Below are 72,089 nucleotides of genomic sequence, written 5' to 3'. Positions count from 1 at the left end.
CACTCACAAATAGAATAAATCACTTTAATCAACAAAGGTAGGAAAACGTCGTTTAGGATATCACTGTATCAGATATAAAAGTGTATATAATAAATCTTATAAAACAATGGATAAAAAACAGGCTACTAATGTTACAAAATATTCAGATCATTTTTCCATCGACAGCAGTCAGAATAGACAGTCAAGCTAATCAGTCTGTCTAACAATCATAACAAAACTTTTAAATCTTCAAAACAAAGGAAATTGTCAATAGACGATCGCCGAACATACCGTAACTCCTAACTAGACAACTATAACTATTTAGGATATGGAATGCAAGACTAACATATAGTGTCGATAGTGTTTATGTCACCTCGCATAAACTTGTTTCTTAGAAAAGCACATCTTTTAAAACATCTTACTTTAGATAAAATCACTATTAATTGAAGTGAAAGTTGAATTATTCTTAGCGTATACATTTTCGCTTATTTCATCACATTTTGCGAATATACCCACACACAAATATTGACACGTGAATTAACAGACTATACATGCACAGCGCGAATATTATCACATGGCCATCGGTTTGAAAGCTGAAGTAGCGGAAATATTCATGTTTATCAGAATCTGACTGTGTTTCAAAACGATACTGTGGACAAAAGGTTAACAGTGAACAAAGCTCGCACCACACATATAAGTAAAATGGCTCTAATATACGTTATGGACTCCATTAGAAACTGTGTAATTCCCTTCTTTTTAAATAAATAATTGTTCACAATCAATGATACGGTGTGTATAAAATGATAAGCAGAACCATCCATGCGGAACTGCAAATAATAAGTCACAATGGATTTGGATAAAGAGAGCACTGAATGAAAACAACATAATCAATACATCATACATCTTAAAATAAATATCACAAACCATAAAGTACAACCATAGAGCAGGGTATTACAATATAGAGGCTATCTATACACACAACGTTGTCCACAAACACAAGTATTAAGCATTATTCTCAATATCAATAGGAAGGAAATTCTTCATAGACGCGAAGAATGTCCGTCCGTTTTTTGTCTATGACTTCATAACCACAAATGATATTGCGGATAATGTTTATGATTTAATTCATATAATTCACTCAGGTGCTAATTAGGCATAAATTTCGGTGACTTTACTTACTTTTACAATAAAACAAATTGAGTTGTGGAGCAGTGATACATGTATCTTATCAAATAATTCAGTTTGGCCAATAAATGTGCCGCTTTAAAAATTCCCCGCTAAACCGTTTTGTATATGAAAGGCTAACAACCTCAAAGATCAAACCAATAGAAATGAGTGTAATATACGAAATTAAAGTAGTGATAATCTAGTTTTCCATCATTGATTGAATCTGGTTACACATGCGTATTAGGATGAACTACACATTTAAGCATTGAATTGCTTTCAATTATAAGAGACTATATACCAACTAGACAACAAATTCAATACAGCAATATGTTTACCAAATGCATGCCAAAATGTGTATGCATATGTCTATACTTAATAATTTAAGGAACATCTCCAAACATTTTGCACCTTTAAAGTTATATGTGCCGTATTTTTCATACCCACGAATTAATAAGATGAGCTTCTAACATATTATTCATCACCAAAAGTTACCAACATTTTCGGAATTCCAGTACTTTCAATGCATAGGTCTTAATTTTACATGCAAATATAAGAGCTGAAAATGATTTTTGACAGTACTTTTGGTATAAAAGCATTATATTTACATCTATATTGAAGTGAAATGAGTACATAAAGTCAGACCATGAAGCCAAAGTGTGGTCTACAATTTCATTGCACATTTTTACAATGTTATTAGTAATTATAAAGTGATTTCTGCAGATATATTTCCATCTAAACTTACTTAAGGCATAAAAAAATCTTTACAGTACAAAATTTCTGTGTTATAACTAAGGTTTATAAGACATCTGAAACCATTTGAATGATTTTCACAGCTTACAATGTTATTTACCAAACCCTATGGATTTCAATAAAGTAAAGAAGAAACAAAGTCAAAATTATCGCCCAGTTACGGCACATATAACTTTAATGAATAAATACGTTTACATCATCAAAGGAATTTCAGCAAAAATGTCGCATAATCGCCAGCATTTTTCTTTGAAAAAATGCGAATTCACAATAATAAGGACAATCGACTGGCGTCATACACCACTGATTGCATTAGGTAAGATTGCATTGTTGGGTTGCTGTGGAAATGTAGCCACCCTTAACGAAATGTACATAAAAAAAATCTCGATAGAAGGTCGTGTAAAGATTTCGTTTTGAAGCTATTCATAATGATTCAGCCATTCACATTAATCATGTAGTAAAGCAGTAAGTGAGAAGAGCATATTCTCTTCGTCACCATTACTTATTATGTATTTTGTTTTCAAATACAAATAATTTTAGTCGAAAAACAAACATGGTCATATTTATTTAGAATACCAACTTTGAGCAACAATGTGCTATTTTAGACATAAATATGTACATAATAAGTATATATAATGCTGATATATCGTGTATAAAGATATTTTATCATACTTTTACTTTATCTATCGTAAAAATACATTCACTTATCATTTCCCTCCGTGTTTTGTTATTTCCCTCCGTGTTTTGTTTTGATAAACAATCGATAAGGAAAAAGCATTAAATATACTACCAATACATCGCTTCTACTATAATTCCCTGTATTTGTTTAGTCCCATATAATCTTTAACCTGAATTTAAATCCTTTAAAACTATTGTACGCACGCACAAAATGATGCAATCTTAATTTACTGTTATGGAAAAATAGCATAGGTATATTATTCATTCATGTTATTATTTTCCGAAATGTATCCAGATATATATTGCAACTTAGTTTTGGTGATGCTACATTGTACTTTCCTCTACTTGATATGTACTGGTGTGTACATTACAATTTTTAAAAGTATAAATAAAGATGGACGTCACCAATTTGAGGTTTTATTTCCCTGTGTCTAGAGATTAAACAAAAACCAATTAAAATGATTTAATTAAATTTTAAGACTTATGCTTGCACCATAATTATATATGAAGGTATGGTACAAATATAAAAGGAATTATCAGTAATAAGCATGATTACTAATGCGCTGAGAGAGATATTGTATTTAGACATTTAACTTCACAAAAAGTTAGAGACAACATACAGTGAAAGCACATTGTGATTTACACGATACCTTGAACTCAAATACAACCCCTCATATCATTACAAACACAAAAACAGGAATTAATCGTTACTATTTGTCCTACCTATCCTGCTTTGCATATAGCGTTTAAGTCCATTAGAAAAAAGACAGAGCAAATATTTCTCCTGAAGATATATTAGTTTAAGAGATAAACTTGTCAAAAAAACCCACTTTAATTCCAAATCTCAAAATCCAACAAATTTAGTATTAGTATTATGAAATAGTATTTCACCCAAACGTAAGTACTAGAACTGATAATTACACAAGTCTTGAAGTCAAAAGGCGAGACAAAAACGTATTTCCGTGGCTCGATCTCAATATTGTTCACACTATTTCATTACGTTAGAAGAAATAAAAAAAACACCACACGATCATGAGTATAAATGGATATTGGAGAAGAGTTTCGAAGATATATTTATCACAGTTTACATGTAAACAGTTGAAGCTGAGCTGTCAAACACGTCACGTCTTTTCACAAACAGACATTACACTAACGCTGCTCGTGATAGTTATCCGGTTCAACTTGGTTCAATCTAGATTTAATCTAGAATCCTATACAGTCCGGGTTATATGATTATGATAGTATACAGGTACTAACTTCCTTAAGGAAGGCTATCGTACAACATTATTTATTACCGAGAAGTTGTAGCAAGGTTAGAAATAGATCGGTATTGAATTCGAAGCTTGTGTACTTAATGTATTCCGTAAACAAACGAAGAGATATTTTCAACGTGACACAATTAATCCTCGATACTCCATTGCATATCACAATAGTGATGCTAACCCCTGGAATATCAAGAATGAACATAATTATGTGATCAACAAACTTGACACAACTTATTACAGATACCAGATTAAAGACGCTGGTAAGCAATAAGCGAGGAAAGAAATACACCATTTACAAAGCCAAGTTGTCGGTATTAGATCAATATTACAGAATGATCTTTGTGTATTATCATATGCCGGTTGTTTCTGTAACATCAACAAACACCTTGAGCATGGAATAATAGAATAACGTCCGTTTGATTTCTCGTTATCACAACGATTGATTTGCCTATGATTTCATTGCGTACTAATAAATGAGGAACCGACGGAAGTTCACTGTCACGAACAATTCCCATATTGAATGTCACAAAAAACAAGGTCAACAGCAGAATTGTGGATACATGGAACAGTCTACCTTAAAATGTGGTATCTGCAATGACACTGAACTCATTTAAGTCACGCCTAAACAAGCACTGGCACAATGAGCCTCTAAATTTACTCCTACATGTTTCAATGTTACTTGATTGGACATCGATTGTATACAAGGATACGCCTCCAGAAGCCACTAGAGCTTATATAACGGTGTTAATTTACATAATTACATATTAATGCTTCCGTATAAACAGTTTGCAGAAGTTCAGAGGTAAGATGATTTGGCAAGAACTTTATATATCAGCTAATACACCCACACATTCAATAGTTTGTCACTGTGTAACAACACCAAGAAGAGCACCATCAGAACCATTGACACTTTTTGTTCATATTCAGCAATTTATAAGTTATCATTCATAATCATTTGTTTCTGTAACAAAAAGAGCAAATGTAGTCATTTCCATCATTTTAAAAAAGATGCTTCCCTGATTCCTGGAGAAACCACCCTTTTCGGTCATAGGGAAAATAGCCTCCGCTGTCCATTATGTAGTTTCCCTATAATTACTGATTACCGCGAGTGAGCCAGCCACTTCCGCCTACACTTTCGTTATAAGATGGCGGTGGTGGCTCCACGGCCGGTCTGTGAGCATGCGGACCGGGAGCATTAGGAGGATTCTGGACCTGATACCCCTGAGTCTGAATGGTGGGCGCACTAGGCGACATTGGCGCCTGATAACTACCGGCTGTTTGTATATTTCCATATCCTGCTATATTGTTTTCTCCGGGACTTTGATATCCAGCGAAACCTTGAGTTGTGTTCACATTTGGGTTTAGAGAGTACGGTAGGCCATGGCCAGTACCTCCAGTATTACAATCATAGTTTGTATCCATTGGGGAGGCGTATGTAACAGCAGCACCGATTGATTTACCTCCCCCACCCGCTGCCGGGTGACTCTCTGTTCCTACCTCCATTTCGGTACACCCGCCACACTGGACAAGAAAAAGAATGGCACACAGGAGAAGTCCACAGACACACAGAACTAGTACAACAGGGTGTGTCAAGTACCAACTCGTATCAATCGAGTCACTCACTATAACAAAGAATGAAAAGTAAGTAAAATAAAGATATCGCTTTATACAGAAATAATTGACTTTGTTCACACAATACTCCATTCATAGTTTGAAAACAAAATTTCTTTCATAACCCAAATACCAAATTACAAAATAGTGACATCGATGATAAAATAATACATTAGTAGGGGTAGAGCCTGTTGACAAAAGATTAGCATATTTACGGGGTTAGGACACTCAGTCACTACCGGTAGTATGTCGGCACTCTTATAGTCTGAGGCTAATCTCATTTGTACTCTTCAAAAAAACCCTTCCAGTCTATAAATAGAAGAGCTTCCAGATGTAGAATAGATTGCGAATCGATATCGAGTGATCGGAAGTTATAAGTACATGTAGGGAAGGAAAATCAAGGCTCGGTTAACTCAGGGATTAGATACTCGCTAAACCGCTTAGACTAATTCCCTACCATGATAAAAGGAAATATTGTCCGTTGTATTTAATTTTTTTAACATTTTAAACTATTTCATATACCTTTCAAATGTCCGAACGCTTCCCAAATAAAGCGAAAACTTCATATCCACCCTTTTGCTATTCTAAACAACATTAAATGAAGTCAACGATTTGTTGTTGAATTGACCAAAATGACCAGAGCTCACTTGGACAAGATGTTGACCAAAATGGCGGTCCTGACCTGTCTTTGAATTTATGAGCGCAACCTAGTGGAGACAATTTGTACTAAGGCAGCTAATCCAGTTTATGTTTTAATCACCGAAAAGTACATATACAGTATACAGCAATAATGATTTTTTTTTTCAAAACTATGGTTATTCAGTCAATATCATTGACAACTATAAATACTATAAGGGCGTGCGAAGGGGGCGAAGTGCGAAGCACTTCTAAAGCAACTTATATGTGAAAATATAAAACCCATTTCTTCAACATGCAGGACTGAATACACACTAACAAGTAAAGTTTTCGGTAGCCATAGACCTATTGGATTCATTCACCACTGATATGATGCAGTAAAACCTATTATATTACCGAGCGGTCCAAACACTCTTGTGATTCGGACTTTTACCCAATAGTGTACAAATTGACGGTAAATCGTACTTTATCCACCTTGGTTTGGTATCTCGAAACATTTTGATAGATATTACAATGTGTACTTACCAGGAGAACCACCAGACGATGGAACGCATGCTAAGATGGTAACAACAATACTGAAACAATTCTCCACCATAGTCTTCATGTCTGTCACTGTCAACTATATCCCAACGTTCAGACTAGAAAAAAATATTATTGCGAGTTGTTTTAGTTTCAAAATAATGTGATGATATTAAATTAATGTACGGTCATTTAAATGCTTGAAAGTTGAGGCATCTACCATAAATCAAGTGTCTGCATAAAACATGATATGTCTCACTTACCAAGAAGCCACACAGTACCCATGATACAATAGGGAGGATACATGTACGTGTATCTAACTTATGGTTGAATTCTAAACTTTAAAACTACATACATGTATTTTATTTATATTATATATATATATATATGTTTCTGGTAAGGTTACACAGTTGGACTGCGGTGAAAATATAAATGTAGAAACGTAAATAGGAGAGGACTGTGATCCTAATGGTACAGTGATTTCTGTAGTAGAAATATATATGTATGTGAAACCGTTAGCAAGACTTTCTTAATGACATCAGTTTTACCTTTCCTAGCAGTAAAATGTCTTCACATCAGCTGATTGTTTTCATGGGGTTATTTTTGCGATTTTTCGGAACATTGCTATGATCGCGGAAATTTGATCCACGAAATGTAAATAAATTGTTGAATCATATATATATACATGTATATACCCTCGGAGCCAAAACGCGAAAATTTAAAACAGATCAAATCGCTAAAAATTTTGACCTGCGAAAATAACCTCCGTTTGCCACTTTTTATAATCTGATAATTAGCAGAATGTTATAACAAGGATTATAGTCCATTTCAGAGAAGTAAACCAGGATTTACCTATGTTTTACCTGTGAATTTCACCTGTGTTACTGTAGTTATTCCATAAGGGTATCATTTATGCAAAACATGTACATGCATGCAAATTTTATTACATGGAAACATCTATTAATATGTTACTCTTTTTGTAATCTCAGTTATGTTCTTGATATTTTTATGGTAATTGAACATTTCAAACATAGAATTAATATTTGGTACTAACTTCAAAATCTTAACGTAATTTTTCTGTTTTGTTCAAATTGGCTCTAAAATGAAAATCATTCAGATAAATGGCAAAATACTTTAACAAGCTGAATAATCATGGATCAGTATCACACAATTTGGATAAAATAACGAATAAGCCCGTTTTTTTCACCTTCATGGTTCTTTTTATATCCAGTAGTGAACCGACCGTAAACACTTTATTCCTTAATCAAAATAACAAAATGACCATTAAGTTTGTTATGATTGTTTATATACTAAGTACAGGCGTTCAGATACCATTAATTCTGTTTCCTTATGTAATCATTGGGGCGTAGCAAACATGGTTTTTTGCTGCCACCTCCCCCCCCCCCCCCCCTCCATTTCCGCAGAGTGAAAATATTCTAAAAATGCACATTCTTCATTTTAGAAAATTTTGGCGCGTTTACTAAAACGTTCAAGCACGTAATGTTCAAACATTTAATAATGAAAATTCAATACACGACCTAGACTAAAAATGTCCATCAAGGGATTATGTTATTTCAAAAAATGTCTCTTAAAAGATTAATTTGTTTACATTTCTTAGAAAGACAATTAATTCATTATTATTTTGAGTTACACAACAATGTGCCGATGGTGGAAAAATTTCCGTGTTCATAACGCTTTAAAATCCTCATAATACATTGTAAAACTCATCTCAGCCATTTTAAATCGTAATAATTTTTCCGAGGAGACACCGACCCCCCCCCCCCCCCCCCCCTTACATTAATAACACATAAGTGAACGATATTTTTCAGATAATTAGTTTGTGACGGGGCGAATGGAAGGGTAACATTTTCAGGATCTTATATCTTGTTACCGAGACTGTGCACGTGTGACTGTACATGCACATATACATCACCCAGTAGGCTACTTGTTCACAAATCAACCGTTTACTTGCCTAGCAGGTTCGCTATTGTCTAGTCAGAAGGAAAAGCTAGGGTAGATATGTTGCCATACGTCAGACATACCTGCTGTCTTCGAGTCCATATTTTGAGCGTTTAGAGTCATCTGATAACAACAAGTTCGATCTAGGTAATCTGGTATTGCTGTGAAATTGGCAAACAGGGAAGTGATATTACTCAATATTATTTACGATTCTATTTATTTACTTCCATTCGGAAACCTCCCGTTTGTTACAAGCGCTGAAATGACTTCGTCGATTGCATAACCTCCAACCATGAGGACAACGAGTGTCAAGACCTTTTATCTGGTGGAAGAAAGACAACTCTAACAAAAAAGGGATTCCCTTCAAATACACGTATAGGTTCTAATTAGCGTTAATCTGGCGATATTAGGAACGCTGTCTTAATTATGTACATGTAGTAACTAAGAATGTTTAACCTTGATTCGAAAATCGGAGTCAGTTCGATTTAGAGAAAGCTAAAATAAATTAATTAAAATAATCAAACAGGCTTCGATTTCACATAAATCTGAACAAATAAAAAAAATCCCATTATAATTTTTGCGACTTTTCCGCTCATGTCGACGTCATTGCGCGAATTAAAATTCAGGCACGGCGCTGCCATTACATGTATATAGTGTATACTGAACATGTATATATGCGATGATAAATGAATATCTAGCGATATGTGTTGGCATTATATTTCTTGTTTTCAGTTTATTTTATACTATAAACCATGCAAATGGGAGCACTGTAAATTATATTAGGCCATACTGCATGTCACAGCAAATTCTCACTATACGTGTATAATTGTTTATTTATTTTGGATACAAAATATCTCGATATTTTGTTTCAAAATTGTTATCAGATGTAAATACTGCAATCACTTGGTAATTATGATAATATGAATAACAACTGGGCAACGTCGAATTTAATGAAGTGCTAGTTTAATCATAGCATGTTCCCATCTGGTTGAAAAAATAAACGGAATATAATTACGCAAGTAATATCGCAAAAAATATAAACAGAATGTTAACATTTTTCAAATGAAATACTCCATGGACTGGGCATACAACGTCCACAGTTTTCTCGCTTAGGCCAGAACAAATAAATGTCTGTTTAGTGTTACATTGGTAAAACGGCTGGAAGGGATTTTTTAAATAGCTTTTGAAGCCAATCGCCATCTGATTGGCTGTGGTAACTGCGTAATGATTTCAAGGGCGTAAGATTTCCTAAATGAATTTCGAATATTGAAGAGACTATCTTTAGTAAATTGAATTATAAGGATTAATGTGAATATATATATATTTTTTTTATTATTTTTAAGAGATATAACACAAAACTCTGAGTGTACTCTCATCATAAACCGCTTCGCGGTTTATCTAGAGTCCACTCAAATTTTTGTGTTATATCTCCATAACATAAAAATTCTATTCAAGTTGAATATCTTAAGTTCTTCTACGTCTACTTCCACTTCATAATGACCAACTTTAACCCTTCAACAGGATGAAGATTATGTCATATGGTGCTGTGCTAAATATCATAGATTGAGTATAAACGGATTTAAAAGTATAAACGGATTATGAAAATATGGTAGGTTTATGAGGGCTGATTTGAAAGCTTCGAGTTTGATGATTTTACAAACGTTTGGAGGTATCCTGTTCCAATCTGATATAGTTCGTGGGAAGAATGATTTTTTTTTTCTGACTTGGGTTTTACATGGTGGGACCTGGAAGGAGTGGGCGTGGTATTCCTGATGAGACGTGTAGGAGCTACATGTACAAGTGCGTCCTTGCCGGGATATGGTGATTTGATCATGCACTATCTTGAAGAAAGTGCAAAGGCGCATATCCTTGCGTCGCTTTTCCCAGGTTGGCCAACCCAGACTGCTCAGCATTGAGCTGACACTGGACATGTTCCTATGTCTAGATGGTGACGAAGCGGGCTGTCCTATGTTGGACCATCTCTATCCAATGTATGTCAGTCTTTATGTAGGGGTCCCGGGTACTACAGGCACTTTTAGGCATTTTATTTCATGGATGTTGAGCCTATTTTTAAATTTCTTCTAAGAAAGCCCGATTGGAATTGGCTTGTGTAGGCCCAGATATTTGGCCTCATTTACATGTTGGAGTGGTTGACCATGTAGAGTATATAATTTGTATGTACTTAATTGATCTACTGATTGATCTAGTATGAAGAAAGGACATTTTCCAGTTTGATTCCCACTCAGCTAAACAATCAAGATCTTTCTGTAGCTTAGCAGAGTCACTATGAGATGTTACTGCCAGATAGGCGATAGTGTCATCCGCAAATAGTCGAACTGTGATATACAAGCCTATTGGTATGTCGTTTATATAGAATAAGAACAGGATGGGGCCGATGACCGAGCCTTGGGGGACCCCAGACAATACATTCACATGCATAGTCGGACTTCTGCCCCCTTCCACAAGAACAGTCGGTGTTCTTTCTTATAAAAAGTCTTCAATCCAGGTCGTGACACAGTCATTAATACCATAGTGCCTCAACTCGTGAATAAGAATGGGGTGACTAACTTTATCAAATGCCTTGGAGAAGTCCATAATGAGATATCTGTCGGAGTGCCCTCATCCATTTTTCCAACAAGTTGTTATTTCCAGATATATCAAATTATCATTGTTTAGGCTGGCAGTTGTTATTTCCAATTAGCATTGTCAGTGGCGTAGGAAGATGAAACGTCATGGGGGGGGGGGGGGGGGGGGGGGGGCAAAGGTCTCAATATTTTGTAACCCCCCCCCCCCCCCCTACGAGAGGAGATTAATTCAACTCCCAACCATATAATATATGCTTTATGTACATTTTTCATATATCACTAAATTTAATCCTTGTACACATTTATAGACAGTGGGGTCGCTAAAAGGAAATTAACGAAAACGCAAATTGGCCAAATTAGCGTGTGAGCGTCGAAGGCGCGAGATTTTTGTGTTTTGTTAGGGGTCTGAGGGTGACCCCCGGGATGAGTTTTATGTATTTTGATGATTTTGAGATCGCCCGAAAGCGCGAGATTTTGGTGTTTGGGGGGTCGGGGGTCTCCCCCGGGAAAAAAATTACGATTTAGAATGGCTTAGATGAGTTTTACGATGCATTTTGATGAATTTGTGAGCGCCCAAAGGCGCGAGAATTTGGTGTTAGGGGGGTCCGGGGGTCTCCCCCGGGAAAAAAAATTACGATTTAGAATGGCTGAGATGAGTTTTACGATAAAGTTTAATGATTATAAAGCGTTCTTAACATGGTAATTTTTCGATTTAAAGCTACCTGCATTTAGAAATGATAATTGTGTCGTCATAACATTATGCAACCCTTCTCGATCTGAATATACCGGCTTCACACCATCGGCACATTGTTGTGTAACATAAAAAATGAATTAATTGTCTCGCTAAGACATATAAACAAATTGATCTTTTAAGAGACATTTTTCTAAATAGTACATAGAATCCCTTGATGGACATTTTTAGTCTAGTTTTTGTGTATTGAATTTTTACTATTTAAGGTTTGACAATATGTGCTTGAACGTTTTAGGAAATGCGCCGCGCAGCGGAAAATTTTCTAGAATGAAGTACGAAAAATGTGCAGGAGGACCCTTTTTTCTTTCAAATAAGCATTTTTAGAAAATTTCAGGTGGCAGTTGTTATTTCCAATTATCATTGTTTAGTCTGGAAGTTACATCATACATGTATTATATTCAGTTATTATTTTGGTTGTCACTAGTCTAGTAGATATTGTTATCTACGTTAGCAATGTTTATCTCATAACATTACACTCCACAGCCATTTCACGTGCCACATTCTGATTTTATCAGCGTTCACTAAAATAAATCCTAGATGATGTGGTTATATAGTGAATGATATGTATATATATGTCACTAATATACCAGTTAACATTGGATCTTACTAGCATCAGTATTTTGGCTGCATTGTTACAAGTTATTTTTTTCAGTTTCTAATTCTTTCTAATGTTGGTTGGCCGTCTTGTGTAATAATGATATTGATAGAATTATTGCATCATAATTATTAGTCATGTTGTGTTTGAAGTCATGGGCATCATAAATTATATGTTGTTATGGCTGGCAGAAGATCCCAACATTTTCTTGGTTAATTCAGTAGAGTAAGACTTACTTATCTTTCAGCATAAACCAACACACGTTATAGCAGAAGTACATTTTGTCGCTTGTGTTTTGTATTTACCCAGAGGTCGAGGGCCAGTAATAATATAACACTTAGCCACTACAGCTCCACAAGATTCCATTAGGTTTGGTTTGTTTAGTTTTACGCCTATTAACAGTCAGAGATTGATTTTGTAAGGACATGCTAGATTTGATTATTGAGGAAAACCGGATTACCCGGAGAAAAACCATCAACCAGCACTTCAGCAGTCAGTACCTGGCAACTGCCCCACATGGACTTTGAACTCGCGCCCCAGAGGTGGAGGGCTTGTGGTATTATGTCAGGACATCTGAACCACATGACAACCCAGCCCCAGGATTACAAACATACCAGATACTGACTAAATCAGTCTTGGCTGAAAATGTAGATGATATGACAAAGATCATAATCAGAAGATATTTACATGTACGTACATTTATTAAGAACTTGCATGATAAAGGCATGATTAAAGGTAACAAAACTGTAAATGTATATGTACAAACAATAAATGTTAATGACAAGAGTCTATTATAATAATTTATTTTTAATTTCTTTCATTCTAAACAAAATTCTAAATTTCTGATTAAAAACTGAAGTTTCGTTGCTAATTGATCGATTTTGTATGATAATAAATCTTCCATTTGTATTTACATTTTAGCAACGTTAGCAAAATAAAGTATTTATTAAGCTTTCCTATGTTTTTACCAACAGCTTTATACCAGTGATATAGAATTCCAGCCACCATCCTTTCTCACACCTCCCTTACGGTAACCATTAACACAACAAAAACACACTGGTGCTATTTATAACAATACAGGTGTACTCTGCAATTTTAGTCCAGATTTAGCCTTTTTTTCTTCTGGATTTTCAAATGCTTTTTTCCTAAGATTCTGATGTTCATGATTTTTTCAGTGTCCATCCACAGTATCCTTGTGTATAATAATTTTATAAAATCTCTGTGATGTCCTAGAGTGTGACCTGAGTTATACACGGCTGTTGTCAAGGTCTGTGTTCAGAGAATGATTCCTGTACATTCCACATTTTCCAAGGTGCTAAAAACAAAGATATGAAGACAGCGGTATAGATACTGCTAACAAAGCGGCAACAAAGGTATGCCACTGAGAATCAGTTTTAAATATTAAATTTGCTAATTAAAAAGAAGAAGAAAAAAAAGAGCTCGAGTAATCAATCAAAAGAAATAATATGCCTGGTAATCGGTCAAAATTTTTAGAATTCATCAATATCAAACTATCTGATGGTGGTGAATAGAAATTACATGATATTAAAAGTATAACAATATAATCTGTGATCATGTGTTTTTTATGTAAACAACAAACATTGTGATTTTAAATACATGTAGTATGTACTGGGCCCATTTTCATGAACACTCCTTAAATTTAAGGAATCTCTTAACTAAAATTCTCCATAGGAATTTAGGAAAGCATTATGGTTTCAAGGAAGGCTCCTTAACTTATGATTTTTCCTTAACTTCTGTAATGCTTTCCTATGGAGAATTTGAAGTTAAGAAATTCCTTAATGTTAAGGATTATTCATGAAACTGGACCCTGGTATGGAATAATTTACTGCAACAATGGTGATATTCATTACGCTAGCAGGACAGTGTTGATGAACTGTAACACTATTATCTGTAATATTTCTGCTTGTCATATCTTGTGATTAAAGGCAATGGATATCGCCTTCATTATACAAAGATAAATATTAGTACTCTTAATTCATTACCTCTGAGAATTTCTGTGATCTACAGTAGAATGACGTGGTCATGGTGTGAACAGATGGTGGCTTGGCTCCGTATAAAGCTGATGTCGTCCTGTACATAGGGTGCTGTTGTTTACCTCCGTAGCCTTGGAACCAGTCTGAATAAAAAAGGAGATAATCACTTCAAGGAATTTCGGTAGGTCCTTTTTCACAATTTCCAAAATAAAAAAAAAATAAAAGTATTCATACGGTAATTGCCTATATACCTCATCGATAATCGTCAGCTTCATCAGCACATGCACAGAACATATATTGGAGCAGTAATCCATTAAAGGGCTTGGCACTTCTTTAAAATGCATAACTTAAGGTTTAAGGTTATGGGGACAATGATGAATATGAGAATATATTAATTATTGTCTTCTTGAATGCAGCTGAAATGCCACTACCACTAAACTGCCACATCACCTTTATGATAAGGGCCTTATCACAAATGTGGTTTAAGAGGTTTTTATCGTGCATACAAAACTGGTCCCACATCATTATTTAATTGGCATGTTTGTCTCACTCGATACAATAACAGTACATTTTTTGTATTTACTACCACAAAATGAAATGTTTAGTGGGGTATAATTGAACCTTGTCTATCATGTGTTCATCAACTGCATGCATTTTTGTAAAATACCATTGAAATAGGAGAGAAGAAAATGTAGAGACCAGACCCGATTCAAACCCAGGATCTTCTAACATAAGCCAGGCGCTCTTCTGATTAAGCTACGTGGTCAATAACGATCAACCTTATCCAATACGCAGATTCCGGGATACAAGGAACTCTTCTGGGTGGGAGGTAGAAAACGTTGATTTGGTCATGTGACCGCGAAAAATTTAGGGCACATTTTTCCGTCATGGCGGTGACACTTATAGGCAGAGAATACCAATGTCCGGGTAAAGGTCATAGTCGGTAATACTTGCTCGATAACGGAACTAAGATAAACTATTATGTTTTGTGTTTCTTATTTGTTATCGATTTTTGGGAAAATGCACCAAGGTAAGTTATGAAATATTTGTGAGTGAGACGTCAGATACCGCTGATTTCCAACTGCTAGGCGACAGCTCCATTTGATGCCGTAATTTACATGTCATTACTTTATGAAGTGTCTAAATTCAATTTTCATGCATATTTAGATTAAATTTAATACAATATGTTCCGATAATTAATGTTAATTACTCTATTATGATATGTAATTTTCCACCCGTGTTCAATCATTACATATGCCGCCATTTTGTTTCAAATGTGCCCTTAATTAAGTCACGTGGTGATGAAAGTCACATGACTAAACTGACTGAATGTTGTATCCCGGAATTGGCGTATTCCACTACAGTCTACACTACTAACATTTTTATCAAAGCCTTCAATTTAAGATATTAGAGACCCTCATGTCAATCACAATGCGTGTATTGAGTTGATTACAAATAGTATTCTGTAATAGGTGATGAGAAAATGTAATGACCTGGCCGGGATTTGAAGCAGAAACCTCAAACACTTGGCCGTGTTTGATGCTCTACCAATTTAGCTATCTGGTCACAGATGACTATTCTGGTAAATCAGCAAATTTTAGGAATTTCTTTCCATAGCAGGTGTATAATGATATTTGCTGTCCCTTATTTTCTAAGATATCAAAGACAAACCTGGGTTATCGAAGCGTGTAGGGATATTTTCCGTTCTGTAAAATTCACTGGTCTTTGAGCCTTCTGGTACACCACCTGGTCCCATTTTGGTTTCAACAGCCTGGCAGCAAAAAATACATTTAATAAGTCTCAGTTTTATTGTTTTAAAAACAAATTATATATAGTCGAATGTGTACAATGCACGCCCTATAATTATCATTTTCTGATTATTGACCATTTGATCAGTGATCACAGGAGTTTGACGTTTTGTCAATAATCTATAGTATGAATAAACATAAATATCCCCTTGCGCATGCAACAAAGGCAAAATGAATTATTTTATATCATATTTTTGTGTTAATTAGACATATATATACATGATTAAACACCAATTATTGTTCAAGTGATGAAACTACATAGACATACAGCCCATATTTCATCATAATAATGCATACATTAGCCCTATAAGGATATTCCGTAAATTTTATCTAAAAAATAAGATCATGCGCTCGGTAACTGATTGGCATATTGATATTTTGTAGGAAATTAAATTCAATATACAAAAAATAACAGTGTTTTGGAATCGCTAACAACGAATCACAAAGAAAAAATGGAGCATCCGGTTTCATAGAAACATAATTGTGCTTATAATATTTACCTCAGTTACCTGTTGCTCGTTACAAGCCATTTCTTTACGTTGTGGATGGAACAACAGCTTGTAAAAGTCTACACCAGACACAAATATGCGTTACCAAGTTTTGTTGCTATGGCTGACGTCACTTCCTGTTAGGAAAACTGGATGGAAAAAATCCGATATTTTCCGAAGAATCAAAATCTTTGTCCTTTTAACGCTTGTAGTTGAAATACTAAATGCCCAAAGGCACATTTTGCACCTAACCTGAACGACAGCGGGCATTACACATAATACATTGTGATTTCGGTAGCTTCGGTTGATTTTGCATCAAAACCTAAAACAAGGACGTATATGAGAAGGATAAGTCACACTGGGTTTTGGGGAAGTACAACATAGGAGCTTTTGTGTTTGTGCACTGACCGTGACGTTGAGTGATGACTGATTTCCTCTGATATACACCGGCGCAGCCTTTGATGTAGCTTGCGGGTCCGACGGTTACCGTCTTATACTTTCTGAAGCGGGTCCCTCACTTCGTGAGCTGTCATATTTTTTATCGAAAATTTAAGACATATCTTCTAAATCTTCCGTATATATTTTCTGAGGTAATTAATGTTTTTAAGTATATTTTGCTCCGGAAAGGTAGTGGGCCTTCAAAATACGTAGAATCTATATATATGCAAATTTTCCACAGTGATCTGTTCACATACTGTGTAAAGTTAATTTTCAGGATTGCGAAGGTGTTGCGAACTAAATGCGTAAAATAATAAATAAGTAACAGCCAAAAAGAGCGAATGAGGATCGTATATAAAAATATTCATGAATGTAAAGTACAGAGTCGTAGTTAAAGGCCCACTACCTTTCCGGAGCAAAATATAAAGATTACTTAAAAACATTAATTACCTCAGAAAATATATACCGATGGCCTAAGATGAGGTTACAACACCAAACATATGCAAGATTTCCTGCGTAATATATGATGAAAATGGAGAGTCATTTCGCTGTTTTACCGCCTGCCTCAGTGATAGTCAACTACCGTGCGGTATTTAGGACGCCGGGGGAAATCATAAGACGACCCTCGTTATGAAAATTAACATTTTATTTATTTTAATTAAATTGTTTAGGAGGTGATAATAAGTGTAGTATTAACGTTAAGTTAATAACTTTTGCCACTCGACAAAATTATAAATCTCGTTTTACATTCCCATTTTAAAAATCAAAAACCGTTTCGGAAAGGTAGTGGGCCTTTAAAGTAACCATTTTATTCGAAGGCCTTGATATATCGCTGTCCACGCTATAACAATCCCATTTAAAAGTTGTTATCATTACCATAGTTTTGAAAGGTGACAAAAACTAAATGTTGTATTTTCAAAAATGACACGCGTGTCATTTGTTTCTCATGGTCTAAAATGAGGTGTATGTAGGTCCAGGGCAGCGCCCTGGTTAGGGGGTTCAGGGGGGCGAAGCCCCCCCGACGGAAAATGGTTTTAAGGAATTGTTTAGCCCAGAAAATGATATTTGATAATGCTTGGTATTGCTAAACTATATTTATTAAAATCAAATGTATAGGACTGTTTTCTACCTGTACCTGATAATTATGCGTTAATGTTTAGTACTAAAAAGTGTATGAAAATCTCATGATAAGTCCTGCATGTATCTTGAGTGACTCTAATGGGATTTGAGGATAGATTGACGGAACTTTCTTATGTTATCGATTTTTTTTTAAGTGAAAAAATCAAATTATACATATATGTGGAAAAAAAATGAATGAATATGAAAACAGCGCCTCATATTATAAGGCATAAAAGTCGCACTGATAGAAAAATACAGTATTTTGCCTTCTTAAAGTCTATCTTGACGGGAAGTTTTATTTCTGTGTCAGTAGATTGTGCATTTACTCTGGGTTGGGATTTTTGAACAATAATCCCATAATATCTAGATAAGGTGGCCTTGACTAAGTAGAATCTAGTCCGCTAAGCCTGCCTATATTATAAGTTTGTTTTTTTACCTAATATATAGACTTTATATTTGGCAAAAAATAAATAAAAAGCCTAATAATATATAAGCAGGTTTGAGCGGACTATCTAAGTAGAATCTACTTTGTGTCACTATAATTTGCGAGGTGTCATTTTCGATATTTTGACTTTGCGTGTCTTTCGATTTAAGCTTGAAAAAGCCATCTTGTGTCTTAGAAGATTCATTTTAACGCATAACGTATATTTCAGTATTATTAATTTTAGATAAATCATCTACGTTAAGGTTATTTTAACCCTTTAAGCGCTTGTCACCGCAAATGTCGTTCCGCTAGTATCGGTCTCGTAATGTTGGTCACCGCAAATGTCGTTCTGTTGACAACCTTTTTCACACGGCTCTTAGGTATTTCCCATCCACGTGTTTATAAATAAAAATGATTCTGATTGGTTGTTTAGGCCCCAAACTAGCATAACAGCGTGTATGTACTGATACTCTCGGCGGGAGTACTATGATATGCTATGTTGAACAGGCCCCGACAGCAAACGTAAACAATTCGTAAATTCCATCATGGCGGCCGCTTTTGACTCAGACTGGGACAGTGACGAAGACGATAATATTGAAAATATCTTCAATGAAAATAGTGACAGTTAAACTGAATTCAAAGGTTTTGGGCCCGAGTATATTGTTAGGAATGGAGCAGTAATTGCTCACATTGATATGGATGATTTCTCGCCCGAGAATGACGACGAAGACAACTCGGACAAAGCGGAGGGTTGGATGAAATCATCGGGGCCACCTTTTTGTGTCCCGTTTACAAGGGAATCAAAACTTATTATTAATATGGAAAATCAGGAACCTATAGATTTTTCCACTTATTTCTAAATGACGATTTTTTAAATATTGTTGTCCAACAGATTTATATGCCGACCGCAAAATATCAAGGTCGTCAAGGAAATCACTAGCGTATCTTCGAGTGGAAACAGGTGTCACTCGAGGAGATGAAAGTATTTTTTGGTCTTGTTATAGCGATGGGATTGTCCATAAAACCGATACTTACTGGGCAACTGAGAACGTTATTTTTACTCCATTTTTCGGAGATAAAATGTCTAAAGATCGTTTCCAAAATATTCTCTCAAACTTACACCTGTGTGACAACGACACCTTCATACCTTTGTATATTATCGCCAGGTATTATTACCTGCTAATGACAAGGACTCTGATGAAATATCTACCTCCTGAATTAGTCCTTCAGAACAGGTAAACTCACAAGAAATGTGTGAAATAATAATCACAAAGTCAGAATTTACAACATACTTAGTTTTATTTCATAATTCAACGACAATGTTTACCTGTCAACTAGAGCTATGATTTACCTGTTCACACCCTGAAATATGAATCAATTAATCACCAACACTAATTAATTCTATTCCTTGCTGAAGAACAGGAATAAAGAATGATAGTTAGGTGATTTACATTATAAATACTCCTACTTTATGGAATTTTGAAGAAAATGTATTTATTTACCTGTAATTTTTACCTGTAAATCCTTACCTGACAAATTTTTAGAGACAAATTTACCATCTATGTAAACCTTAACATCTACTGAACAAAATTTGTGTATATGTCTATTGTTGAAAATGGCATGGAAAAAATATTATTGAACATTAAATAAAGGTATTCATAATTTCTGTATTTCTTCAAATTAATTCAACAGTGAGGCCCCTTGTATAGTAAGAGTATATAGCGCTTAAAGGGTTAACTTTGATTTTAATTTACATTCAAGACTTTGACGGATCGACATAAATGTTTTAACTTTACAAGACAATGAATAACTCATACTAGGATTTTTTATGTGCAAGCCCGGGCTTTTTTTATAGAGCAAGCTACGCCCCTGGTTATTAACATTACCATAGTTTTGAAAGGTGACAAAAACTAAATGTTGTATTTTCAAAAATGACACGCGTGTCATTTGTTTCTCATGGTCTAAAATGAGGTGTATGTGTGTACCACATTTCTCATGGTCTAAAATGAGGAGTAGTGTACATGTATGTACCACATCTCTCATGGTCTAAAATGAGGGGTAGTGTACATGTATGTACCACATCTCTCATGGTCTAAAATGAGGGGTAGTGTACATGTGTGTACCACATCTCTCATGGTCTAAAATGAGGGGTAGTGTAGATGTGTGTACCACATTTCTCATGGTCTAAAATGAGGGGTAGTGTAGATGTGTGTACCACATTTCTCATGGTCTAAAATGAGGGGTAGTGTAGATGTGTGTACCACATTTCTCATGGTCTAAAATGAGGTGTATGTGTGAACCACATTTCTCATGGTCTAAAATGATGGGTAGTGTACATGTGTGAACCACATTTCTCATGGTCTAAAATGAGGGGTAGTGTAGATGTGTGTACCACATTTCTCATGGTCTAAAATGAGGGGTAGTGTACATGTGTGTATCAAATTTCTCATGGTGTAACTGTACATGTGTGTATCACATTTCTCATGGTCTAAAATAAGGGGTAATGTACATGTGTGTACCACATTTCTCATGGTCTAAAATGAGGGGTAGTGTACATGTGTGTACCACATTTCTCATGGTCTAAAATGAGGGGTAGTGCACATGTGTGTACCACATTTCTCATGGTCTAAATGATGGGTAGTGTACATGTGTGTACCACATTTCTCATGGTCTAAAATGATGGGTAGTGTACATGTGTGTACCACATTTCTCATGGTCTAAAATGAGGGGTAGTGTACATGTGTGTACCACATTTCTCATGGTCTAAAATGAGGTGTATGTGTGAACCACATTTCTCATGGTCTAAAATGAGGTGTATGTGTGTACCACATATCTCATGGTCTAAAATGAGGGGTAGTGTACATGTGTGTACCACATTTCTCATGGTCTAAAATGAGGGGTAGGGTTAGTGCACATGTGTGTACCACATTTCTCATGGTCTAAATTGAGGGGTAGTGTACATGTGTTTTCCTCATTACTCATGGTCAAAAATGAGGAGTAGTGTACATATGTGTACAATATTCCTCATGTTCTAAAATTAGGGATAGTGTAAATATGTGTACCGTATTCATCATGGTCTAAAATGAGGGGTAGTGTACATGTGTGAACCACATTTCTCATGGTCTAAAATAAGGGGTAGTGTACATGCCTGTACCACATATTTCATGGTCTATAATGAGGGGTAGTGTACATGTGTGTACCACATTTCTCATGGTCTAAAATTAGGGATAGTGTAAATGTGTGTACCACATTTCCCATGGTCTAAAATGAGGGGTAGTGTACATGTTTGAACCACATTTCTCATGGTCTAAATTGAGTGGTAGTGTAGATGTGTGTACCACATATCTCATGGTCTAAAATGAGGGGTAGTGTACATGTGTGTACCACATTTCTCATGGTCTAAAATGAGGGGTAGTGTACATGTGTGTACCACATTTCTCATGGTCTAAAATGAGTGGTAGTCTACATGTGTGTACCCCATTTTTCATGGTCTAAAATCAGGGGTATGTGTGTACCACATTTCTCATGGTCTAAAATGAGAGGTAGTGTTCATGTGTGTAACCCATTTCTCATGGTCTAAAATGAGGGGTAGTGTACATGTGTGTACCACATTTCTTATGGTCTAAAATGAGGGGTAGTGCACATGTGTGTACCGGATTACTCATGGTCTAAAATGATGGGTAGTGTACATGTGTGTACCACATTTCTCATGGTCTAAAATCAGGGGTATGTGTGTACCACATTTCTCATGGTCTAAAATGAGGGGTAGTATACATGTGTGTACCCCATTTTTTATGGTCTAAAATCAGGAGTATGTGTGTACCACATTTCTCATGGTCTAAAATCAGGGGTATGTGTGTACCACATTTCTCATGGTCTAAAATCAGGGGTAGTGTACATATGTGTACCACATTTCTCATGGTCTAAAATGAGGGGTAGTGTACATGTGTGTACCACATTTCTCATGGTCTAAAATGAGGGGTAGTGTACATGTGTGTATCACATTTTTCATCTTTCAAAACATATCACAGTCATAATATTATCCATCCCTGAAATATGTTTCTATAGCAAAACTGAAGATCTTTGAGGAGTAAAAAAAAAACATGAACAATCAAAGTCCTTAAAATAACTAAAAGAGTCTTTCTTTCAAAACTATGTAGAGAGCGAAAACAAATTCAAATGCAGAGTCGACATGTATAAGTAGTCTCACATGCTGATGCACGCAGACCCTTCGATTTTCTACAATATATTCCAGGGGTAGATATTACAACAGTAAATTATTTTGATGGAAGGTCTTTTGGACAATACGATTGGGGAACAGCTAGGTACGGTGTAGAGATTATTAAGATTTACGACTCGACTTTATCCAGATAGTCAGGCAGACATCAAGATAGGGTGATTCCATTAAGACAGGGTGATTCCATTACTCCTTCCCTCCCCCCTCTTCTTAACACGGTTATAAATATGACATCACAAGTCCACAAAATGTGTACTTCATTTAATTTCATAATCTCATTTTTGTTCGAATTATATATAAAGCATCATACAGAAAATACATGTATAATTACAATGCTCGTCAACACAATACCTTATTTTACATAAATACAATCTACAAGTAGCAGGTCTAGTGTACACTGTACCTGCTGAATCACAAGGCCGGTACCTAGTAGGCTTCAAACATTTCTCCATAAATATACCAGTATATATATACTGGTAGGCTTCAAACGTCTCTCCCTGTATATACCAGTATATATACTGGTAGGCTTCAAACGTCTCTCCCTGTATATACCAGTTTATATACTGGTAGGCTTCAAACGTCTCTCCCTGTATATACCAGTATATATACTCAATATATATTCAAACATTTCTCCCTATTAATACCGGTATACTGGTAGGCTTCAAATGGCTCCCTATATATACATGTATATATTACATACAGGTGGTACATGTAAACAAAGTGAACGAAAAAGCTGAAAGTGTTCCCTTGGGAAGTCCAGTAAATAATTGGCATTCAAGCAATTTGCTAAGTAAATTGAAACAATCCTCAAAAATTTCAGTTTAGATAGAATCTTGTTAATACAATGTAGCTTTATTTACTTCTTTATCAATAGAAATGTGTTGATACTTAATTCATGTGTTCTAATATCCCTCATGTTTGCTTAATTTAAAAGAATATTTGTCAGTACAATGTGCATAGCCGGTGAGCAAATCAAAGGCAAATGTTAATTTTTGTACATGTATTTCAAAGTCTAAGGAAATGTAAATATTATGAATCTGACGTATATGAACATGTAGACCATCTTTTTTCATACAAATTTAATAAAACTGCATCTCGGCAAATTAATATCTACAGCACTTATATTGATAGGAATTTCTATTTAATTTTTAAAAACTGGGAATTTTAATCTTCAGCAACTTATTTTCAAATATCTACATTACAAAGCCAATCTTAAACAGATTTGAAAGCTATTTTAAGCAATTATTTAGTTCAACTGTTACATGGATATAGATTGTGTATAATCCATGTTGATATTAGGTCGCAAAAACAACAAATTAAATAACAAAGTTATCTGCCCTTGTCAGTAGATATGTTCTGGGTGTTATTTTTTCTGTAAAATTTAGCATAATGTTCGCAAACGGATGACTTAAAAATGAATATTTACCCAATAGGGCAGATCACTTTGTAATATCCAAATATAGAATACGTTCAGAAAAACTCCAGAAATAGGTCAACGTCTAGCATACACTGTAATTGTTTATTTGTAATTTATAAAGTAGCGTCATAACTTTGTCAATAAAAAATACATGACTTAGTTATGCTGATACCTACATAAATTTGTCTCTACTGGAGCAGGATAACTGAGTCCAACCACATCAATACCTACATAAATTTGTCAATACTGGAGCAGGATAACTGAGTCCAACCACATAAATACCTACATAAATTTGTCTCTTCTGGAGCAGGATACCTAAGTCCAACCACATCAATACCTACATAAATTTGTCTCTACTGGAGCAGGATAACTGAGTCCAACCACATCAATACCTACATAAATTTGTCAATACTGGAGCAGGATAACTGAGTCCAACCACATAAATACCTACATAAATTTGTCTCTTCTGGAGCAGGATACCTAAGTCCAACCACATCAATACCTACATAAATTTGTCTCTTCTGGAGCAGGATACCTAAGTCCAACCACATCAATACCTACATAAATTTGTCTCTACTGGAGCAGGATAACTAAAGTCCAACCACATCAATACCTACATAAATTTGTCTCTTCTGGATCAGGATACCTAAAGTCCAACCACATCAATACCTACATAAATTTGTCTCTTCTGGAGCAGGATACCTAAAGTCCAACCACATCAATACCTACATAAATTTGTCTCTACTGGAGCAGGATACCTAAGTCCAACCACATCATTTTTCACACATACTGTAAACAGACTTATTTTAGCGCTAATGTGACAATCTCTTAATTATTATTTTCTGGAAATACCCTTTTACAAAATTTGGCACTGTACATAAATAGCGTATAAAAGTCATGTAAGTGTGAAAAGCGATAAAATAAATCTACCACTAAAATAAGTACATTTAACAGTAATATAATAATTATCCATTACACTCCAAAGTGCAGCTAACTCTACAAACTGAATAGACTTGATTTCTAGGTATGTACATACTAAAGTAATGACTAGAATCTAAAATGAAGTTAGCCCGATATATACACTATATATACCCAGATAGATGTATCTACAGTAATGTACATACATATTGCACCTTACCTTTAAACTTATTTGTTCTTAGTTAATTCATCTGATAGTTGCATTCATTTAAGCAATAAACTGTTACCAGATTGGACATACAGTTGATATGAAGCCCATCCGGAAGGAAGATAAATAGAATGGCGCCCGTTAGGGCGCCATGAATATTTATCTTTCGGACGGATGGGCTTCATATCAACTGTATGTCCAATCTGGTAACAGTTCATTACTTATATTTCCATTATGATCAATCATATTCAAATCTACACACGTATATCCTTTAAATTTCCTGCTTGCGCTAGTGTTGACGTCACCAAGTTCAATAGACGGAACAGCAATAGCATCAACTTCTGAATATAGTTCAACACAAAACGGTTTGAAACAAGCGAACAAATGAAAATTATGCGATGACATTTTTTTAATACAAGTGATTTTGTCAACGCGATAATACTATTAGATTTCATAGACTACACAACTTTAAAACCACTTTTGAAATTATTTGACCGTTATGTATAGGCGTATGTATACATTGAATACATTGTCAGTGACGCGGCGGAAACATTAGATATTCATACACTTGACCAGATTGGAGTTCATAGCCAGATATTGCCCATCTGGTTTAACATAGATTAAACGGGAAACTGAAAGTAGAATGGAAATATAATATTATGTGTTTCTATTATAATATTGTGCACCATAATCACATTAGATTTATTACACTCAGTACAACCAGTCTACCAGTTACAGTCATCAAAACACACAAAGAACTGGTTTAGCTTCAGTCAAATTCCAATGCAGGCTATGCATGTAAACACCTCTATCATCTTAACTTCAGCTAATCACACTGATGTAATAGAATGGTTTTTAAAGAAATGAGGAAATAACTTTATAAAATCAAAATTGTACATATCCCAACAAAGTAGCTATTGACACACTTAATAAATCTGTTTATTATTCTTTGTCATGCGAAGAAACCTTGTTTCATGTCTCTTAACCTCTAAGGTGAATGAACTGAAACGTGTGAGATTAAGAAATTCAGGAAATATTATATATTTCCAAATAAGGATTTAACATGTGGTCTACAAGGAGGGAGTTTAGATTATTTCTAGTACAATTCCACTTCGTCTCACATAAAGGTTATTACTGACCATGATGCTTCTATCATCATCAATTCTCACTTCCTCTGACTACTCTATACAACCATTATATCATATGGAACATACACAGTTACCACATATTAAGTATCTACTTTTATAAGTAAAGAGCAGACATCTCAACAATAAGATTTAATTTACCTAGTTCAGAAACTACACATAATAGGTTTTTGACAACTGTTAGATAAAGCTGGTATTGTAGGTACCGGTAACTGAGATTTTGATGAATTCCACAGGCTAATATTTATTTTTTTGTTTAATATAAATCACATAAACCATTGTCTGAAAATTTCCTTAAATGCATAAAAGATTTCTATAATAATATCAAATGAAATCAACAAAATCAAAATAATTCATTTTTATATATTGTCATAAATAACAACTCCGATAGTTGAAATCACGATTTAACTAATATATATATAATATTAAAACACATACCGTGACAATTCTTTCAACTATCCAATAGTGCCAAAAAGATTTAACATTCATTCAATCTTATGAAGTCTTATCAGTATCACAAGGTTTAGCTATACAGGACTTCTTGTTACATCAATCGAGATGTAGAAATATGTCGATTTTGAGATACCACAATTGTAATGATGATGTCATATTTTGAGGAGATTTGTGATGTCACTATCACTGGACTCATCAGCATACTTTACCCATGTCCTTTTAGTATATCTCGCCATCAACCTATTTAATACACTGCACAGTCTACATTTACTGTAACACATCTGATTGCTGATGGTAGTTTTACACAAACTTTTTATACCCTACAGCACATAAAGTATACAGAGTTATTTTGATTAAGAGGATTTAGTCAGATCTCAGAATTTGGCGGAGTCTGAACAGACGTGATCAGGCAGACCCTTGGTAGAAGTCTGATGAGGAGTCCATATTTGGGTTTACATCAACCTCAACAACATTCACAGATCCGGCTCCGTTAGGGAGGAGAATTTTCTGGAAGTGTGCATTACGGTCAAAGTGTGTACTATCGTAACTCCCTGCAATACTGTCAGAGTCGTCCATTCTGGCTGTGGCTTGGTACGGCATGCTTACTGTATCCTCCTCTGGAGCCTCATCAACTTGGTTCTTGTATGAGAAAAGGATGCTTGGCTGTGACATTCTGAAAAGAAATGTCAAATTTTCTTCCTTTTATTTACAAAACATAAGATTTATTGATAAAATTCATGCCCAGCAAAATGAAAACAATAAATATATCTGTATATCACTATGAATATATAAAATCTTACCTGAAAAATTTTCTCAGGAACACAAGATATACAACAGGTGCAAAGCAAGTAAAATAGATGTAGGTTGTGACGTCCACCACACTGTAACAGAATTGGATAATACAACGTATGTAAAGGACAAATGGACACTACTAATCCACATTTCAAGAAAAATTAAATGATAAGCATTATCCATTTACAAATTAACAAACATACCAAAACCAGCTGAACAAGTCAAAGGATGTAGCAGTGTGTAAAATCCTTACTCACCACATGCCGTTCTGTATGGAGCTGTAGATTAGAGCACTGCCCACCGCCTGGGCAGCATTCAGAGCCGCCAGGAATGCTGCATACCTATAGAATGATCTTTTAGCTGTAACAGACAAGGACATCATAGTTACTTTAACAAGTAGATATTTCATACACATATGTATTAGATGCTATAATAAGAATGAATACATCGGTGCGTTTTGCGAGATTATAATAAAGTTATTATTTTTTAAAATAAAATGTACATAGCTGTATACAGTAAAACCTGCTATATAGGACACCTCTATACTGTTTCCCATCTTTAATTCGCGTGCGAATAACGGTATGACCATTATCAAACTTATATGAGATCTCATTAATATGAAACAATATATAAAATGTGGTTGAAATTGGACAATAAATATTTAAGTTATCAAGAGGAAACCATGGATTTATCTGTTTTGACGATTCAAATTCCTGTAACTCTTGCAAATAATGACAGAGTAGACCATTATCGAACCCATCTAAGATCTCATTGATGTTAAGCAATATCAGAATTGCCAACCTCTGATTAGGTCAAATCGAGTGATCACCCTTGAAAAAACAGGTGAAAGGGTCAAAACAAGGGTCATGTGCGGAACCACATTTTAGTATGTATAATTTTTAACACATTTCAAACCCGTAATATGCATATATTTATCATCTTCATATTTTTATTCAGTAATATTTATGATATTTTTTGTAATGATATAATTAATATCTGAAATTTAATAAAAAAAAAATGTTTTTTCTAAAATATTAAATAAATACAAGAGGCCCATGGGCCTTAACGGTCATCTGACTATTAGTACAATATAACATAGTCGTTTAAAGATTTTAGCCTATTTGACCTCTGTGACCTTGATTGAAGGTCCAGGTAATTCATTTGAACAAACTTGGTAGCCCTTCATCCCAGCATGCTACATGTTCAATATCAGTACCCTGGGCCTACTGGTTCTTCAGAAGAAGTCATTTAAAGATTTTAGTCTATTTGCCGCCCGTGACCTTAAAGGAAGGTCAAGGTCATTCATTTGAATAAACTTGATAGCCCTTCATCCAAGCATGCTACATGCCCAATATCAGTACCCTTGGCCTTCTAGTTCTTGAGAAGAAGTCATTTAAAGATTTTAGCCTATTTGACCCCTGTTACCTTGAATGAAGGTCAAGGTCATTCATATGAACAAACTTGGTAGCCCTTCATCCAAGAATGTCACAGGCCCAATATCAGTACCCTGGGCCTTCTGGTTCTTGAGAAGAAGTCGTTTAAAGATTTTAGCCTAATTGACCCTCGTGACTTTGGATGAAGATCAAGGTCATTTATTTGAACAAACTTGGTAGCCCTTCATCCCAGCATGCCAGAGGCTAATATCAGGGCTCGTATGCCTCTTAGTTATTCACAATTAGTTGTTGGTAGCCCTTCATCTCAGAATCATACAGGCCAAATATCAGTATCCTGGGCCTTCTGGTTCTTGAGAAGAAGTCGTTTAAAGATTTTCGCCTTTTAGACCCCTGTGACCTTGAATGAAAGTCAAGGTCATTCATTTGAACAAACTTGGTAGCCCTCCATCCCAGCAACCTACAGGCCAAATATGAGTACCCTGGGCCTTCCGGTTATTGAGAAGAAGTTGTTTGAATGAAAAGTTTACGGACGGCGGACGGCGCACGGCGCACGACGTGGACGGTGCATGATGACAATAGGTCATCCTGACCCATCGGGTCAGATGACCTAAAAATCCTGATTTTTTTTTGTTCTACACATGTCCGGTTTCACTATCTACAATTATCTTTGACTAAACAAAATGGCAGCCATTATGATAAGCTTGCCTGCCTACTGCAACAGGATACCGTTCACGTTGTTTTATTCATGTGAGTAAATCTTTGTCTGAAATCATAATGTTGCTACTTTTGAAGAATTTTGAAGAGATTATTTCTGAATTTGAACAGTATTTATTGGCCATGTCTGATTTTGCTAGCTGGCCATGTCTAAAAACGACCATGGACATCGTGATGCATGACTGAATAGATTAATTAAATGCTACAAGTTCACACCTTTATTAAAGTTTGTGTAAACACTAACATAGCTACCTGCATTATACAAGGGCCTGATATGAGTCTTAAGCCCTGAGGTGTAATTAAAATTGCGCTTATGGCTTTATCTGACGTAATTTTTGTGAGCTTTTTAACACTTTGGTACAAGTGCTGAAAATCGGGTTATTTGATGACCCGATGGGTCAATCGAGTTACGCATTCTAAAATATCTTAAAAACGGGTCAACCCGGAGAAATCAGGTGAGTTGGCAATAATACTGCAATATGCCAAATTTGGTTGAAATCAGACAATCAATAATAAAGTTATCAAGCGGAAAACCATGGATTTATTTGTTTTGACAATTTTAATGCCAAATTTGGTTGAAATCAGACAGTCAATAATAAAGTTATCAAGCGGAAAACCATGGATTTATTTGTTTCGACAATTTTAAAGTCCTGTAACTCTTGCAACTATTGACAGATTTTTACCATTATAGAACTCATCTGAGCAATATACCAAATTTGGTTGAAATCAGACAATAAATACTTAAGTTATTGCATGGAAACTGGTTCCCGGACACGGATGCTGACACCGACGCTGACGCCGACATAGTGATACCTAAGTGTCGCCCTTCCGTTGCAGGCAATACAAAAACCATACAAGGGACAAAGAAAATAGGGTCTTTATAGCCAAGTGGTATTTATACACAGGGCCAATTCTGTATACCATGGCCACTAGAGACCCTAAGAAAGTGGTCTTAATAAGTAGGTGGTCTTTATAAAGAGGCGGTCGCTAAGGCAGGTTTTACTGTTATAACTACCTTATATTGATACCAAAGGCAGAGTGCGAGTAGTAGAATTACCTTAATGACTACATTTGAACATGTTTGTGCATTACTTACGTGGAAGAGCCAGCTTTTCTCTCAGACTAGTCCATGGCAAGATAAATATCACTGTGTACACCTGTAAATATCAACAGTGTTAAAACCTTGGTACATATCAATGTAAACATAATTCATTTAACTCTGATGTCCATAATGTTAAAATTTCATGTCAATAAATTTTTTGATGTTGCAATGATCAGTTACAGTATGTATAGTAAGACTTTATTTCTTTGCATGCCTGCAGGGCATCACCATTTGATTTTAACAATATTGATTTTGTTATCACAAACTTACCAAAAAAAAGAAGAGTGAGCTAGTGAGCCAGAAGATCATCCCACCATGCCCAAAGATATCATAGTCCTGTATAGTACTGTTGGGACTCTGCTTCACCTGAAAGTTTGGGTCGGGGTACGTAAACTCCAACGTGCCCTGTAACCATAGAAATAAAACATTCTCAAGAGTAAGCATATGTAAATCTTGGTGTTTCTAAACAGTTTGGAAGGTATATATAATGATATTGTAACACAACCAGTTAATATTTTATGTGTGACGTTTTAAGACAATGTGCACACTGTCATTCCATGGCTTCTGGTGAGAGTGATATCCTCTGGGTGACACTATAGGCACTGTTACATTCAAAAGCAGGAAGTATTTATATAATAAAAGTGTATACTGATGTGTACAAGAATACAGTAACGCTATGCATAAGTATAAATACTGATATGTGTACAGAAATTCACTAACGCTATACAGGAGGTGACCCCCGTACTCTCTTATTGTCTATACTGACCTGTGTACAGGAATACATTAACGCTATACAGGAGGTGACCCCCTTTACTCTCTTATTGTCTATACTGACCTGTGTACAGGAATACATTAACGCTATACAGGAGATGAACCCGCACTCTCTTATTGTCTATACTGACCTGTGTACAGGAATACACTAACTCTACACAGGAGGTGAGTTCTTTACTCTCTTATTGACTATACTGACCTGTGTACAAGAATACACTAACTCTATACAGGAGGTGACCCCTTTACTCTCTTATTGTCTATACTGACCTGTGTACAGGAATACACTAACGCTATACAGGAGGTGACCCCTGTACTCTCTTATTGTCTATACTGACCTGTGTACAGGAATACACTAACGCTATACAGGAGGTGACCCCTGTACTCTCTTATTGTCTATACTGACCTGTGTACAGGAATACACTAACGCTATACAGGAGGTGAACCCGCACTCACTTATTGTCTATACTGACCTGTGTACAGGAATACACTAACTATACAGGAGTGACCCTGTACTCTCTTATTGTCTATACTGACCTGTGTACAGGAATACACTAACGCTATACAGGAGGTGACCCCTGTACTCTCTTATTGTCTATACTGACCTGTGTACAGGAATACACTAACTCTATACAGGAGGTGACCCCTTTACTCTCTTATTGCCTATACTGACCTGTGTACAGGAATACACTAACGCTATACAGGAGGTGAACCCTTTAGTCTCTTATCATCTATACTGACCGGTGTACAAGAATACACTTACGCTATACAGGAGGTGACCCCTGTACTGTTATTGTCTATTCTGACCTGTGTACAGGAATACACTAACTCTATACAGGAGATGACCCCTGTACTCTCTTATCGTCTATACTGACCTGTGTACAAGAATACACTAATGCTATACAGGAGGTGACCCCTTTACTCTCTTATTGTCTATAATGACCTGTGTACAAGAATACACTAACGCTATACAGGAGGTGACCCCCGTACTCTCTTATCGTCTATACTGACCTGTGTACAAGAATACACTAATGCTATACAGGAGGTGACCCCTGTACTCTCTTATTGTCTATACTGACCTGTGTACAGGAATACACTAACTCTATACAGGAGGTGACCCCTGTACTATCTTATCGTCTATACTGACCTGTGTACAGGAATACACTAATGCTATACAGGAGGTGACCCCTGTACTATCTTATCGTCTATACTGACCTGTGTACAGGAATACACTAATGCTATACAGGAGGTGACCCCTGTACTCTCTTATTGTCTATACTGACCTGTGAACAAGAATACACTAATGCTATACAGGAGGTGACCCCTGTACTATCTTATCGTCTATACTGACCTGTGTACAGGAATACACTAAATCTATACAGAAGGTGACCCCTGTACTATCTTATCGTCTATACTGACCTGTGTACAGGAATACACTAACTCTATTGTACAAGAATACACTAAACTATACAGGAGGTGACCCCTGTACTCTCTTATCGTCTATTCCTGACATACTACAGGAGGTGACCCTGTACTCTCTTATTGTCTATACTGACCTGTGTACAGGAATACACTAATCTTACAGGAGGTGACCCCTTTACTCTCTTATTGTCCTATACTGACCTGTGTACAGGAATACACTAACGCTATACAGGAGGTGACCCCTTACTCTCTTATTGTCTATACTGACCTGTGTACAGGAATACACTAACTCTATACAGGAGGTGACCCCTGTACTATCTTATCGTCTATACTGACCTGTGTACAGGAATACACTAATGCTATACAGGAGGTGACCCCTGTACTCTCTTATCGTCTATACTGACCTGTGTACAGGAATACACTAACTCTATACAGGAGGTGACTCCTTTACTCTCTTATTGTCTATACTGACCTGTGTACAGGAATACACTAACTCTATACAGGAGGTGACCCCTGTACTATCTTATCGTCTATACTGACCTGTGTACAGGAATACACTAACTCTATACAGGAGGTGACCCCTGTACTCTCTTATTGTCTATACTGACCTGTGTACAGGAATACACTAACTCTATACAGGAGGTGACCCCTGTACTCTCTTATTGTCTATACTGACCTGTGTACAGGAATACACTAACTCTATACAGGAGGTGACCCCTGTACTATCTTATCGTCTATACTGACCTGTGTACAGGAATACACTAATGCTATACAGGAGGTGACCCCGTACTCTCTTATTGTCTATACTGACCTGTGTACAGGAATACACTAACTCTATACAGGAGGTGACCCCTGTACTATCTTATTGTCTATACTGACCTGTGTACAGGAATACACTAAACTCTATACAGGAGGTGACCCGCGTACTCTCTTATTGTCTATACTGACCTGTGTACAGGAATACACTAACTCTATACAGGAGATGAACCCGCACTCTCTTATTGTCTATACTGACCTGTGTACAGGAATACACTAACTCTATACAGGAGGTGACCCATGTACTCTCTTATTGTCTATACTGACTGACCTGTTTACAGGAATACACTAACTCTATACAGGAGGTGACCCCTGTACTCTCTTATTGTCTATACTGACCTGTGTACAGGAATACACTAACGCTATACAGGAGGTGACCCCTGTACTCTCTTATTGTCTATACTGACCTGTGTACAGGAATACACTAAATCTATACAGGAGGTGACCCCTGTACTATCTTATCGTCTATACTGACCTGTGTACAAGAATACACTAATGCTATACAGGAGGTGACCCCTGTACTATCTTATCGTCTATACTGACCTGTGTACAGGAATACACTAAAGCTATACAGGAGGTGACCCCTGTACTCTCTTATCGTCTATACTGACCTGTGTACAGGAATAAACACAGGAATACACTAACGCTATACCGGAGGTGACCCCTTTACTCTCTTATTGTCTATACTGACCTGTGTACAGGAATACACTAATGCTATACAGGAGGTGACCCCTGTACTCTCTTATCGTCTATACTGACCTGTGTACAGGAATACACTAATGCTATACAGGAGGTGACCCCTGTACTCTCTTATCGTCTATACTGACCTGTGTACAGGAATACACTAACTCTATACAGGAGGTGACCCCTGTACTATCTTATCGTCTATACTGACCTGTGTACAAGAATACACTAAAGCTATACAGGAGGTGACCCCTGTACTCTCTTATTGTCTATACTGACCTGTGTACAGGAATACACTAACTCTATACAGGAGGTGACCCCTTTACTCTCTTATTGCCTATACTGACCTGTGTACAGGAATACACTAACGCTATACAGGAGGTGACCCCTGTACTCTCTTATTGTCTATACTGACCTGTGTACAGGAATACACTAACTCTATACAGGAGGTGACCCCTTTACTCTCTTATTGTCTATACTGACCTGTGTACAGGAATACACTAACGCTATACAGGAGGTGACCCCTGTACTCTCTTATTGTCTATACTGACCTGTGTACAAGAATACACTAATGCTATACAGGAGGTGACCCCTGTACTCTCTTATTGTCTATACTGACCTGTGTACAAGAATACACTAACTCTATACAGGAGGTGACCCCTGTACTCTCTTATTGTCTATACTGACCTGTGTACAGGAATACACTAACTCTATACAGGAGGTGACCCCTGTACTCTCTTATTGTCTATACTGACCTGTGTACAGGAATACACTAACTCTATACAGGAGGTGACCCCTGTACTCTCTTATTGTCTATACTGACCTGTGTACAGGAATACACTAACACTATACAGGAGGTGACCCCTGTACTCTCTTATTGTCTATACTGACCTGTGTACAGGAATACACTAATGCTATACAGGAGGTGACCCGCGTACTCTCTTATTGTCTATACTGACCTGTGTACAGGAATACACTAACTCTATACAGGAGGTGACCCCTGTACTCTCTTATTGTCTATACTGACCTGTGTACAGGAATACACTAACTCTATACAGGAGGTGACCCCTGTACTCTCTTATTGTCTATACTGACCTGTGTACAGGAATACACTAACTCTATACAGGAGGTGACCCCTGTACTCTCTTATTGTCTATACTGACCTGTGTACAAGAATACACTAATGCTATACAGGAGGTGACCCCTGTACTCTCTTATTGTCTATACTGACCTGTGTACAGGAGGAATACACTAACTCTATACAGGAGGTGACCCCTGTACTATCTTATCGTCTATACTGACCTGTGTACAGGAATACACTAATGCTATACAGGAGGTGACCACTGTACTCTCTTATCGTCTATACTGACCTGTGTACAAGAATACACTAAATCTATACAGAAGGTGACCCCTGTACTATCTTATCGTCTATACTGACCTGTGTACAAGAATACACTAACTCCATACAGGAGGTGACCCCTGTACTATCTTATCGTCTATACTGACCTGTGTACAGGAATACACTAAATCTATACAGAAGGTGACCCCTGTACTATCTTATCGTCTATACTGACCTGTGTACAGGAATAAACACAGGAATACACTAACGCTATACCGGAGGTGACCCCCATACTGTCTTATTGTCTATACTGACCTGTGTACAAGAATACACTAAATCTATACAGGAGGTGACCCCTGTACTCTCTTATCGTCTATACTGACCTGTGTACAGGAATACACTAAATCTATACAGAAGGTGACCCCTGTACTATCTTATCGTCTATACTGACCTGTGTACAAGAATACACTAAATCTATACAGAAGGTGACCCCTGTACTATCTTATCGTCTATACTGACCTGTGAACAGGAATACACTAACTCCATACAGGAGGTGACCCCTGTACTCTCTTATCGTCTATACTGACCTGTGTACAGGAATACACTAACTCTATACAGGAGGTGACCCCTGTACTCTCTTATCGTCTATACTGACCTGTGTACAGGAATACACACAGGAATACACTAACGCTATACCGGAGGTGACCCCATACTACGTCTTATCGTCTATACTGACCTGTGTACAGGAATACATTAACGCTATACAGGAGGTGACCCCTGTACTCTCTTATCGTCTATACTGACCTGTGTACAGGAATAAACACAGGAATACACTAACGCTATACAGGAGGTGACCCCCATACTGTCTTATTGTCTATACTGACCTGTGTACAGGAATACACACAGGAATACACTAACTCTATACAGGAGGTGACCCCGTACTCTCTTATTGTCTATACTGACCTGTGTACAGGAATACACTAATGCTATACAGGAGGTGACCCCTGTACTCTCTTATCGTCTATACTGACCTGTGTACAGGAATACACACACACAGTAATACACTAACCAACTATACAGGAGGTGACCCCTGTACTCTCTTATTGTCTATACTGACCTGTGTACAGGAATACACACAGGAATACACTAACTCTATACAGGAGGTGACCCCTGTACTCTCTTATTGTCTATACTGACCTGTGTACAGGAATACACTAACGCTATACAGGAGGTGACCCCTGTACTCTCTTATCGTCTATACTGACCTGTGTACAGGAATACACTAACTCTATACAGGAGGTGACCCCTGTACTCTCTTATCGTCTATACTGACCTGTGTACAGGAATACACACAGGAATACACTAACGCTATACCGGAGGTGACCCCCATACTGTCTTATCGTCTATACTGACCTGTGTACAGGAATACATTAACGCTATACAGGAGGTGACCCCTGTACTCTCTTATCGTCTATACTGACCTGTGTACAGGAATAAACACAGGAATACACTAACGCTATACCGGAGGTGACCCCCATACTGTCTTATTGTCTATACTGACCTGTGTACAGGAATACACACAGGAATACACTAACTCTATACAGGAGGTGACCCGCGTACTCTCTTATTGTCTATACTGACCTGTGTACAGGAATACACACAGGAATACACTAACTATACAGGAGGTGACCCCTGTACTCTCTTATCGTCTATACTGACCTGTTTACAGGAATACACTTACTCTATACAGGAGGTGACCCCTGTACTCTCTTATTGTCTATACTGTCCTGTGTACAGGAATACACTAACGCTATACAGGAGGTGACCCCTGTACTCTCTTATTGTCTACACTGTCCTGTGTACAGGAATACACTAAAGCTATACAGGAGGTGACCCCTGTACTCTCTTATCGTCTATACTGACCTGTGTACAAGGATACACTAACACTTTACATAAGGTGAACACTTCACTCTCTTATCGTCTATACTGACCTGTGTACACGAATAAAGTAATGCTATACAGGAGGTGACAGCCAACACTCTCTGGATGCTCCTTTTACTATCTAGATGACCTGACAATACAAAAGAGACACATAATATACCATCACTAATTCAAACAAATGCTGATACTTTTGTTTAATTAATTTTTCAATACATTCTTATATTTATTTAGGTGCATTTGATTGCTTACAATTTAGGTTGAGAAAATACTAACATCTGCTGTCCGTGATAACTAAACAGTTACAGTAAGTGTGGTTTTGCAGGTTTTTGTATGAGTGTTTGGGTAGAAACATTTTAAATAATAAATGGTGAAAAACAAAATGAATAATTAGCCAATTGCCTTCATACTCACAATATCTGTTAGTTATATTAAGTTGAACCCTTACCAAAGGCTAGTCCAAATATCACAATAGACAGCTCTGTAGCAAGAAGGAAGAATCGCAGAATCAACCACAGCACCTAGATAGTGTTGGTAGAAACATAAAATCGTAATCAACATTCATGATCATCAAATACTTTGTGTACTTTTTATCAATAAACCAGAAAAGGGTTATACCAAAAAGCTTTCAATTAATGAATACATCAAATTTATACATTGTACTACAATAATTATAATTGCAAATTTATTCAGGACCTTTATTTGACTCTGATAAAAGAAACAATATTTTTTTATTTTATGGTAACACAAAAACGTTTTTTAACTTTCTTAGCAGAATTTTTTAGAATCTTAACAACTTCTATAAAAGCCTGTATCTTTTTGTTGTGAAATGTATTGCTACCTTGTCTGCTATGTCACCAGCCAGAACAGATGCATTAACTGTCATGGAAACCACACACCTGAGGACACTGATCACAGCCACTGAAAACACCTGGAACATATAATGGTGAAAAGGGACTGTGTTATCTATTGCTGTAATATACAACACATCAACAGATATACATATATATAGCTAAATATTATCTCCTAAATATTATCTCCCCTTGTAATATACAACAGAGATAGCAAACAATGTTATCTCCCCTTGTAATATACAACACATCAACAGAGATACATATATAGCTAAATGTTATCTCCCCTTGTAATATACAATAGAGATAGCAAACAATGTTATGTCCCCTTGTAATATACAACAGAGATAGCAAACAATGTTATCTCCCCTTGTAATATACAACACATCAACAGAGATGCATATATAGCTTAATGTTATCTCCCCTTGTAATATACAACAGAGATAGCAAACAATGTTATCTCCCCTTGTAATATACAACAGAGATAGCAAACAATGTTATCTCCCCTTGTAATATACAACAGAGATAGCAAACAATGTTATCTTCCCTTGCAATATACAACAGATCAACAAAGATACATATATAGCTAAATGTTATCCCTACTCATAATAAGGGACAAAGAAGTAATTCCAACCGTGTGGACAAAAAAAAGTCAAATTTTCTAGGCGATCTTCCATTTTAACAAGACACACAAAACGAACAAGATTACCGGTACATAATATATATATATGATACAAACAGTAATACAGGACAATGAAAATAGACAAATATTAAGCAGCACAATGGAGCGCAATTAACCCTTCGGCAAGTGGCAGCTGAAGGCGGGATCTACCAAGATGTAACCAAGATGTTCAGCAGAACTCTACAATATGAGCGGTGACTGGAAAGCGTGCCATATGTGACGTCAAATGTGTAGCGAAATTTATATGTAGTGCTCATTTGTATAGGATATAAATTTAGTGGCCTTGCTCCTCGGTTTGTGCAAAAAATTCTAAATTTAGTCGCCTTGTAATACATAGCTAAATGTTAACCCCCATGTAATTAAATATACATCAGAAAAATCAAACAGTGTTATCTCCCCTTGCAGAATTCCTCCCCTTGCAGAATTCAACAGAAATAGTGAAGTGTTTAATCTCCCCTTGTAGAATTCAACAAAAATAGTAAATAGAAAAGGTGCAAAAGATTTCTACAATATACTCAGTTCAAATGATACTATTGCAACAGGACGGAAAAAATGGGAAGACTTTTTTAACTTTGACAATGATAAATGGAAAATGATTTATAGAACCCCTTTTCTTGTGTCTCAAAATACAAAATTGCAGTGGCTACAGTATAGAATAAACCATCATATACTTACAACAAATGTTCATCTTTTTAGATTAGGTATTACAGAAAGCCCTTTTTGTTCGCTATGTAATGATGAAATAGAAACTATTGAGCACGCATTTTGGAACTGTTACAAAATTCAAGAGTTTTACAACACTTTGGAATATTTTATTGATGCTCTGCTAATTCCCTTTAGATTTAATAAAGAAACATTGCATTTCGGATTTCATAATAGAGTAACAAATAGCGAAATTGATAATGAAATAGTTCTTATGATTAAATGGTATATATATAAGTCCAGATGTCTAAAAACACCATTATCCATCACAGCTTTCATAAATCATATTAAAGATCAGTACAATATTCAGAAATTTAATATACAAATTAGTGATAATATACTGAAAGTTAAATTTGACAGGAAATGGGTAAAATGGCAAAGTTTACTAGAATTATCATGATTATTTAAAAAAAAAAAAAAAAAAAAAATGTCACCATACCTTTCTTTCTTAATGCTTTACCAGGTATATTTTTCCAAGTAGTTGACCACCATAGTCTTTTTTTTTTTTTTAAAGCTATATAATTTAATCTAAATGCTTTTCTAATGTATATTGTTATGTTTTGTAAAATGTAGTTTTAGTGTTGTCTTTTGTGCAGTGTTTTGTCTATATGACTATATGTGTGAGGAGTATGTGTGTCTTTGCGTGTGTGGGTTTATTTTCTGTTTGTTTGTGGAAGTATGATTGATATAATGTTGTGTATTATACATGTATGATAAAATGGAAAAATAAAAGAAATATAAAAAAAAAATAGTAAATAGTGTTATCTCCCCATGTAACAGGCAACACTGATAGCAAATTTATAGTGTCACCTATCAAACACACATGTGTACATGTATGTTACTCTTAACACAAGTGATGATGGATTTCAAAACAACAAAAAATCAGTCTTTATTCTTCCCTTTGAAATGATTGTTTACGACTCTTACCAGCATGTAAAAAGCTGTAAAAATTGGACTGTTTGTGTGTCTGAGCTTGGAGACGGCACCCCCAAGCTTCACCAGTAAAAATGCCAGAAACACAGCATTGGGCACCAGAATTATGAGATCCCATACTCTCACCCTGAAAACCACAACAGGAAAACCTTTACATACATGAAATGTATATATACCTGAAATCAAGATCTCATCAAAATTGCTTACTGTTAAATATCTACATTTTCACTAAAATCTCATTATGTAATATTTACCAAACACAGATTGTGTTGTTCAGTGCATAACTGTCAAATAGTCATCTCTGTCTTAGTCTTTATTGATAACTCTGTCCTAGTTTGTTATTTTAAAAAACAATTGATGAAGTATGAAACTCAATAGATAATAGTCAGCAATATATTTCTTAATTAAAAGTATTATGTGTTATACATTCAAAACTGTTTGGTCTCTACAAAATGGTATTTGTTTGGTCTATGCAATCTGAAAATTCCATTGACCTATGGTCTATAAGTCTTAGATATACAATGTACATGTATACTTTCGCACACTGCATGAAAACATTGAAATACTAAAAATTTGAGACATATTCTGACTTTATTTTTCTCATAATGTAAGTAGTATTTTTCCATACAATTTGATTTTATAATTCTATTTAAATGAATACCTTGAGTCTGCGATATCGTCGTAGAGTATATCCTGACATATTGGACGTGAGATTACAAGATCAGGTATTGGTATACTCTTGTTTTCTCCCCTTGGAGCCCCAGGGGCCATTGTAGCACCCACATGCTCCAGGGCAACCCTTAGGGCTGGACCTTGCAGGACATCAGGTAGGGATGTTGCAGCTTCAAACAGTGGTTTCTGGGTAAAAAATGTCACTCCGGTTTTCGACATGTAGCAGACCAGTGATGATTTACTTCACCAATTACAGGTTTGCCAATGCAACATTCATCTGAAATGAGAAAAACTACAATCAAATGATATCTTTTTTAGTAGATCAAAAAGCACATGCCTAGATATATAGAAATAGCATATTTGTATTCTTATATTTTTCAAGCAGCATAAGCTGTACTAGGTTTATCCTGTATAACTCATGTACCATAACTTGATTAAACCAGCGAGGATCAAAGGACTGGTCAGCAGCTGGTATTGTCAGGTTTCAAAATTAGACAAGGATCAATTTCAACAAGTTTATACTGTAAATTATGTTATATTATTTAATCAGTTTAATATGTGTGGTTGGTATTACTAATTTATCTCTAATCATCCTCACAAAATTGTTAAATAAGTCTTCAGCAACCGTATTGATTTAGATTGTTTTTTGTTAGAAATGAAGTAACATTAACAAATAATTTATAACTTATTTGCTTATTTCAAGACGTGTTGTGATGTACTCCATTAATGTTAGAGGTATGGCACGACGAGACACTTTTGGAACATTACGTAGTGTCTCAGAACCTCTAACTTAACTTCCGATAGGCCATTTACCCGATGCTGAAGGTAACATTTTCAAAGTTTGGATTGTGACAATATAAAACGTTTAAATTATATTTAAACAGTCATCAATGTCAAACACCTACCTCTTTTCATTGATTAACAAGTATTTTGACAAAATAAGCCGTAAAAGTAAAACCCATCTAAAACAAATATTTACATCTTCTAACGTAAACTTTCATGACCCAGACAAAACTTGCAATCCGGTCGGTAAATAGAAAAAACGAATTGCAAAGTCCCCAAAACGCTTGATCTAACTTTACTTTTACTTGTATTCTGCCCGCTTGAATTCACATTCGGATTTTTGTAGTAACCAGCCGCCATGTTTAAAACTTGGTCAAAATGTTATGGAAATTAAGTATTCATCATATCTAAAATACTATTTTATGAGGCCTCAAATTTATGATTTTACTAGATAAATGGGATAATTGATACCTAAACTGTAAGTACACATCAATGTTATCTAAGTTAGAGCTATAAATATTGATATTATTGCATTTTTCCTTCCGACTTTATCCGACGTAGGAAGCTGCATCAAAGAAAAAGGCCTTCGGAAATGAGAGTCGACAGTCAGCAAAGTAACTTCCGATAAAAAAACCCCGACTGAATCAGGGACCTGGCACGATTTTTTTTGGAATAACTAACAGTATTACATATATAATATACCGTGATTATTTTATGGGTTCTATACAACATTGAGCTTATATCTTATGAAATATAATTTCTATTTCCATTGAGTGCTTGATGAATAATATTGGCCCAAGTATTGACGTATGGCTTGATTGAATCGGTAAATTTACGAAAAAATTGCTGTTACATTTTACACTGTTCACCCGGAGTCGAAATGGTCGTCACAGCTCTATTGAGGTTACCTTCAAAAAACACAAGCCAAAAACACAAAATCTAATGCTTGTGGTGGTAGAACGATATACCCCAAAAGCTGTGATTCAATCCACAATCTTCCATGTAGGAGGTGTCACTGACCCGTACTTTGTAAAAAAAACTCCATTTAAACAACGTGTAGCTCTGTTAGCATTAGACCGTCACCGCCATGTTCATTTGTTATTTCGGAACGTCTTTCTCGAGTTTACCCACAAGCACAACACTACTACTAATTAGCATAATGTAGTTCAACGATATGTAAAGTCCTGTGGAGCTGTTCCGATATAAAAATGAACATTGTCGTAGGCGGTGACGGTATAAAGTAAGTTGAGCTACACGATGTTTAAATGGAGTTTCTACAAAGTACGTGGTCATGACAACCTCCAACGGAGATTGTGGGATGAACACAGTTATGGGTACTCGTTTACCACCACAAGCGTAGATTTTGTGATTTTGGCTTGGTTTTTGAGGTACCCATTAGAGCCGAGACGACATTTCGACCGGACAGGGTAAATGTCTACCTAGCATATTTGACGTAAATTTCCTGATTCATCAAGCCATAACTTCGTCAATACTTGGCCAATTTTGTTCATCAAGCACTCAATGGAAAGATAAATTATTTCTCTTTATATCCGTCAATGTTGTATAGAACCAATTTATTAAAATAATCAAGGTTTTAAAAAAAATAGGTCCGTTTTTTTCGACCGCCGAGTTCATACCCTTGATACTATAATATATATATATATATGTATACTATTGGTTAAAAAATTTCGTGCGGTCCCTGTGCATGTTATGGGAGTATTTGCGATGGTGGTCAAGAATAGGGTACATGTACATGTACATTCACACCACATGTAAAACACACACAATGATTACCATGAATGATTTAAACAATTTACAGTATTTATGGGTTTAAATAATTAGTTACAGAGAAATCTTGACTTAGTTAACTCAATTAATTATATATATATACCACCAGTATTGCCAACCTCTGATGAGGTCGAATCGGGTGATCACCCTTGAAAAAACGGGTGAAGGAGTAAAAAAAAGGGTCATGTACATGTGCGAAACAACATTTTAGTGTAATTTTTAACACTTTTAAAAGCCTTAAATATGCATGTATTTATTATTTTCATATTGTTATTCAATAATATTATGATGTTTTTTATAATAATATAATTAATATCTGATAATTAATAACAATATCGTAAATTAAAAAAAAAAATAATAATAAAAATCCAGATTTTTTAATCTACATGTGTCCGGTTCATTATTATCTTTGACTAAACAAAATGGCGGCCATTATGATTGGCTTGCCTGCCTTCTGCAACAGGATACCATTCACGTTGATTATGTTTTATTCATGTGAGTAAATCTTTGTCTGAGATCACAAGTGTTTGTGCTTTTGAAGAATTTTGAAAATATTATTTCTGATTATGAACAGTATTAATTGGCCATGTCTAATTTTGCTAACAGGCTCTGGCTAAAAACGATCATGGACATCGTGATGCACGACTGAATAGAGTAATTGCTACAATTTCACACCTTTATTTAAGTTTGTGTATACAAGGAGCTGATATGAGTCTTAAGCCCTGAGTAAAATTGCGCTAATGGCTTGATCTGACGTAATTTTTGTGAGTTTTTTTGACACTTTGGTCAAAGTCCTGAAAACCAGGTTATTTGATGACCTGTCGAGTCAATCGGGTTATGCATTCTAAAATGTCTAAAAAAAACGGGTCAACCCGGAGAAATCGGGTGAGTTGGCAATACTGTACCACAGGCGGTAGGCAAGTTCCTGTGACTCAGAAATAAAATATTTGAAAGTTCAGCAGGACATGTGTATTGGCCGAACTTTCAAATCATTTATTTCTGAGTCTCAGGATATAAAGTGGAAGATTTGAATATCAAAACAGTATACAGTAACTACACCTACATGTAGATCAGAGTTAAAAATGGTACTGAGACCCAATAGCTAGTAGTCTTGATTTGGGAAAAATTTAATTGTTTGCAGCTCATGAGAGACACCTTGACCACCTTAGCTATTTTTAGAAATCAAGAGCGACATAACCTACTCGAACACACACAATCGCGTTACCTTGGCCGTTTTCGTTTATTCGGAACAACCGGTTCGACCGTTTGTAAAAGTCATTAGGCCTATATGATATATATATATTATATTTCAAGTATAAATCCTGACGGACCTGCAGTTCAAAGCTCGTCTGAAAACAATATAAAATCACCAGGTCCGTCTTTAATTCATAAACGAACAACTAGGTCCAACCAGTCATAATCGAAAACGGCCCTCGTTTCGGGGTATGTGTTCAAGACGGTTGTGTCGCTCTTATGATTACTAAAAATAGCTACAAAGTGTAAGGTGATCATGACAGTAGTGAGTACTACAAGATAAGTAATTTTCCTATCATAGGCCAAATTGGAATTGAATTTAAAAACAAAATAATTAGTAACGAAAGCGAAGTAGATTAACTCACTTAACATTCGATCGTCACCGTATCATGACGACAGACTTTCGATAATCTTTCGTCTCGTCAGTCACTTGTGATGTTTTCGTTTTCCTCCCTTTTCTTTTTCGCACTTCCGGTAATGTTCGGATGACCTATCAGTGGAATCTATTAATAACTGCGAGAATCCCGAAATTCCGATTCAATGTCTTTTTGACGCTTAATGTGATCAAAGCTGTCTTTGTCAAACGTCCCCGCTTCTCAGATTTAGGTGGATGTTGAAAGGGATTCGATTGTTGCTGAGGAAATTCGTCCTTATTTTTATGATCAGACCAAATTACTCTTTCAAAGGATGGACAAAAACAAAACCTATGCATTTTTCTCAAAGATATTGCTTTCAAACACGAATAATATGCAATACAAAACAACGATTTATGTTCGTGAAATCCTGATAGAAACATGATCTAGGGAGCTGGAAACTGAAAGTAGAAGTTGAACGGCGTAACTGCCCGTCAAAAGTCATAGCAGTCCAAACGAGATGAGTTGTTTCAAAGGACGAATGAGTGAATACAGGAACGTGTCTCTTGACAGATTTGATGGTCCCAATTTACAGTCTACAGCATATTTTCTATCTCATCTGCATGAAGGTATTGATTTGAATGTTAGATACAGAATAGAATTTATTGCCATTTTGTAAATCAACATTGAGCTCTTTATACATGTAATACAATCTTATGCAAAGAAAAATGGCTCATGCTCATCACAATTATTCGCATATCACACTGTATTTTCCACCATGCACACAAATTACAATAAGGCCTAAACAAAATAGTATGTTTCAGGTACCCCTACCTACCCTATTTTTTCTTCCAACCCTAGGTATTTTATCACACTTTTTCAAAACCAAAATGTTGTGTATGAAGTTTTCAACCTAGATTTTTAAGCATGCTTTAAGTTTATCCAGATAAAGTTCAATTACGAATATGGTAATGAGAAATAAAAGACTTCTAGCCAGCCTAAAACCTGAAAGACAACTGACATGTATTATTAAATTACTTTTTTAAAGGCCCATTACCTTTCCGGAGCAAAATATAAAGGTTTCTTAAAAACATTAATAACATCAGAAAATGCATACCGATGACCTAAAATAAGGTTACGAAACCAAACATATGCAAGATTTCCTGCGTAATATATGAAAACAGTGGAGAGTCAATTCGCTGTTTTGCCGTCTGGCGCAGTGATAGTCAACTACCGCGCGGTATTTAGGACGACGGCGGGAAACATAATACGACCCGCGTTATGAAAATAAACATTTTATTTATTTTAATCAAATCGTTCAGAAGGTGATGACAAGTGTAGTATTAACGGTAAGTTAATAATTTTTAAGACTCTACAAAATATCGATCTTGTTTTACATTCCAATTTTAAAAATTAAAAGCCGTTTCGGAAAGGTAGTGGGCCTTTAATGTAGTTATAAAGCCACTTTACCCCTCCCTCACCCCTCCTAAAAAATGAAATAAAAAAATAAATTTAAAAAAAATCCCGACCAACCTACCCTATTTTTTTTCAGTCATGTAACCTGAAACACACATATAATTTTTTTTGGCCTAAGATAAATTAAGGGTGCAGCCCTTTGTGCCTTATAAGGTAGCACTTATATTACATGAAAATATTAGAAAGCCCCTAGGACTATTTTCAACATTTAGGCATACACACTAATTAAGAGCTAAGTTTGCATGATAGCCATTTTGGATTGAATAGGTGATTTGCCGGTTCTCAATGACTTAGCGATTTTCTTTGCAAACACCTAAGCGGCAACCAGAACAACCTGACAAGACTGAAGCAGCTATATTATAAGAAGTGCTTAATTCTATGAAATACGATTCTTTTTCACTTTAATAATGAGATATGACATTTCATTTCTTGAATTATTAACGTCACAAATACAACACAAATTAAATCAGTAATTATTTGAAAATTAAAGGAATGGGGTGATTTATTTAAAACTTAGCTAACGTTAGTCTCCAGTGCATGAGCACTATGAACAAAAATTATTGAATAGCAGGCAAAAACACGGCAGCTATGTGCATATTTGGAAGTTAAAGTGTATAAGAACTACATACAGGAAATATGATAACAAAGATTGTTAATTATAAAGAGGCATTGTTCGACTCACAATGTCGGGCCGTCTCGTCTTAGTATAGAGGTAACCATTTTCAAAGTAACGTTAGACTAAAAATAAATGTCAAATATGAGGTTTCTACATACATGTGTTTATATACTGTACATCTAATACATAAATGATCTACAATGTATTTGTGAAAAAGCAGTTTGTAAAATCCAATAAATAATCTATTACATGACAGAAAAGTTGCATAGTCATGCGATTTACAAATCTTTGTAGGAATTTCCCGATTTTTATAGAGCGCATATTGGAGGATCAACTTCTACCGTGGAACATCTTTTTTCAATGAAATAAAATAAATATTGTTTATCCTAATGCAGATTGATAACTGTACGTGTATGTATAAAGTAATGCAACTGTATTTGCAATAATGTATATATAATGTAATTACTATTGGAACAATGGAAGAATGCACAAATGATATAAAAATCACAAATAAGGAAGAAAATGTTTATGTAAAAACAAGGATCGCTTTGCTTTGTGCATTGACATAACGTTCTTGTACATTTATTTTGCTAGTTTACTCCGCACTTTAAATCAACTTAGATTTTTTTTTATTATCTTCAGATCATCAGCTTATCAATCAAAGTTCTAATCGAGATTTTACTTAAAACGTATACTGATGCCTAGACACAAACAGTGACAATCTAAGGGGCACATATATACATGGTTGAAACAATGTGGATGCAAATCTTATTACCTGCCGAACACATCTACATCTCCCCAGCAAATTATGAATGTTACGCATTTAATCCTTTCTCTAGCAACTTCCTGGTATTTTGAGATCAAAGTTACTTACTTGTTTTGAAAATGTAACATCATTTCTCTGCAATTTAATTGACACTCTAGATACTTGTACCACAGTTATCGTCAGTAGCAACGAGAGAAAAATGTTGCAAAAACAATTGTTCATATACTTGTACAGTAAATTATTAGAAGCATGTCTTGATTTAATACTTATTTAAAACCTTTAAAAGTTTCATCAAAATGAATCAGTGGGGAATTATACACTGTACCAGATTAGAGACATTTTGGTGAACGAAGTACATGTACAACTTTTAGCGTATGTATCAATTAATTCTCATTGGCACTATTTGCGATTCAGGTAAAACAATTAGAACTTATGGATTCCATGTATAAATGTAATCAATAGATGTTCTATTAATTCTAAAATGAACATGAAAATTCTTTTATACGCTTCTGAATCTACATCGTTAAACACTTAAAGTTGAACTTTTATTATCAATCCAGGTCGATATAAAGAACAAGTGAATAACTTACATGTATATAAGTATGCGTGCTTCAATTTGATTTCATGTGCCAGGCATAGAGCTTCTTAGTTAGCTAAACCTGCCTATATCAAAAGTTTTTTTAGCCCACCATCATCAGATGGTGGGCTATTCAAATCGCCTTTCGTCCGTGGTCCGTCGTCCGTCCGTCCTTCCGTCCGTCCGTCCGTCCGTCCGTCCGTCCTTCCGTTCCGTCCGTCCGTCCGTTAACAATTCTTGTTACCGCTATTTCTCTAAAAGTACTGAAGGGATCTTTCTCAAATTTCATATGTAGGTTCCCCTAGGACCCTAGTTGTGCATATTGTATTTTGGGACTGATCGGTCAACAAGATGGCCGCCAGGCAGCCATCTTGGATTTTGATAGTTAAAGTTTGTTACCGCTATTTCTCAGAAAGTACTTAAGGGATCTTTCTCAAATTTCATATGTAGGTTCCTCTAGGACCCTAGTTGTGCATATTGCATTTTGGGACTGATCGGTCAACAAGATGGCCGCCAGGTAGCCATCTTGGATTTTGATAGTTAAAGTTTGTTACCGCTATTTCTCAGAAAGCACTGAAGGGATCTTTCTCAAATTTTATATATAGGTTCCCCTAGGACCCTAGTTGTGCATATTGTATTTTGGGACTGATCGGTCAACAAGATGGCCGCCAGGCAGCCATCTTGGATTTTGATAGTTAAAGTTTGTTACCGCTATTTCTCATAAAGTATTGAAGGGATCTTTCTCAAATTTCATATGTAGGTTCCCGTAGGACCCTAGTTGTGCATATTGCATTTTGGGACTGATCGGTCAACAAGATGGCCGACCAGCCGCCATCTTGGATTTTGATAGTTAAAGTTTGTTACCGCTAATTCTCAGAAAGTACTTAAGGGATCTTTCTCAAATTTCATATTTAGGTTCCCCTAGGACCCCAGTTGTGCATATTGCATTTTGGGACTGATCGGTCAACAAGATGGCCGACCAGCAGCCATCTTGGATTTTGATAGTTAAAGTTTGTTACGGCTATTTCTCAGAAAGTATTGAAGGGATTGTTCTCAAATTTCATATGTAGGTTCCCCTAGGACCCTAGTAGTGCATATTGCATTTTGGGACTGATCGGTCAACAAGATGGCTGCCAGGCAGCCATCTTGGATTTTGATAGTTAAAGTTTGTTACCGCTATTTCTCAGAAAGCACTGAGGGATCTTTCTCAAATTTCATATGTAGGTTCCCCTAGGACCCCAGTTGTGCATATTGCATTTTGGGACTGATCGGTCAACAAGATGGCCGCCAGGTAGCCATCTTGGATTTTGATAGTTAAAGTTTGTTACCGCTATTTTTCAGAAAGCACTGAAGGGATCTTTCTCAAATTTCATATGTAGGTTCCCCTAGGACCCCAGTTGTGCATATTACATTTTGGGACTGATCGGTCAACAAGATGGCCGACTGGTGGCCATCTTGGATTTTGATAGTTAAAGTTTGTTACCGCTATTTCTCAGAAAGTATTGAAGGGATTGTTCTCAAATATCATATGTAGGTTCCTCTAGGACCCTAGTTCTGCCTATTGCATTTTGCGACCACCATCTTGGATTTTGATAGTTTAAAGTTTGAAAAGCAGAAAAAAGAAAGTGTAAGTTTGAAAAGCAGAGAAAAGATCCCTCTTTCATTTGTCAGACATAGATCAATCTTTGGTGGGCGCCAAGATCCCTCTGGGATCTCTTGTTTAAAATTATTTTTTTGCCTAATATACAGACTATATATTAGACAAAAAAAAACTAAATTATTTAGCATACAATAAGATTATAAACGGTGACATAAAATCTGATAAAAATACAGATGAAAATATACATTAAGCACTGTACAGATAAGCTGAATCCGATAAATAAAACGTTTCGCTATGCCCGGCACAGGCTGCATGTGTGCACGATAAATTCGGATTTATCACTAAATGAATATGTTGACAGCCTTTGCACATATCTCTCAGCTTGATTTAAAGCACTCAACAACTAAATACAAGCAAAAACATTTTGATTTTAGCGAACACAGCAATTCAACTGAGCTCACTTTCTTATTTGAGTAAAAGTAAAGGCCAACTTTTTGTCTGGTGGAACTCTTTTATGTTTCAATGGAGATCACTCTAATCGCTAGCCTATTGGAAACTGGCATATGGTCTATTGGGTTGAAGATCAAAATTTATTTAAAACAACCTGTAGATGTGATCCACAGGTGTCTGCTTCTGGTTTGATAAAAATATGATAACCTACCCCTACTATATGAACAAGCTTGTTCATTTAATAGGGGTAGGATATTTTATTTTTCCAAAACCAGATGCAGACGCCTGTAATGTGATCATTGCACAGTGTAGTATGATCAATGTAATAAATTACTAGGAAAAAAAGAAACAAACTAATGTTTCTCTTCCAAATCATTTGAATGTTTGGAAATATATATTATATGACATTATGTACATGAATTATTGTTAAAATATGTTAAAACAATACGCATGTTCCCTTTTTGCCTTTGTATATATTTCTGTAACTGGTACTAACCACTTTTAAAATACAAATATATGTAGTTTAAAAGATATATTTTTCCTTAATTTCTATATTGTATGATACATGTAGATGATTTCCATTAAAATGTAAAATCTGTCTTTAGATCACACAGTTGGTTTAAGTCTTCCCGCATGTTCCCTTTTTGCCTTTGTATATATTTCTGTAACTGGTACTAACCACTTTTAAAATACAAATATATGTAGTTTAAAAGATATATTTTTCCTTAATTTCTATATTGTATAATACTAATTGATACATGTAGGTGATTTCCATTAAAATGTAAAATCTGTCTTTAGATCACACAGTTGGTTTAAGTCTTCCCAGTTTCATATCAAGACTGAAAGGAAGGTCAGTATTATGAAATGTCAAATACATCCAATGTTATTATTTTAATTATTATCATTCCTCGTGTAACTATATTATTATACAAACTTAGTTTGAGTGAGTGTGTACATGTTTATGCTTTCAATATAAAAGTAGTAACTGTAACTAATACAGCCATAGAAATTATTGCCACATCAATCTTGTGTAAGCTAATTGATGCTAATTAAAATGCATTATGTATCTGTTACAGTAATAAGAACAGTGAGTTATGTTTGAAATACATGTACTTGATGTACATGACATGTGCAATGTGAATTAATGTGTACAAACTGCAAAATTTTTTTTCCTTCTCCTTTTTATAGCTCTGATGTATATCTTTACTGTTCTGATGTCACTAAGGTACTGCTCATTGAAACTCCAAAATACCAACATCTGGAAAGATATATTGTGAGTACAGTTACTGTATATCATGCATTTCACAGTACATGCATAAAGTAATAATTCTTTTTTTTTTCTTCACTTTTAATGCAAATCTATATATTTCCAACATGAACCATATTGACAAAAAATGTAACAAAGTAAAATTACAAGAGTGTTTTTTGCCACTAGGATGTTCATTGATTTTATTATATAAATCAAAACAAATCTGTTTTTATATTAATTTTTTGAACTCTGATTAGCTGTTCTTATGGTTATATAAGCATGACCTAGTTGTAGCTTTATATTATTTAACAAATTCATTGAGTAGCAAGATTTTCAGATATAGAAAATACTGAATCTGTTGATAAAATTAACAGAAAACCCTGCCTGTGAATCAGCCAGTGACAATTTCAATCCCTCAAACTTCATCATGCAAGGTAAATACAAATGGATAGCAACGTATCATACAAAATATTTGTTTTTAATGTAAAACATACATAAGGCACTTGATTTTAAAGTTACTCTGTAACCGTAGTGTAATCACAAGGGATATTAATGAATTTAACACTGTGTTATTGTATGGAATAAAAAACCCCAATTATATCACTGTTCCTACAGTGTACTCTAAAATTATTATAACTACGAAATATAAAGTGCCAGCCTTTTATATGAATACATTAGGGCAGTACATTGGCATATTAATATCATTTCTCCTTAATATTCCAGTTAAAAGTTTGCATTAATATCATTGTTTATGATCATGTTTAATAATTCAAAAATATTTTGAATTATGAATTAAGATAACATGTATAATGAATGATATGAGATTTTGCAATGATTATTTTTATATCAACTTTACAGGTAGATTTTGTTCAGGTGACACTTTTACCTGCTGCACATTGTCCAGGCTCTGTCATGTAAGGCCATTAATGATTTACATGCTCCTTAAAAATATCTAATACACCATGTCAATTTTTGTTGAAAAAAAGGTTATGAAATAATACAAAGTCAAATTATAGATAACCAGTCATGAGCACATATGGGTTGTAGTTTGCAGTCTTCTGTCTATCTAGTACAGGGATTTGAAGGTGAATTACACTGCAGTCTCTTATTGCTAAATGTAGTACATGTATTCACTTATATGCCTATGTAATACAAGTATTTTATGTTGAATTACAAAATAGAGTCTTATTGCTAAATGTAATATCCAATTACCAGGTATATAACTATAGCTATGAAATATAAGGATTTTGTTGAATTACAGAATAGAGTCTTATTGCTAAATGTAATATCCAATTACCGGGTATATACCTATAGCTATGCAATACATGTATAAGGATTTTGTTGAATTACAAAATAGATTCTTATTGCTAAACGTAGTACATGTATCCAATTCTTTGCCTAAGTAATACAAGGGTTTGATGTTGAATTACAGGTTCCTGTTTGAAGGATCAGAAGGGACAGTTCTGTATACAGGAGATTTCCGATGGGAGTCCAACCATGTGTCCAAGGTTGCAGCGCTTCACACAGGGGAAAGGTAGTTAAAGTAGTTCAGTGCTTTATTATTGTCATACATGGACCTCCCAGTGTTGTTGAAGTCTGATAAGATATTATTGATGCCTGATTTATTAATGGACTAACCTAAGAGGTTTGTGGTTGAAGGAAAAGAGATAATCCAGTGTTAATTTTAAAACGTAAATGCAGAGAGGGAAAATGGTCATACTAATCTAGTATTACACTGTGCTGAACTGTTGTTCACACATAAGGTCATTTTCGATTATGCAGTTTGACTGGTTGGACCTAGTTGTTCGTTTATGAATTAAAGACGGACCTGGTGATTTTATATTGTTTTCAGACGAGCTTTGACAAAGCCCTCACAGGTCTGTATCACAAACTGCAGGTCCTTTAAGATTTATACTTGAAATAATTACTTTTACAAATGGTCGAACCGGTTTTTCCGAATAAATGAAAATAGCTAGCCCTTGAGGTTGATCAAACTAGGGGGAGATAATCTAGAATTAAATAATGCTGAACTGTTGTTGAGGTTGATTAAACTTAATCTCTAATTAAGATATGACGAACTGTTGTTTTTTTGTCTTTTTAAGCTATACTGAACTGTTGTACTTGTCAACAAACTACAAAATCCAGTGGTCAAACAAGGGGGAGATAATTTTGATTTATACTTTGGTTGTTAACATAGCTTTAAATTATGGGTGATACTTGTCCAATCTTTGGTTGATTCTGGTAGATTAGGGAGGGAAATCTGTATCTTAAATCTTTGTGTTGTTTCTTTGTTGTCACATTGAGATTACAGAAGGGGATTCTTAAATCTTTGTTGTTTACATAGAGATTAAACGGGGGAGGGTAGATCTTAAATCTTTGTTGTTAACAAAGATTACAGAGGGGGATTCTGAAATCTTTGTAACAAGTTTTACATAGATTACGGAGGGGATCTTCATAATCTTTGTTGTGTTTACATAGATTATGGAGGGGATCTGAAATCTTTGGTTGTTGTACATAGATTAACAGAGGGGGATCTTCTAACATTAAATCTTTGTTGTTCTACATTGAGATTACAGAGGGGATCTTAAATCTTTGTTGTTTAAACATAGAACTCCTGTTGACAGAGGGGATCTTAAATCTTTGTTGTTTACATAGATTCTTCAATAACATGTTTATAGGGGGATCTGAAATCTTGTTGTGTTACATGTTAACATAAAATCTTTAACATAGAGGGGATCTTAAATCTTTGTTGTTTACATAGATTACGGAGGGGTTCGATCTGAAATCTTTGTTTTGTTTACATAGATTACAGGAGGGGATCTTAAATCTTTGTTGTTTACATAGATTACAGAGGGGATCTTAAATCTTTGTGTGTTACCATTGAGTAGCTGAAGATTACAGAGGGGATCTTAAATCTTTGTTGTTTACATAGATAGAGATTACAGATATTAGAGGGATCTTAAATCTAAAAAACTTTGTTGTTTACATAGATTACGGAGGGGATCTTAAATCTTTGTGTTGTCTAGATTACATAGAAATAGAAATGAGGGGAAATCTTAAATCTTTGTTTGTTTACATAGATTACGGAGGGATCTGCAAATCTTATGTTGTTTACATAGTATACGGGGTCATACCACCTCTGAGGGGATTAAAATAAAAAAGAATACTTATTGATTTCATAACACATTGCCGTTTATGCTTTCCCTATGTCGTCTAATTATTGTGCATTAGGTGGAGCACCAGATGGCAAAACTAGATTTACGGAGAGGGGATCTTAAATCTTTGTTAGCTTAACATAGATTACAGAGGGTGATCTTAAAATCTTTGTTGTTTTAACATAGATTACAGAGGGGATCTGAAATCTTTGTTGTTTACATAGATTAGCAGAGGGGATCTTAAATCTTTGTTGTTTACATAGATTACGGAAGGGATCTTAAATCTTTGTTGTTTACATAGATTACAGAGGGATCTCTAAAATCTTTGTTGTTGTACATAGATTAACAGGAGGGGATCCCTAAATTCTTTGTTGTTTACATAGATTACGGAGGGGATCTTAAATCTTTGTTGTTTACATAGATTAACAGGGGATCTTTTAAATCTTTGTTGTTAACATAGATTACGGAGGGATCTGAAATCTTTGTTGTTTACATAGATTACGGAGGGATCTGAAATCTTTGTTGTTTACATAGATTACGGAGGGATCTGAAATCTTTGTTGTTTACATAGATTACGGAGGGGATCTTAAATCTTTGTTGTTTACATAGATTAAGGAGGGGATCTTAAATCTTTGTTGTTTACATAGATTACGGAGGGGATCTTAAATCTTTGTTGTTTACATAGATTACACAGGGGATCTTAAATCTTTGTTGTTTACATAGATTACAGAGGGGATCTTAAATCTTTGTTGTTTACATAGATTACGGAGGGGATCTTAAATCTTTGTTGTTTACATAGATTACGGAGGGGATCTTAAATCTTTGTTGTTTACATAGATTAACAGGGGATCTTAAATCTTTGTTGTTTACATAGATTACGGAGGGGATCTTAAATCTTTGTTGTTTACATAGATTACAGAGGGGATCTGAAATCTTTGTTGTTTACATAGATTACGGAGGGGATCTTAAATCTTTGTTGTTTACATAGATTACAGAGGGGATCTTAAATCTTTGTTGTTTACATAGATTACGGAGGGGATCTTAAATCTTTGTTGTTTACATAGATTAACGAGAGGGATCTTAATCTTTGTTGTTTACATAGATTACAGGAGGGGATCTTAAATCTTTGTTGTTTACATAGATTACGGAGGGGATCTTAAATCTTTGTTGTTTACATAGATTACAGGAGGGGATCTGAAATCTTTGTTGTTTACATAGATTACAGAGGGGATCTTAAATCTTTGTTGTTTACATAGATTACGGAGGGGATCTTAAATCTTTGTTGTTTACATAGATTACAGAGGGGATCTGAAATCTTTGTTGTTTACATAGATTACAGAGGGGATCTAAAATCTTTGTTGTTTACATAGATTACGGAGGGGATCTTAAATCTTTGTTGTTTACATAGATTAACAGGGGATCTTAAATCTTTGTTGTTTACATAGATTACGGAGGGATCTGAAATCTTTGTTGTTTACATAGATTACGGAGGGATCTGAAATCTTTGTTGTTTACATAGATTACGGAGGGGATCTTTAAATCTTTGTTGTTAACATAGATTACGGAGGGGATCTTAAATCTTTGTTGTTTACATAGATTACAGAGGGGATCTTAAATCTTTGTTGTTTACATAGATTACAGAGGGGATCTTAAATCTTTGTTGTTTACATAGATTACAGAGGGGATCTTAAATCTTTGTTGTTTACATAGATTACAGAGGGGATCTTTAAATCTTTGTTGTTTACATAGATTACGGAGGGGATCTGAAATCTTTGTTGTTTACATAGATTAACAGGGGATCTTAAATCTTTGTTGTTTACATAGATTACGGAAGGGATATTAAATCTTTGTTGTTTACATAGATTACAGAGGGGATCTTAAATCTTTGTTGTTTACATAGATTACAGAGGGGATCTTAAATCTTTGTTGTTTACATAGATTACGGAGGGGATCTTAAATCTTTGTTGTTTACATAGATTACGGAGGGGATCTTAAATCTTTGTTGTTTACATAGATTACAGAGGGGATCTTAAATCTTTGTTGTTTACATAGATTACAGAGGGGATCTTAAATCTTTGTTGTTTACATAGATTACGGAGGGGATCTTAAATCTTTGTTGTTTACATAGATTACGGAGGGGATCTTAAATCTTTGTTGTTTACATAGATTACAGAGGGGATCTTAAATCTTTGTTGTTTACATAGATTACAGAGGGGATCTGAAATCTTTGTTGTTTACATAGATTACGGAGGGGATCTTAAATCTTTGTTGTTTACATAGATTACGGAGGGGATCTTAAATCTTTGTTGTTTACATAGATTACAGAGGGGATCTTAAATCTTTGTTGTTTACATAGATTACGGAGGGGATCTTAAATCTTTGTTGTTTACATAGATTACAGAGGGGATCTGAAATCTTTGTTGTTTACATAGATTACAGAGGGGATCTTAAATCTTTTGTTGTTTACATAGATTACGGTTTGGGGATCTTTAAATTCTTTGTTGTTTACATAGATTACGGAGGGGATCTAAAAAATCTTTGTTGTTTACATAGATTACAGAGGGGATCTTAAATCTTTGTTGTTTACATAGATTACAGAGGGGATCTGAAATCTTTGTTGTTAACATAGATTACAGAGGGGATCTTAAATCTTTGTTGTTTACATAGATTACGGAGGGGATCTTAAATCTTTGTTGTTTACATAGATTACAGAGGGGATCTTAAATTCTTTGTTGTTTACATAGATTACGGAAAGGGATCTTAAATCTTTGTTGTTTACATAGATTACAGACTGGTGGATCTTAAATCTTTGTTGTTTACATAGATTACGGAGGGGATCTTAAATCTTTGTTGTTTACATAGATTACAGAGGGGATCTGAAATCTTTGTTGTTTACATAGATTACAGAGGGGATCTTAAATCTTTGTTGTTTACATAGATTACGGAGGGGATCTTAAATCTTTGTTGTTTACATAGATTACAGAGGGGATCTGAAATCTTTGTTGTTTAACATAGATTACAGGAGGGGATCTTAAATCTTTGTTGTTTACATAGATTACAGAGGGGATCTTAAATCTTTGTTGTTTACATAGATACACGGAGGGGGATCTGAAATCTTTGTTGTTTACATAGATTTACAGAGGGGATCTTAAATCTTTGTTGTTTACATAGATTACAGAGGGGATCTTAAATCTTTGTTGTTTACATAGATTACAGAGGGGATCTTAAATCTTTGTTGTTTACATAGATTACGGAGGGGATCTTAAATCTTTGTTGTTTACATAGATTACAGAGGGGATCTTAAATCTTTGTTGTTTACATAGATTACAGAAGGGATCTGAAATCTTTGTTGTTTACTTTAACATCTTAAATATTTCTTGATTAACAGAGGGGATCTGAAATCTTTGTTGTTTACATAGATTACGGAGGGGATCTGAAATCTTTGTTGTTTACATAGATTACGGAGGGGATCTGAAATCTTTGTTGTTAACATAGATTACGGAGGGGATCTGAAATCTTTGTTGTTTACATAGATTACAGAGGGGATCTGAAATCTTTGTTGTTTACATAGATTACAGAGGGGATCTTAAATCTTTGTTGTTTACATAGATTACAGAGGGGATCTGAAATCTTTGTTGTTTACATAGATTAACAGGGGATCTTAAATCTTTGTTGTTTACATAGATTACAGAGGGGATCTTAAATCTTTGTTGTTTACATAGATTACAGAGGGGATCTGAAATCTTTGTTGTTTACATAGATTACGGAGGGGATCTTAAATCTTTGTTGTTTACATAGATTACAGAGGGGATCTGAAATCTTTGTTGTTTACATAGATTACAGAGGGGATCTGAAATCTTTGTTGTTTACATAGATTACAGAGGGGATCTGAAATCTTTGTTGTTTACATTGATTACAGAGGGGATCTTAAATCTTTCTTGTTTACATAGATTACAGAGGGGATCTGAAATCTTTGTTGTTTACATAGATTAAACAGAAGGGATCTGAAATCTTTGTTGTTTACATAGATTACAGAGGGGATCTTAAATCTTTGTTGTTTACATAGATTACGGAGGGGATCTTAAATCTTTGTTGTTTACATAGATTATGGAGGGGATCTGAAATCTTTGTTGTTTACATAGATTACACAGGGGATCTTAAATCTTTGTTGTTAACATAGATTACAGAGGGGATCTGAAATCTTTGTTGTTTACATTGATTACAGAGGGGATCTTAAATCTTTCTTGTTTACATAGATTATGGAAGGGATCTGAAATCTTTGTTGTTTACATAGATTAACAGGGGATCTGAAATCTTTGTTGTTTACATAGATTACAGAGGGGATCTTAAATCTTTGTTGTTTACATAGATTACAGAGGGGATCTTAAATCTTTGTTGTTTACATAGATTACAGAGGGGATCTTAAATCTTTGTTGTTTACATAGATTACAGAGGGATCTGAAATCTTTGTTGTTTACATAGATTACACGGGATCTTAAATCTTTGTTTTGTTTACATAGATTACAAGAGGGATCTTGAAATCTTTGTTGTTTACATAGATTACTGAGGGGATCTGAAATCTTTGTTGTTAGATTATAGGGGATCTGAAATTCTTTGTTGTTAACATAGATTATACAGGGATCTTAAATCTTGTTGTTTACATAGATTACAGGAGGGATCTGAAATGTTGTTGTTAACATAGATTACGGAGGGGATCTTAAATCTTTGTTGTTTACATAGATTACAGGAAGGGGATCTGATCTTTGAATCTTTGTTTGTTTACATTGATTACCTAGATTACAGGGGATCTTAAATCTTTGTTGTTAACATAGATTACAGAGGGGATCTGAAATCTTTGTTGTTTACATAGATTACACAGGGGATCAGAAATCTTTGTTGTTTACATAGATTAACGGAGGGGATCTGAAATCTTTGTTGTTTACATAGATTACAGAGGGGATCTTAAATCTTTGTTGTTTACATAGATTACAGAGGGGATCTGAAATCTTTGTTGTTTACATAGATTACAGAGGGGATCTGAATCTTTGTTGTTTACATAGATTAAGGGGGATCTGAAATCTTTGTTGTTTACATAGATTACAGAGGGGATCTTAAAATCTTTGTTGTTTACATAGATTACAGATGGGATCTTAAATCTTTGTTGTTTACATAGATTACAGAGGGGATCTGAAATCTTTGTTGTTTACATATAGATTACAGAGGGATCTTAAATCTTTGTTGTTTACATAGATTACAGAGGGATCTGAAATCTTTGTTGTTTACATAGATTACAGAGGGGATCTGAAATCTTTGTTGTTTACATAGATTACAGAGGGGATCTGAAATCTTTGTTGTTAACATAGATTATGGAAGGGATCTGAAATCTTTGTTGTTTACATTGATTACAGAGGGGATCTTAAATCTTTCTTGTTTACATAGATTACAGAGGGATCTGAAATCTTTGTTGTTTACATAGATTACAGAGGGGATCTGAAATCTTTGTTGTTTACATAGATTACAGAGGGGATCTTAAATCTTTGTTGTTACATAGATTATGGAGGGGATCTTAAATCTTTGTTGTTTACATAGATTACAGAGGGGATCTTAAATCTTTGTTGTTTACATAGATTACGGAGGGAATCTTAAATCTTTGTTGTTTACATAGATTACAGAGGGGATCTGAAATCTTTGTTGTTTACATAGATTACGGAGGGATCTGAAATCTTTGTTGTTTACATAGATTACGGAGGGGATCTTAAATTATCTTTGTTGTTTACATAGATTACAGAGGGGATCTTAAATCTTTGTTGTTTACATAGATTACTTTGTTGTTTACATAGATGGAGGGGATCTGAAATCTTTGTTGTTTACATAGATTACAGAGGGGATCTTATCTTTGTTGTTTAATATTACAGAGGGGATCTTTCTTTGTTTTTTACATAGATTACGGAGGGGATCTTAAATCTTTGTTGTTTACATAGATTACAGGGGATAAAATCTTTGGGGGGATTACATAATCTTTGTTGTTTTACATAGATTACGGAGGGATCTGAAATCTTTGTTGTTTACATAGATTAACAGGAGGGGATCTGAAATCTTTGTTGTTTAACATAGATTACGGAGGGGATCTGAAATCTTTGTTGTTTACATAGATTACAGAGGGGATCTGAAATCTTTGTTGTTTACATAGATTACAGAGGGGATCTTAAATCTTTGTTGTTTACATAGATTACAGAGGGGATCTTAAATCTTTGTTGTTTACATAGATTACAGAGGGGATCTTAAAATCTTTGTTGTTTACATAGATTACGAGAGGGATCTTAAATCTTTGTTGTTTACATAGATTACAGAGGGATCTGAAATCTTTGTTGTTTTACATAGATTACGGAGAGGGATCTAAAATCTTTGTTGTTTACATAGATTACGAGAGGGATCTGAAATCTTTGTTGTTTACATAGATTACAGAGGGGATCTTAAATCTTTGTTGTTTACATAGATTACGGAGGGGATCTGAAATCTTTGTTGTTTACATAGATTACAGAGGGGATCTTAAATCTTTGTTGTTTACATAGATTACGGAGGGGATCTAAAATCTTTGTTGTTTACATAGATTACGGAGGGGATCTGAAATCTTTGTTGTTTACATAGATTACAGAGGGATCTTAAATCTTTGTTGTTTACATAGATTACAGAGGGGATCTTAAATCTTTGTTGTTTACATAGATTACGGAGGGGATCTTAAATCTTTGTTGTTTACATAGATTACAGAGGGGATCTTAAATCTTGTTGTTTACATAGATTACAGAGGGGATCTTAAAATCTTTGTTGTTTACATAGATTACGGAGGGGATCTTAAATCTTTGTTGTTTACATAGATTACGGAGGGGATCTTAAAATCTTTGTTGTTTACATAGATTACGGAGGGGATCTTAAAATCTTTGTTGTTTACATAGATTACGGAGGGATCTGAAATCTTTGTTGTTTACATAGATTACGGAGGGGATCTGAAATCTTTGTTGTTTACATAGATTACAGGAGGGGATCTTAAATCTTTGTTGTTTTACATAGATTACGGAGGGGATCTTAAATCTTTGTTGTTTACATAGATTACAGAGGGGATCTTAAATCTTTGTTGTTTACATAGATTACGGAGGGGATCTTAAATCTTTGTTGTTTACATAGATTACGGAGGGATCTAAAATCTTTGTTGTTTACATAGATTACAGAGGGGATCTTAAATCTTTGTTGTTTACATAGATTACAGAGGGGATCTTAAATCTTTGTTGTTTACATAGATTACAGAGGGGATCTTAAATCTTTGTTGTTTACATAGATTACAGAGGGGATCTTAAATCTTTGTTGTTTACATAGATTACAGAGGGGATCTGAAATCTTTGTTGTTTACATAGATTACAGAGGGGATCTTAAATCTTTGTTGTTTACATAGATTACAGAGGGGATCTTAAATCTTTGTTGTTTACATAGATTACAGAGGGGATCTTAAATCTTTGTTGTTTACATAGATTACGGAGGGGATCTGAAATCTTTGTTGTTTACATAGATTACGGAGGGGATCTTAAATCTTTGTTGTTTAAATAGATTACAGAGGGGATCTTAAATCTTTGTTGTTAACATAGATTACAGAGGGGATCTTAAATCTTTGTTGTTTACATTGATTACGGAGGGGATCTTAAATCTTTGTCGTTTACATAGATTACAGAGGGGATCTGAAATCTTTGTTGTTTATATAGATTACAGAGGGGATCTTAAATCTTTGATGTTAACATAGATTACAGAGGGGATCTAAAATCTTTGTTGTTTACATTGATTACGGAAGGGATCTGAAATCTTTGTTCGAAGAGGTAGTAGGCCTTTAATAGAGGTTTGAAATTAAATAATTATAAAGTGGTTCTGTAAAAGATATAAAACATTCTGCATTTCTTTTGCATTTAGGCAGGTAGTTATTTAAGTTAACAATAATTGTCATTTTCAACTGAAATTTAATTTTGTTATTTTCAGAGTAAAGTCAATCCAGAGTCTGTATGTGGACACAACGTTTTGTCACCCCGACTGTTTCCACATTCCTAGCCGACAGGACTGTGTGGAAGCTGTCACTGGTATGGTTAAAGAATGGATAACCAAAGGTCAAAGTCATGTCGTCCATTTTACCCCGAGATCTACATACGGACATGAACATCTCCTCAAGGAAATCTCGACAAGGATGTCTCAAAAGGTATAACAATAATAAAGTATCATTTTCCGGTATAATTAAAGAGTGTTGATTAAATCTATGTCTAACCCTGGCTATTTTATTTGAAGAATGAGTATCCCAAACTAAAATAAAACATACCGTTAATTAATGTTACAGTCAGAATATGTGTGACTTTTGCAGATTCATGTGTCCAAAGCCAAAGTGAAACTATATGAGCAGATCGCTGACTTGCAGGGAATCTTCACCTCTGACCCAGACGAGACACCGATTCATGCATGTCTATGGGAGGTATGCAGGCATTATATAGCAGCTATAATACAGACATACTACTGAAACCAGAGGCAACATGCTGATTGAGCTGTAAACGTTCGGACATTTATTTGTATAAAAGTGCTACTACATAATACACAGTTAGGCTCATATTGGCTAACCTATAATACTACTTTGTAGCAAAGATATTTTATCTCTCTATACTTTATCCATGTCAGATTTGTAGAATTACACGATTGTTTTAACAGATGTATATTATAATCACCAATTAAAAATAAAGTTAACTCACTCAGATAGCTGGAAGTCTTGCCATGGTGTTTGACCATATGTTGAAAATTTTCCTGAAAACTTTATTTTTCACAATCATAACTTTCTTAAGATCAAATATTTTTGAAACCTGGCTTTGCAAAATGTTGTGGTGCAGCGCCTGCCATCTGTTATCAACCTTTTTCCTTTAAACAACTTTTTCTTAAAAAAAAAAAAATTCATAATGGGCATGTAGCATGGTGGGATGAAGGTCTACCAAGTTTGTTGAAATGAATTACCATGAATGACAGTCAAGGACATAATTGGAAAAATTAAAAATTACTTCTTCTCAATAACTAAAAGACCTAGAGATCTGATATTAGGCCTGCAGCATGCTGGAATGAAAGGTTATCAAGTTTGTTCAAGTAGATTAGATTGGCTATCACTGGAAGTTACTATAATTATGGTTTAAACATGGAAAAATCTTAATTGATTCTCTTAAGCTTTAGTATGCACCATGGTAAGCAAGTATAGTTACTGTAGCAGGTGAGCAAGTTGAGGCCATTGGGCCCTTGAGTTTCACTTTTTTTTTCTTGGAGTTTGTGTGATAGATCACAGTCTGCTGTATACATGTATCATGACTAAATAAAATGGCAAACTTTGACTGTTTCAGGTGCAGAAGAGGTTAAATCATTTCCTTAATTTAGACCATATAGAGCATAAACAGGAAGCAGTTAGCAGAGTGTTTGGTACACTTAAAAAGAGGAAAAAGAAACGAAAATATACAAGATACACACATAAATGTGAGTTCATATCACTATTGCATGGTTTTTTAAAGTGATTATTTAAAAACAAACCATGGATAAGGAATAATTATGGGGTATGACACAAGTAAGTTATCACATGATATAAGTTGATTTTTGTGGATGGTGTGATAGAATGGACGCCTCCATATTGCAACACATTTTGGCTTCAAGACCTTCAAGTTGCAGGTTCTTGTAGTTATGTGATGAAAAGAATCTTAGATATGTCGAGGCTGGTGAAGTTACAAACTTCAAATAATAAGTTAAATCTCATCAAATGAATGCTTACTTATTTAAAGTCCTGTATCATGTACACAATCCTGACTCCTGATCATATACTACATGGTACTGTTTATTTGTCCTATAGGTTCCAGTGACTCTGATGACCTTGTGTTTGGATCTCCCGACCTCAAGAGAATCAGGAATAATGAGCAAGGTAATGTCACGCCTGTGAAGAGCCAAGCAGCTGGAGACTGTGGGAGAGTTCCCCCGATATCACCACAGGAAGCTGTTACTCCGATGAAGAGTGAACTATCCGACGCACATAGCTCCTACGCTGGTAGTAACCATGACGACAGTGAGATGAGCGAGACTGGACTGCTGTGTGACTCGAGTGACGATCAGGAAGATGTCAGGTTAGAAGGGTTTGATGGGGAAAAACTCAGACATTTTAAGTATCCCTCTGGAATCAACTACGATTTTGTTTTCTTAACATTGTGGAAAACAAACAATTATGATAAAACCACAATGAACACATCATAATTATAAATGAAGTGAAGTTTACATTCAGAAAATTACATTTACTAATTGCTTGTTACATGATAAAATAGACTATATAAATTAAGATATTTGAAGAAAAAAAGCCCTCCACAAAAATAAAAATCTCATGCCCAGTATGTTTAGGTGTTTGAAGTTGTCTTGAATACCAAATGCTGTTTGTAGTGTCTAATATCTTTGATGTTATTGTTGTTTTGTTGTTCATCTCAGGTGACATGTTTTCATTTCTATTTACAGCCGTCTCCATGGAGATACATTATCAACCCCTCCACAGAGTCTGTTGGATGCCATTGATTCCCAGAGTTCATCACAGGAAGTAAAATCTTTCCGAGTGACTTTTCTGGAAGATCAGGAGCAGACAGTTGGACAGCAGGCCTGGGAATCTCCAGACGTTCCAGATTTCGGAGAAGAAGAATCAAACTCAAAAAAAGAGAACATGGAGACTGACCAGAATAATCTGGACAAATCAGACACTGTCTGTGGGAAATCTAGTCATAGTAAGGACATAAGTACTAAAGCAGCTTCTGATGAAAGTTTGAAGTGTCAGGAGGGCTATCAGGGGGACGTTGATAGTTCTCAGGAACAGAATGCAAGTCAGAAATATTCAGGGAAGGAGACATGTGACACAGAGTCTGGTGTGAACTCTAAAGGAAGAGGCAATGTAGTGTCTGAGGGAGGTGAAGACCTGGAGGGCTCCAACTCACTAAGTCAGAGTGTCATGTATGAGGACAAACTACTGGAGGAAGATAACACAGACTGTGGTGTCACAGTGAATTTAGATCTCAATACAGAACTTAGTGATGGGAAAAGTCCTCAGTGTATCAGGAACAAAATGGCTAATACATCAAACAACTGTTCTGTCTCCTCTGACATAACATCTATAACTGTGACAGAACAATCCAAAAGTGTGACATCTAATGGTAAATCTAAAGAATGGAAGAGAGATGGTAGTTATGACCTGTTTGAGGACAGTAATGACTGGTTTACTGAGGGAGACATGGAGAGAGATGAATGTCAAATAGTTAATGGTGTTCAGGCAAAAATAGGGAATGACATGGAGGTGAAAAAGCAAAGTCAGAAATGTGATGATTCCAAGTGTAGTGAAAGTGGTGTGTTATTGATGGATAAACAACAAACGAAAATCAGTATAGAAAGTAGGGAAGATTCGGAAAAACAAGTTTTGTCTGAGAATTCTGATGGTTTTGAGGTTACAGATCTCACACAAGACTATGGTGAAAAATGTTGTGGTAAAGATGCAAGCGATATTCAGACTGTGCCCTCAGTTTCACATGTGTGTCAGGCAGGGGACATTCGTTCTTATGTGAACAAGAACAATGTTCACAGGTTGTCGTCATGTGACACGCCAGGGACGTCCCGTAGTCTGTGTCAGTGTGTGTTAGATACTAGTCCTCAACCAGATACCATTTTAGTGGAAGTTCAGGAAGACATGGAGACAGAATCAAAACAAAATAGGCAGCAATATCAACGGTCTCCACAAAAACCTTCATCAAAACTTCTAGCGAATACAGAAACTAATGATTTGGTTATAGCTATTCTAGATTCTGATTCCGAATCGGACGATCAAGAATCAAACCCTAACAAGGCAGATGTAGCAAGTGTCCACGGTAATGACTCCGATAGCGACATCACGTTACCACCAAGTCAGGAAATCCGTAAAGTTAAAGACCTGTGTGATTCATCAGTTAAGGACAATGATGTGATGATTATAGATGATGACGATACTGACGATGAATCAGACTCATCATCGTCGTCAAGCAGCAGTAATGAAAGTTCGAAAAGGCTAAGCGCGAGGTCAAGACTCGATAAGATTCAACATGCATTGCAAGAGAGAAATAAAAAGAGATTGACAACAGATATCACTATGTATCTTGTAGATAAGAAAACATTAGGCAGTAACAAGCTTTTTGATGACAGCGACAAGCATTCTGATGACAATGACAAACTCTCTGATGACAATGACTGCGCTGTTATTGACCTCACTCAAAGTGATAGTGAGAGTGACTAAAGGAAGGGAGAATGTTCATGCAGGGACCCTAAAACAGGGACCAGTCCCATAAACTAACTATAACAGGCCTAGGGATGTGTCCAATTGAGTCATAAAGATTAAAAAAAGTATAGATCTAGAGATCCTTTAGATTAGAAAGGAGTAAATTATTTTTTGTGATTTCACCCAATTCTGGTGGTGTTTGTACATGTAGAAATAAGATAAGAAATCAATAACATCCATAATTCATTTCATTTATCATTGTCACAGTTTTTTCATTGGTATATTTTTATCCCCCGCCCAACGAAGTTGGCGGGGATATACAAATGGGTTCCGTCCGTCTGTCCGTCCGTAGGAATGGTTTCCGGAGCATAACTCTAAAACCAGAAGAGATTTTTCCATGAAACTTCATACACACATTGGTCTTATGGTCTAGTAGTGCCTTTTGCTATTTTAAGGTTTTCAATTTTTGCATTTTTTCCGTAACCATGGAAACATTGCTGAAAATATCATATTTTTGTACCAGGTTCATTTCCGGAGCATAACTCTAAAACCAGAAGAGATATTTCCACAAAACTTCATAGACACATTGGTCTTATGGTCTAGTAGTGCCTTTTGCTATTTTAAGGTTTTCATTTTGCTTTTTGTACTTTTTTCTGTAACCATGGAAACATTGCTTAAAATGGCAGATTTTTGTGTAAGAATCGTTTCTGGAGCATAACTCTAAACCCAGCAGAGATATTTCCATGAAACTTCATAGACACATTGTTCTTATGGTCTAGTAGTGCCTTTTGCTATTTTCAGGTTTTCATTTTTTGTTAATTTTTCCGTAACCATGGAAACATTGCTGAAAATATCATATTTTTGTACCAGGTTCGTTTCTGCAGCATAACTGGAAAACCGGTTGAGATATATGCACGGAACTCCATAGACACATTAGTCTTATGGTCTAGTAGTGCCTTTTGCTATTTTTAGGTTTTCACTTTTTGTGCTTTTTTCTGTAACCATAGAAACATTGCTGAAAATATCATATTTTTGTAGCAGGTTCATTTCCGGAGCATAACTCTAAAACCAGCAGAGATATTTCCACGAAACTTTCATAGACACATTCTTTTTATATGGTCTAGTAGTACCTTTTGCTATTTTTAGGTTTTCATTTTTTGCACTTTTTCCGTTACCATGGAAACATTGCTGAAAATATCATGGTAAATGGTAAATGTTACTTTGCAAAACTCCACCCATCTTTGTGTATATAGTCTAATATAAATGTCAAGGCTGTATACCTGATTCAACAATTGCAGCCCCGCTCTACTTGAATTATACTCCATCTTTCTTTAGCTCAACTTCCTTTTTCCTGTTTTTTTTCATACACATAAGTCTCCACAATCAAACTTACTTCAGCTTTGATATCTCCATTGGCGGGGGATCTGAATGACTATGTCCTTGTATTTATTTTTTATTTTATTAGTTTAATTTACTACTAATTTACTACTAAATTTATTAGTCCTATTTACAGCCAGGGTCATGTAAGGACGTGCCAGATTTTTTGGTAGAAGAAAGCCGGACTACCCGGAGAAAAACCACCAACCAGCGACCGAGCAACTACCCCACATGGGATTCGAACCTGCATCCCAGAGGTGGAGGGCTTGTGGTAATATATCGGGACATTAACCACTCGGCCACCGTGGCCCCAATTTTTTCCATTGGCTCTCTTTATAAGCCCACAAAGTCCTACAAGTATAATACAATGCTTTTTTTAAATTTCTGTTAAAAATCCACAAGGCAAGTTGATTTCAAAATGTCAAATATTAAGAATAACAGATGATGACAACGGTAATTATAAGTTATGGATCATATATGTTACCCCTATGGATAATTGTGGAAATAATTCCAGGGTATATTACTCATAGTGTTATATCACAAGGGCACTCAAATTATTAATCATGTATGATGGTTGCTATAGGTGCATTTTTAGCCCATCATCATCAGATGGTGGTCTATTCAAATCGCCTTTTGTCCGTGGTCCGTCGTACGTCCATCCATCCGTTTTTTGTTACCGCTATTTCTCAGAAAATACTGAAGGGATCTTCTTCAAATTTCATATGTAAGTTCACCTAGAGCCCTAGTTGTGCATATTGCATTTTGAGACCGATCGGTGAACAAGATGGCCGCCATCTTGGATTTTGATAATTAAAATTTGTTACCGCTATTTCTCAGAAAATACTGAAGGAATCTTTCTCAAATTTCATATGTAGGTTCCCCTAGGGCCCTAGTTGTGCATAATGCATTTTGGGACTGATCGGTCAACAAGATGGTCGACAGGACGCCATTTTTGATTTGATAGTTGTTGTTTGTTATCGCTATTTCTCAGAAAGTACTGAAGGGATCTTTCTCAAATTTCATGTGCAGGTTCCCCTAGGGGTCTTGTTGTGCATATAGCATTTTCAGACCAATCAATGAACAAGATGGCTGATAGGCCATTTTGGTACCAATTGATTTTGTGGACAGGTCGCCATCTTGGATTTTGATAATTGGAATTTAATTGTTCCTGTGATATATCTCAGATAGTAATTAGAGGATTTGTCTCAAATTTTATATGTAGTATGAAGTAAAAGTTTGAAAAGCAGAGAAAAGATCCATCTTTCCATTGTCAGACATGGATCATTCTTTGGTGGGTGCCAAGATCCCTCTGGGATCTCTTGTTTTATTGTACATCATACATTTTCCTTAATAATGGGATATGACATACGGTACTGATATAAGATCAATAATATTATATATTTATTTAAAAGTATTTGCATGTGCCTGTGCCGCTGACCTTAGATGGTATAAATGAAATGCTAGTATTACAGGAAATAATTTACTTCTTTTATGGTAAGAAGGGACATGTGCACAGTTTCTAAAAGTGAAATATACAATATGTATATTTATGAGATCTATATTGAATTGGAATTTTCATTTAGTATTACAATTCATGTATTTAATTACGAATTTTAAGAAATCTTCCATACAGTATTTGTTTTGATACTCCAGAAAATGAAATAATTAAGAATGATTCTAAGATTTTTAATGATAATGAAATCTGAGCATTCAACAGATTTTTTTTATAATAAATATTTAACTCGATGAATGTTATAACACGTATATGTATCATCTATTATATGTTATATTAATTTACTTGAAGACTTGAACATTGAATCTTTAAATTAAAGGTTGGGTAAGTTGTTGTTGTCTAGAATTAGATACACAATAAAATTTTGAATTATTTTGCAATTATAATATACACGTAGTTGTTATGAGATACCACTGTCAGAAAAATAAATGTGTTGTCAAATATTTATTTTCCATCCAGATACATTGTATAAAAATTGTGATCTTATATATACTCTGTTGTCCCAGTGCTAAGACTTTTATCTGACAGTTATACATCTATTTTGATATTTGTAATTTGTGAACTGTCTGTAAACAATACTATATCATCTAAAGCAATCATGAATTAAATACTACAAACAATGAAATTATTTTAAAAGGGTGCATAATTTTGGTAATAAAGAAGAAATCTACATTCATTTGTTATATATATTGATTTGAATAAAATAGTATTCAGTAATACATTATTAGTTATATAGTCAGTTACTGACCCCCTATAAAGGCATAGAGGGTTAGTACCGTAAGATTTATAGGGGGCGAGGGCATCGCTCTTTTTACTGACCCTCTATGGCTTTATAGGGGTCAGTAACTGACTATATAACAAATATA

General features: G+C 35.2%; 4 protein-coding genes across 4 annotated transcripts; 1 reads left to right on the top strand and 3 right to left on the bottom strand.

The window, feature by feature from the left end:
* Positions 1 to 8: 8 nt before the first annotated feature.
* On the bottom strand, positions 9 to 8,951 carry LOC138304911 (uncharacterized). Its single transcript, XM_069245303.1, has 3 exons — positions 8,645 to 8,951; positions 6,609 to 6,721; positions 9 to 5,458 (listed from the first exon to the last, which is right to left on the bottom strand). Exons 2-3 carry the CDS (start codon positions 6,685 to 6,687, stop codon positions 4,929 to 4,931), a joined length of 609 nt encoding a protein of 202 aa, XP_069101404.1. The 5' UTR covers positions 6,688 to 6,721; positions 8,645 to 8,951; the 3' UTR covers positions 9 to 4,928.
* A 4,328-nt stretch (positions 8,952 to 13,279) lies between these two features.
* Positions 13,280 to 16,951, bottom strand: LOC138304910 (piercer of microtubule wall 1 protein-like). The gene is made up of 4 exons (XM_069245302.1): positions 16,795 to 16,951; positions 16,158 to 16,257; positions 14,496 to 14,629; positions 13,280 to 13,807 (listed from the first exon to the last, which is right to left on the bottom strand). Exons 1-4 carry the CDS (start codon positions 16,822 to 16,824, stop codon positions 13,739 to 13,741), a joined length of 333 nt encoding a protein of 110 aa, XP_069101403.1. The 5' UTR covers positions 16,825 to 16,951; the 3' UTR covers positions 13,280 to 13,738.
* A 6,295-nt stretch (positions 16,952 to 23,246) lies between these two features.
* Positions 23,247 to 46,287, bottom strand: LOC138304909 (transmembrane protein adipocyte-associated 1 homolog). The gene is made up of 11 exons (XM_069245301.1): positions 46,141 to 46,287; positions 41,940 to 42,227; positions 41,273 to 41,405; positions 38,952 to 39,041; positions 38,559 to 38,631; positions 38,164 to 38,243; positions 31,414 to 31,548; positions 31,138 to 31,198; positions 28,191 to 28,293; positions 27,942 to 28,022; positions 23,247 to 27,814 (listed from the first exon to the last, which is right to left on the bottom strand). Exons 2-11 carry the CDS (start codon positions 42,167 to 42,169, stop codon positions 27,547 to 27,549), a joined length of 1,254 nt encoding a protein of 417 aa, XP_069101402.1. The 5' UTR covers positions 42,170 to 42,227; positions 46,141 to 46,287; the 3' UTR covers positions 23,247 to 27,546.
* An 88-nt stretch (positions 46,288 to 46,375) lies between these two features.
* On the top strand, positions 46,376 to 68,408 carry LOC138336493 (dentin sialophosphoprotein-like). The gene is given in 11 exon segments (XM_069285991.1): positions 46,376 to 46,757; positions 52,412 to 52,463; positions 52,802 to 52,886; positions 53,237 to 53,296; positions 53,721 to 53,776; positions 54,295 to 54,396; positions 64,037 to 64,250; positions 64,410 to 64,554; positions 65,411 to 65,548; positions 65,916 to 66,183; positions 66,563 to 68,408. Coding segments are annotated over 11 exon segments (3,075 nt in total). The 5' UTR covers positions 46,376 to 46,648.
* Positions 68,409 to 72,089: the final 3,681 nt, after the last annotated feature.

This window comes from Argopecten irradians, chromosome 12 (assembly GCF_041381155.1).
Source record: "Argopecten irradians isolate NY chromosome 12, Ai_NY, whole genome shotgun sequence".
In the NCBI taxonomy this organism is placed as follows: Eukaryota; Metazoa; Mollusca; class Bivalvia; order Pectinida; family Pectinidae; genus Argopecten; species Argopecten irradians.
Note: the sequence above shows the minus strand (reverse complement) of the source record. Positions and strands in the feature narration are given on the sequence as shown.

Excerpts from the sequence above, each read along its gene's own strand:
- LOC138304909 (XM_069245301.1), bottom strand. The coding sequence starts at position 42,169 with ATGTCGAAAACCGGAGTGACATTTTTTACCCAGAAACCACTGTTTGAA. Across the intron at positions 41,406-41,939 it reads GACGATATCGCAGACTCAAG|GGTGAGAGTATGGGATCTCA; the intron begins GTATTCATTTAA and ends TGTGGTTTTCAG. Across the intron at positions 31,199-31,413 it reads GCTCACTCTTCTTTTTTTTG|GTGTACACAGTGATATTTAT; the intron begins GTAAGTTTGTGA and ends TGATATTTACAG.
- LOC138304910 (XM_069245302.1), bottom strand. The coding sequence starts at position 16,824 with ATGGCTTGTAACGAGCAACAGGTAACTGAG. Across the intron at positions 16,258-16,794 it reads ACGAGCAACAGGTAACTGAG|GCTGTTGAAACCAAAATGGG; the intron begins GTAAATATTATA and ends TTTTGCTGCCAG. Across the intron at positions 14,630-16,157 it reads TACACGCTTCGATAACCCAG|ACTGGTTCCAAGGCTACGGA; the intron begins GTTTGTCTTTGA and ends TTTTTTATTCAG.
- LOC138304911 (XM_069245303.1), bottom strand. The coding sequence starts at position 6,687 with ATGAAGACTATGGTGGAGAATTGTTTCAGTATTGTTGTTACCATCTTA. Across the intron at positions 5,459-6,608 it reads ATCGTCTGGTGGTTCTCCTG|TGAGTGACTCGATTGATACG; the intron begins GTAAGTACACAT and ends TCTTTGTTATAG.